The sequence below is a fragment of the Antedon mediterranea genome, chromosome 5, assembly GCF_964355755.1.
Source record: "Antedon mediterranea chromosome 5, ecAntMedi1.1, whole genome shotgun sequence".
In the NCBI taxonomy this organism is placed as follows: domain Eukaryota; kingdom Metazoa; phylum Echinodermata; class Crinoidea; order Comatulida; family Antedonidae; genus Antedon; species Antedon mediterranea.
The window spans coordinates 13,619,613-13,691,701 of record NC_092674.1 but is presented as its reverse complement, the minus strand read 5'-3'; the positions used below and the strand labels follow the sequence as shown (position 1 = coordinate 13,691,701).

Genomic DNA, 72,089 nt, shown 5'->3' with positions numbered 1-72,089 from the left:
TGTTTTTAACAATGATAAACCAAGGATGTAACCAAAGATTTTCGTTTCAAGTTTCTAAATTTAGCAGATAAGTTTTTCTCAGAATATAATAAACCTAATATTGTTATGAAATTAAGAGAAGGTAAAGAATACTTAACGCCATGGTTTTCAAATTTCAAAGATACTTATTATAAATTGTTTCTTGACAAGTGGCGTGACGATATGAAAGCAAGATCCTCACTTACTCAATACGCTGAATTTAAGACTGGACCTTTTATAGAGGAATATCTCCTTGATAGTACCAATTTTTATGCTGCCAGCTTAAAATTTTAAGATACGCTCCAACACACTAACTTTAGATGGTAGGACATACAAGTGGGCCAATAGTGCTATCATGGTAATTGCACATTGTGCTCACTTGATGTCATTGAAGATAATATGATTTTGATTGTGCAGAATACAATGATATAAGACAAACAGAAATGCAAAAGTTAAAAGAAGCTTTAATTTTAAATGGACAAGAACAATCCTGGGAGATATTTAATACTAGCACAAAAATGCTACAAAATTTATGTCAATTATCGGAAATATTTCTCTATGTTATGAAGAGCAATCAATATCTTTAATATTGCAAGAAATACGTGTGTAAAGTATGGAATAGGAGATCTCTCCTTTTTTAGTTATTGTTTTTATTGTTATATTTTGTTTCTTTGGACGCACCTTTTCACAAGTTAAAGTGTGCCACTGATAAAAAAAAAGTGTAGTGCCTATAAATTATTATTGTTATTATTAAATGGTCTATCTTTATCAATCAATTTCCCCAGTGCATTTAAGACTATTTTACCTCAATTTTTAATGTTTCATCTAATTTTTTCAAATGTATACTTAGTTTTTTGATTGATTGAGTGTGGTATCCTATCGAATAAAAAGGTTGTTTTATTTCTCCAATATTATTTTAATTTTATACTAGTAGTTTTAATATTTTAAGTAAATATTGCAATATTGTTAAATATGCCGACGATACTGTTATTAGTGGTTTTATTTGTGACAGAATCGAGATATAACGGTGGGGGGGGGGGGGGGGTGGGAACCTTTTCATCAGGGAATATAATATACAGTAAAAATCACTCGTAGCTTCAGCGCCTAGAAAACAGCGACGTTCCATTTTGTCCATGAGTACGTCCGAGGGCTATTACACTTTATATGCATATGCATTATTGCCAGCGATCTAACTAAACAATAGGTACGTACTAGTATGGCGGTGTCCCTTTGTATTTGTACGATTCATTTATTAACATTGGGACCAGAATTAAAGCCCCATTCCCTACGTTTTTTAGATCTATTTTAAGATCACAAACTATATTTAATGTAAAAATAATACTATATGGTCCTATTGCGATAACTTTTTTCGTCTTTAAACGGTTAAAAATGTGAAAAATAAATCGATTCTAATAATTATAGAGGCCCGCTATAAATCCCAAAATGCATTGCGCGCGGATTGATATTTTTGTTTTTCACCTGTAATTCGCCCACTTTTCGATCGATCGTGAAGCCAAAACAAATGGAAGACTCCTAACTTTTCAGCGAAAATACCGGGTTTTCCCCAATTTGTATCAACGGAGTCTGGCAAAAATAGAAAGACAATTAATGCAGCAACTATACAACGTCAGGCTAGGTATATAGCTAGCGTACGATGTTCGTACGTTACCGATGTTTACCAGCTAGGCCTACAAAACTAAGCCTAGCTAGGTTAGGCCTAAGACCGTCCACGAGAGGTCGATCGCCGCGAGCTACTTAGGTAGTGCATTGTTTCTCACTTTTTATCATAATTTACCATAAAACGTACATTTAAGACAAGGAATGACATGGTTTAATGTTTTTAAAGTGATATATATGTATTATTTTCCAAAAAACGTCCAAAATTGCAGGGAAGGGGTCTTTAACTTTAGCCGACGTATAGGAGAATCAATCAGCAGCTGAGAAGAAACGCGTACATGCGGTCACTCAGTTTATCAGACGACGTACTGTACGTATAGCTGCAAAACTAGACGCTCTGTTCCGTTGAATAAGCCTGAAAACGGCTTTGTGAAATGACAATTTTCAGAACGATTATGCTTCTAGGCATACAAAATCGAAGCATAAGGATGTTTATGGATCCGGTCGCATTGCACCAGTGACAATCATTGTCAGAAAAAAAACAACGAACTATGGATGCATTTTTCAGTTCTTGTGCTTCCTCGTCGAAGAGACATAAAGCAGCTCATGAGGCTTTGTCAGCGAAGTGATTTTATTATAAAATATATTTTGAAGAGATGGTTAAAAATGAAATGGAGAAACCTAAATTCGCTGAGTGATAGTTCCGACGACAGTACTCTCTTAATGTAAAAGAGTGAGAAACCACTCAAACTAGAGTGAACTTCCACTCTTTCAAAGAGTTAACTGAGGGACAACTCGTTTTGGAGTAAAAAAAAGAGTGGTCACCAAATCACTTCTTCTCTATACATACTGCATAATTATGAGGGAATTTAAATTCATCAAAAACATTTCATTTCCGTTACTCCTCATCGCGAATAAGATGGGAATATAACAGTTGGTTTGATGTTTGTTGTAATTTCTTATAAGGGACCTTCAAAGAAATTGAAAAGGTTAAAAGTGGACTGGCAAATTGGACATTAAATATATAATGTCTGAATTTTAAAAAGTCGGCTAGATAGAGCATGAATACTTATATAGGCTAGGCCTTGGGATAGTAAATAATAAGGCCGCAGCAGAGAGCCATCCGGTCCATGCGCATGTTCGTCGTTCGTCTGCACTGCTGCAGTGAGTGAACAGGGCTCGGGGTCTAGGCCTAGGCTTAGTAGTGTAGTAGGCTAGCCTAGCTAGGCTAGTTCAACAGGATTCACACGCAAATAAAACAGTAAACACATTACAAAACAATCATAATCATTTCTACAATACACGGTAACAACAACTACATTTTAAATGTAATTTACCATTAAATATCCTGATTAAATGTTGATCTTGTTCACCAAATATCTGGTGAAAAAATTCCTCCATCTCGTTGGAATGCGGCGGGAGAAAGAGGGGTGTCACGAAACCTAAGACCACGAAAGCTAAGACCCCCTAAAACCTAAGATTACAAATATTTATCTTTCGCACCTGCCTTGTATTTTAACTCCCAACATTTATTCTGAATACCACACCTTAGAATTGGCACTTTCATGAAAAAGAATCACATAAAAAGTAACAAATACATTTTTAAATTGATGATTTTACAGACGTTTTCTCGCACACAAAATGACTAGCCTACAGTACACTAGTAGCAGTATACTGTAATGTAACTCCTCGAGATCCCCATGCTCAATGTTTTTGTTTCTATGGAAAATCAAAAGAGCACAAATTATATAGAGGGCTGAAAACTCTGTTGGAGTCCATCTACAGTGTGGATGGAACAATGTAAAATTAAAATTGTAATGATAATAGTATAATCATGCAAGTACGAAGAAATAAATACTGGCAAATAAATTTTAACTTAAAAATCATGATAAGTTTTTTTGTTTCGTTTTCTTTCTTTTTTTATACTTGTACTATTATTGTTGCTCTTTTGGCGCTCCATAGAAACAAAAACATTGAGCATGGGGAGCTCGAGGAGTTACATTACAGTATACAAAGAAACGTCTGTAAAATCATAAATTTAAAGGATTTATTTATTTGTTATTATGTGTTTCTCCTTCTGAAAGTACTTATAAGTCCTAATTTTAAAGTGTGGTATTCAGGATAAAGTTAGTCAACAAATTTGGAGTCAAAATACAAGAAAGGCAGGTGCGTAAGAAAAACATCCTCTGAACCAACATATTGGAGTAAATATATACCAACAAACAACCCGTCAAGTTTGTTTGTTGTAAAGAAAAAATATACATTTACTCAACGGGCGAAAATAATGTGAGTTTATCTATGTTTTGCGGTAGTATTAAATTATATTTATGGTAATAAATGAAACCTACTGTGTTTAAAATTATGTATGGATAAACAAGTAGGCCTATTGCTTTTAAGCTGTAGTATATCTTAGAATTTGTAATCTTAGGTCTTGGGTCTTAGCTTTCGTGATCTTAGGTCTTAGGGGGTCTTAGCTTTCATGGTCTTAGGTTTCGTGACACCCGGAGAAAGAGAGAGAGAAATAGTCAATCGGCAGCCCCGGGCGCGATTTTTTTTTTCGTACATAAGTTGGGGACCCCTCATGAAACGTCACAAAATAAACATGAATAATTCATCAGTTAAATTTGTTGTTCCGTGTGCACCCAAGCGTATAGCAACAAGAAGTGATTACACAACTGCGATACGATTCTTTCTACAATAGGCCTAGGATTCTAGGTCAATTCACGTGATTGCCTTCGCGCACTCTTCTTCACACACAGGTCCACTATGCAAAATGTGTCGAGGCTAATCGACAGCTAGGCAAGACATTAAACTAAGTAGTAATTGGACATAGCCAAAAGAAAGCTTAGACCCACAAGAATAAAGAATGTGTATAATTTGTGTACTGTATTTTTTTAATTCTGCTATTTTATTATCAAACAATATGCATGTACTCAAAGGAACTTTAAAAATGCGCGTATATGAACACATGAGATGGGAAGATTAGACCCACGAGAATAAAAAATGTATTTTTGTGTAATGTTTATTGTTTAATTTTGCTGACTTATTACTCGGACTGTGTCATACCTAACTCTAACACACACGTCACACACACCAACACAGCTACTACTAGAATAGACGTGGGTTTAGAGACTAGTAATTAGGCCTAATAGTATCAATAGAAACTATAATTTTAACACGTAATTCTTTAGTAATAAATTATATTAAAAACACCAAAACTAAAGGCTGATTATTTCGATAATCCACAAAAAACGCCGCTATTCTATTATGAAATCGCACGCGGCAACCACAGCGGAGATAGGCCTAGAATCTTACCGCACTTGTGTAAACTGTAATCACTTCTTGTTGCTATACGATTGGGTGCACACGGAACAAGAAAATTTAACTGATGAATTATTCATGTTTATTTTGTGACGTTTCATGAGGGGGTCCCCAACTTATGTACGAAAAAAAAATGGCGGCCCGGGCGCGCGCGATGACGATAGGAATTAGGAAATGCTTGCATTTGATTGGCTGCCTCGATCAAAAGTGTTCACTCCCGGAGTCGAGTGGCGAGTGTTTACAGTTCGAGCTGGAATAAATGCACATTCGTTGAAGGAGTGGTACGTTTTATGCTTAATAATTATGGCAGTCGCTCAAATTGGAATGGATTACCACTCATTTAAGAGTGAACATCGGTTCACTCTAAATTTGGAGTGGAAATATCACTCGTTTACATTAAGAGAGTAGTATAGAAGCAGAAGCAGGTTTTGATTTTGAAGAATATTCAGATACTTAAAATAATGAGGCAGGTCCAGCTGGGATTTTAGGTGAACTATTATAGACCCTTAACAACATAGTCATACTCACATCAATAAAGGTTGAATGTTAATTCTCAAATGTGACGTCATGATATATGCAACTCTCAATACAATGTTAAACATACCGTACTGTACCGTTGAGTGCGTTGATTGGACCGATGAATACAATCAAGTTCAAATTTATTGTCCAATACAGTAATTGAAATTCGTATGTTAAAAAACATGATAAAAATAATTACATGCATACACAAACAAAAAACTATACAATATTTAAATATGTAAAAACGCTATTCATGTTTAATTTATCAATATTGTTGGTCAGTCCATAAACGACGGTCAAACAACCGTAAAAGTGTTACGTTTATGAAGGTTTTATTTTGATTTATAGTTTCTTACACAGTGACTGATGAAAGCTACCAGAGACTGGGGAAAAACAAACGGCTGTGAGTGTACGATGAAGTAAAGCTACCAGTGACGGGGAAAAACAAACGGCTGTGAGTGTACGATGAAGTAAAGCTACCAGTGACGGGGAAAAACAAACGGCTGTGAGTGTACGATGAAGTAAAGCTACCAGTGACTGGGGAAAAACAAACGGCTGTGAGTGTACGATGAAGTAAAGCTACCAGTGACGGGGAAAAACAAACGGCTGTGAGTGTACGATGAAGTAAAGCTACCAGTGACTGGGGAAAAACAAACGGCTGTGAGTGTACGATGAAGTAAAGCTACCAGTGACTGGGGAAAAACAAACGGCTGTGAGTGTACGATGAAGTAAAGCTACCAGTGACTGGGGAAAAACAAACGGCTGTGAGTGTACGATGAAGTAAAGCTACCAGTGACGGGGAAAAACAAACGGCTGTGAGTGTACGATGAAGTAAAGCTACCAGTGACTGGGGAAAAACAAACGGCTGTGAGTGTACGATGAAGTAAAGCTACCAGTGACTGTGGAAAAACAAACGGCTGTGAGTTTACGATGAAGTAAAGCTACCAGTGACGGGGAAAAATAAACGGATGTGAGTGTACGATGAAGTAAATCTACCAGTGACGGGGAAAACAAACGACTGTGAGTGTACGATGAAGTAAATGATGATGATGAGCTCGTAACAGACACACACATCGGCTATCTGATCCGTCAATAATGATACTTAAAATACAGCCATCTATTAAAAAACCAACTCACATTTGAATATATATATATATATATATAAACGGTGAATACAACTGCACGTCAACATGAGCCGAGAAAGAAGAAATAACAAAAAAGATAAAGAAAAAGATCGAGTTCTACTCGCCCGAGAATCATCAACTCTTGACTCTGAATGCGGGGACCCTGACGGAACCGAAGCAACAGAAGTGGGTATGCTGAGGCGGGAACTTCGAACATTTCAAACCGTCATCAAGGGTAAGCTAAACTCGATCATTTTAAATCAAGAGGCCTTACTCAAACGAATTGACAAGATCGAAAATAAACAAACGGAACTAGAAAAATCGATCGCATTTACCAGTGATTCAATCGTAGAGATAGAGAAGAAAATCGTATCATTTTGTACGGACATTGAAGCGGTTAAGACATCAATGGACGCCGACCGGAACAACGTCATATTACTTCAAAATCAAATCCTTAAACTTGAGAGATACTCTAGAAGTTTTAATTTGAGATTCGGTGGAATTAAAGAAAGTATAGATGAAATTCCAATTGAGAAAATTAATGAAATTATAAAGAACGATCTGAAACTACCGAACATTACAGTCGAAAATGCCCACCGTACAGGCAAACCCCGTACTTCACCGACCGGAGCACCTAGACATATTATCGCTAAATTCCTGTTTCGACCGCAACGCTACCAAGTACTGATGCAAGCCAAAACAGGTCATGTGTTGAAAGATAAGGGGATCTTCGTACTAGAGGACTTACCAGAAACTGACCTTAAAAAGAAACGTAATCTCAGAGAAATAATGGCAAAAGCATACGGAGAAAGGAAACGACCAGTGTTTAGAAACGGGAACCTCTATATTAACGGAAAACTCCACTCATAAGCCGTTCATACGACTTTTGTTTTTTGTCAACAAAGTCTTCGTAAAAACTACGATGTATGTAAACAATCAATTACATTTGCATATAAAAGGGTGTCTCCTGTCAAATGTGTTATTGTTCTCACCTACTATTACGCCACAATTAAGTAACAATCATTTGCATACAGATGAGAGAATGTCCCATGTCAAACACATATTGCTGTCATACTACCACTGTATGTAAACAAACCAGCCAATAAATTACTAAAGTAACCTAATCCAAGACACATTGGGATACAGGTGAGAGGATGTTCCAGTCTATAACGAACATGTGATTGTCTGGTTAATTGTACGTACTATCTAGAAAATGGCTGAAATAGTACCGGTATGTTTATATTGCTGCTTCTTTTTTTCTTTTTTTATATATATTATATAATACATCTGTATTATAACTATATATAATGTACCGACGTACTGTGTATTATTATTTATGTTATGTCTTTGAGTTTCTCATTGACGTTAACATGACGGATACACTAGATAGGCCTAGATAGTTATCTTATTACTCTACTGTATCTAAACATCTGTTACAGTATATAGTAATATTTTTTAATTAAACTTATTTATTTTATTTATTTTTTTAAAACTATATATATTTATTTATTTATTTATTTATTTTTTATTTTTTTTTTATTAATGTTACCTTTTTTAAGCAATACTACTGATGATGATGATGATGAAGATCTCAATCCCTATCTTAAGTATAATGAATCTAAATACTACCATGTTGAAGAATTTAGACAAATTTCAAACATATCGGATGATGTTTCTTTTCTGTCACTTAACTGTTGTAGTATCGTCAACAAGTTTGACCAGTTTTCACAATTTATTGACTCACTTAATTATAAGTTCTCTGTCATTGCCCTTCAAGATACATGGTTGAGCGATAATGATGAAGTTTCATTTTTTAACTTGCCGAACTATGTGCTTGTAAATCGTAATCGTACGGGTAGACGGGGCGGAGGCGTAGCTCTATATATTTCTGACAATTTGTGTTACAAACCACGAGATGATTTATCTAAATTAATTACTGAAGCTGAATCCTTATTCATAGATATAATAATTGACGGTAAATATATTTCAGCTGGGGTCATTTATAGACCACCTGAATCTAAAATCAGTATATTTAATAATCAATTTACAGAAGTTATGAATATAATTAACAAAGAAAAGACGCACTCATACCTTATGGGCGACTTTAATCTCGACCTTAACCTATACCATTCAAACTGTAATGTTCAATGTCATGTGGACGCCACTGTTTCCAATTCTTTCTTGCCCCTGATTAATAAACCGACTCGTGTAACAGAAAATACATCTTCTATCATTGATAATATATATAGTAATTCTACAAATAATCACAATATCAATACTGGAATTATTTACACAGATATATCAGATCATTATCCTATATTTGCAATCACAAAATCTGAGAATCGTAAAAAAAATACAAAACAGTCATTTATTTTAAAACGCACTTATTTCCACCAGCAAGTCGAATCCTTTAAGGAAGACTTGGCAAGTGAAAACTGGCAACCTGTCCTAAGAACAGAAGATGCAAACATTGCATATTCAACATTTGCTCACAACTTCAAACATTTAATTGATAAAAACTTTCCTTTGAAAAAAATTAAGGCAAAAGCAAATAAAGATCGATCTCAATGGATCACCGAGGCCATAGCAAAGTCAATAACAACTAAGGGCAGGTTGTATAGTTCATACAGAAAAAATTTCCACTCCCTCAAATAAACTGAAATATACTAAATACAGAAACAAACTTACAGCACTTATTAAGAAACGAAAAGAAGAATACTACTTTACTCAATTTGAAAATAATAAAAGTAATACCAAAAAGACATGGAAAACGATTAACACTATAATGGGAAGGACAAAAACACGACAACTACCACCAACAATAAATCATGACTTTAAGCAATTTAACACCCCCTCAGAAAAAGCAAATGCGTTTAATACTTATTTCACAAGCATTGGAGAAACGTTGGCAAAACGAATCTTACAAGAACCACAAATAACAGAATCATCCTCGTATTTAACAGGAAACTATGTTAATTCTATGTTTCTAAGACCTGTTACTGAGGATGAAATTAAAACTCTCCCCAAAAATTTGGAAACTAATAAAACACCTGGGCACGATGACATTGGAGCACTATATCTAAAACCATACTCAAACTATCTTAAACGACCGATTACTCATTTGATCAACATATCACTCGCCACCGGTTGTTTTCCGGACGAACTTAAAATTGCAAAAACAATACCTATCTTCAAGAACGGAGATAAATCAGAAATTAACAATTACCGTCCCATATCTATACTGCCATGTCTTTCGAAGGTTTATGAACGGGTTGTTAGCAATCAAACTATTTCATTCCTAAATAAGAACAATGTACTTAATAAATCACAATATGGTTTCCGACAACAACATTCTACTATTCACGCATTATTAGATACATTTGAAAAAATTACCTCTGCAATCGAACAAAAATGCTTTATGATAGGAATATTTTTAGATTTATCAAAAGCGTTCGATTCAATGGATCATCACATTTTATTACAGAAGATGAGACATTACGGTATCAGAGGTGTCGTTTTAGATTGGTTTAAGAGTTACTTATCAACTAGAAAACAATTTGTAAACGTAGAAGGTAAAAAATCAGAAACCAAATACATTAAGTACGGTGTTCCACAGGGGTCCATTCTTGGACCCTTACTATTCCTGATTTTTATAAATGATATGCCATTTGCCTGTAGAAACACAAACGTTATTATTTATGCAGATGACACTAATGTGTTCCTGCAACACAATGATATTACAAGAGCATTCGATATTTTAAACTATGAAATGGCATGTCTTTCTAACTGGTTTATTGCAAATAGATTAACTGTGAACACCAAAAAAACGAATTATATTGTATTTACTAGTAGAAATGTAAAAATTGACACGTCAAATCTAACTTTGCTAATTAATACTGATATTATAGAACGAGTAAATCAAACAAAGTTTCTTGGTGTTCATCTAGATGAGAAATTATCATTTGCATATCATATAAATTCAATCGCAAAGAAAGTTTCAACAGCTATAGGCACCATGAATAAAATAAAATGCGTACTCCCATACGAAATCCTATTAAAAATATACAACTCTCTCATATTACCTAACCTAACATATGCCATAACACTATGGGGATCTACTAATCAAACTATTTTAAATCGTCTTTATATTTGACAAAAGAAAGCACTTAGAATTGTTTGCAACGTTCCTTTTCATCATCCTTCTCTACCACTCTTTGCCAGCACAAAAACATTAAAATTATCTGAGCTGTACCAAAAAAGTGTTGCGATATTCATGTTTAAGTTTCATCACAAGAAGTTGCCTATTACTTTTGATTCTTTCTTTGCTACAAACAATTCCAAACATACAGTAATCATGAGACAAGTGCTAAAGAGAATTTAAGCACTGCTTTCAAAAGGACCCTATTGGGCCAACAAAGTGTCACATACAGAGGCACTAATGTGTGGAACTCACTACCCAATGACATTAAAATGTCAACCAGTATTGGTATGTTCAAACATAAAATTCATGATAATGTTTGTCACCAGTTATCTTTATTTTTAAGCTACTGGTTAATTCATTTTCTCTCGACATTTGATTTGTTATTATCACTGCATTATTTCCATTGTTAGTATTTTTATCGTTAAAATTAATATGGTGCATTATATTGTTTTTATTTATTTATTTATTTAATTATTTATCTATTTAAATTTCAATTACAATTTTGTTTGTTTTGTTTGTTTTTTTCTCGTTTTAAGGGGCTTTGCGTCTAAAGCATTAGCTTACAGCTTAACCCCGTTCACAACCTCAATTAATTTTGCATGTACTTTGTATTATCTGAGATTGTGAATAAAGTTATATATATATAAAGCTACCAGTGACTGGGGAAAAACAAACGGCTGTGAGTGTACGATGAAGTAAAGCTACCAGTGACTGGGGAAAAACAAACGGCTGTGAGTGTACGATGAAGTAAAGCTACCAGTAACGGGGAAAAACAAACGACTGTGAGTGTACGATGAAGTAAAGCTACCAGTGACTGTGGAAAAACAAACGGCTGTGAGTGTACGTTTGGACCCAAGTGACTTGTCGTTTTCGAGAAACGGTCAGCCAGTCCAACCTCGAAATATAACTTTTCCCCTCCCATTTAATTGGAAAGCAATTTAGAGCATTTAATTCTTCTTTATATGACAAATATGTTTGGATTGAATACTCACAATATGACACAGTATACTGTTTTAAATGCCGACATATTGGTGCAGACAAAATAAGCAAGTCCACTTTGTTTTGTTGATAAGGGATATTGTAACTGGAAAAAATGTAATTACAGTATTAACTAATACAATTAAAACGTTAAGAATCAACTGTCAGTAATACAGTTTATTTGTATATGTTTAGGCCTAGGCCTATATAATGTAAAACAATTTGTGAAAACCACCTCTATTCAGGGCAAATCATAAATTCGCTTTAATCGTCAATAAATATAACATTATCTAACTCAACTTAATTAGTAGGCCTAATGGTTTTCAATTGTTTCTTAGTTGTTTTATGTTAAAATACTGAAAATGATAGGAAAAATGCAGAAAATGTTTTGATAATGAAAGACTCCACTTTTCCGTAACATTACTGTTTTACGACCACCAAGGCCAATCTGTGTAGAACTAGGAAGTACTTTTTATAATAACATGTATAATAGCATTTATATGTACTAGTAGTAACCCGTGCTCCGCACTGTCTTTTTCTGCCTTAATATGTGGTTATATACTTTGCATGGGCAAGTATAAAAGCGCACTCTGATAAAATAACAAGGACATATACATGGCTGCAGTCGTGTGCTTAATTTAGTATTTACCGACCAACCTTCCGACCGACAAAGTGAGCTGTAGAGTCGCGTTGCACGCACGCGACTAAAACCTGAATCCTTGTTTGTTTGTTTTTTTCTACGGAAGTGACTAATAATGGCAAATTCAAAGTCTAATTTGTTTTAATTGTTAATATTTTTGGGGAATAATAATACAAAGATGTAAATATTGAGATAACAATTATGATGATAATTATTATGATAATGATGATGGAAAAACCCAAATTATAATTGTAATAAAATGCTAATAATATACTCATCTAATTGAAATAATAGCTAGTTTCTTTTTCAATTTAGGATTGCAATCGCAAAATGATTTTAAAGTTAAAATTCCACTACCGATTGTATGTGCGACACTAATCATATTAGTGGTGGTATGGAAACGGAAATGTATAAGTTAAGCATAAACGACCACGGCTACGATTCCGATCCGGCTCGGAATGACCCCTCGACGATCCAATGTTATAAGGCACTAAGATGATGATGACGTCGTCGAATTACGGTTTAGACGCGACGTTGAAAGTAGAACGATTTCATGTTATTCTTTTTATTTCGATTCTACAAAATGAAGATAGAAAGTCACCAATGGAGTCAAAGAGGCTAAATACAGTAGTACTATGTTTGAATGTGTAACGGTATAAAATGAATAAATTCATTGCAAGTCTTATTACGATGTATACGTATTTTGTCGAATTAGTGTTTTGTTCAAAACAAACTTTTTAGTTGTGGGATGGTTATGATAGGCCTAATGTTTTAATACAACATGCCAAGGTGGATCCAAAAAGGAGGGGTGGATTAGAATGCAAAAATAGAACAAAATCAAGCCTATGTTTACATATAACAAGGTCATATACATGGCTGCAGTCGCGTGCTCAAGTTAGTGTTTACCGACCAACCGACCGATAGTGAGCAGAGTCGTTTTTATTCGTGTAATGGTACAAATAATGGCATGAGGTGAATGATGAAAGGTTATATATCAACGAGGCAACGACGAGTTGATATTTAACCTTTCATCATTCACCAAATAAAAAGAGGTAGGCCTAGCCCTAGCCAATGCCTCTGCATTAACTAGCTACGTTAGCAAGCCGTCTAAAACGTGTTTTCTGTTTTAGGCCCAAACGTCTCATTTGTATAAAGTATGTCTCGGATGTGTGTTGTATTTGAAATAAATAATAAGGTATTATATATGCATATTATTAGGCCTATTTATTTATAGGCCTGCTGGTGCGTTTAAAATCGTAAATCCATACATATCTAGGAAGATATACACCAGGCCTATAGAACCAATTACGGTTATTTAAATAAGAATTGAATAAGCAACCGCCCCATCACCTCTCCCCATAAAACATTCCTTGGAATAAACGCCCCTTCAGTCTTGAATTTAGTCTATTTCGAATAAAGTGTATGGTGTAGGCTATTAAAAAAAGCGCTTTTTATGAACTAATCAAGTTCTAATACTCTAAATTGCATATTTGTTTAGGACCTATACATACGTACAAGGCAGGCAATGAGTGATTTCATTTTGTATATGTTTTAAATTGTATCTTGTATTATTGTTATTGCTATTATTATTCAGTTTCATAATGTATTTTTGTTTATGTTTTAATGTTTTTCATATGGACAAATGAATATTAGCAGTATCAGCACTTATTCTTGTTATTAACTATACCTACAGAAAACGTCGTTTAAGATATTAATGCTTCTGCAAATAGGAATATGAATTAGAAATTTTTCCACCGCGATAAATACAGAAACACTTTAACAATGTGTGAAATATGGTGTTCCAAGTTAACTAGCTAGAGAAATAAAGGGTTAATCACCTTAATTGCGATTCATTAAACGTAGGCCCATTGTAAGATATCAATAAACTGCCAATAATGATTAAAAAGAGTCTGCTCTTTAGTGCTACTTTAAAACGTTGGTAAGAATTAATGATGCCTGTCTATTTAGTTTAAACTCAATGTCGTTTGTTTTTAATAAGTTAATCTTGTACATTAAAACTAATATACAGTTGTGATTGATTCTTGCTATACAGCTGCAAATTATCATGAAATTATACAACAACTATGTAGTGCTGGTTTTTCTATCTTAAACTTATATAAACCACAATATATTCTTGCTAGTAACAAAGTTATAAACAATACATGAACATTGTTATCTATGTTATCTATTCTTAACAAATAAATCTATCTGGTATGCTAACAAGCAAACCGGAAGTTTTATAAAGCAAACATTCATTGTTTTTTATTTTTATTTATTTTTATTTCAACAATATTTTATGAGGGTGGTCCATCCAGCATCAGCTGATCATTAGCGACCGTCAGACAAAACAAACAGAAAATACAAAATAAACTACAAAAACACAAAATAAACAAAGATATAAACAAAAATAAATATTGTTCTGCTTTACACACCTTCAGAAAAATAATGCAATCGTGAATAACAAACAGTGATACAGAAATAGGCAGTGCTTGTTTTCTATCTTTAAATAGCACAGTGTATTATTGCTCCAATATGAATAATATAAGGAAGTTATATAAAGTATAATAACAGACCTCTCATTGTTATCTTTCTAGTACCGGTATATCGGAAGTGTGGTAATTGTAAAAGAAAAAATGAAACACATTTATGCTCCAAATAGTATTTGTTTCACAGCTTTATATAAGGCAGCTTTAAAAGTGCAACAATATTTACTGATTTTTGTTATAAATACTAGTAATTCGCAGAAAAAAAAAACAGGCAAAGCTTAAAAGAAAAATAAAACACATATTGTCATACCTATAAGGAAGTAAAGTAGACTTACAATAATAATCCTATGAAAACATAAAATCAATTACATTGTACAGTTGATTGTACATTACAGTATCACATCAATTTGAAGAATATGAAAGCAAAATCCTCACTTACTCATAATGCTGAATTTAAGACTGCACCTAGGAATATCTCCTTGATAGTACCAATATTTATACGCTCCAACACACTAGCTTTAGATGGTCGGACATACAAGTGGGCCAATTTTGCTATCAATGGAAATTGCACATTGTGCTCACTTGATGTCATTGAAGATACAGTAATATGCCAAATGTGGGCACGTACCGTTCAGTGGTTTTGGAGGAGATACGTGAAATACGCGAAAAATTTAGTACAATTAATGTATAGATAGTTCAAATGTTCGCCGATAACTTTATACTGTAATTTTTTATTTTTTTTATTTTTTTATTATTTTTAATCGTTTATTAGTGTTTCACATTTGCTTATGGTGTTTTTGCAATCTACAAGTATGTTTAATAGTATCTTAACATTGGCCTATTAATAGTATTTTAACTTTGGTCTATATAGCGTTTTTGCAATCTGATGCATTTTTCTTTGTAGTTTTATTGTCTTGATTATGCAAAATGAAGTTCCATTTTAAGTGGAACAATTTCTGGAATCTTGAATCGCTATAGCACGAACAATTGTTAGTAAATTATAATTACATGTACGACATAGAATACAACTCGACACCTGTATGTGAGCAATGGTATAACATAGAATACAACTCCACAACTGTATGTGAGCAATGGTATGACATAAAATACAACTCGACACCTGTATGTGAGCAATGGTATGACATAGAATACAACTCGACACCTGTATGTGAGCAATGGTATGACATAAAATACAACTCGACACCTGTATGTGAGCAATGGTATGACATAGAATACAACTCAACACCTGTATGTGAGCAATGGTATAACATAAAATACAACTCGACACATGTATGTGAGCAATGGTATAACATAGAATACAACTCGACACCTGTATGTCAGCAATTGCATCACATAAAATACAAATCGACACCTGTATGTGAGTAATGGTATGACATAGCATACAACTCGACACCTGTATGTGAGCAATGGTATAACATAGAATACAACTCGACACCTATATTTAAACGTACTAAATACAACATTAAAACAATATTATATGATATCCTATCTGGAGGATGAGACAATGGGTGTAATGCATTGAAAATAGAATGTCATATGTCTTCTTGTATATCTTGTTTCAGGTACCTATCTTTTTTGACCGAATGTTAAATAATCGATTACCCATGAGAATGCGTCAATAATGTCAGTACCCATTGTAGTATCATGGAGCTCCATGGTAGTACAATGTAGGAGATTGTTAATAGACAAAATTTCCGGTAACAGGAAAGAACTTTACGCGAAAATATATTTAAGAACAATAGTTCATTGTTGGAAATATTTACGCCTCCATTCTATAATCTGGGTTTATATTATCCAAAGATAATACATACTTTACTTTACAGTTTAATTCCGAATGTAAATGTTGTTAATGGATGGCTATACTTGTTTGTGTTATTATTCAGACATCTAGATCAGTGGTTGACTTTTTAATAGGTTTGACAATGCTATACAATTCATTTCATAATTCATCATTTTTTTGTATTCATTAAACAATTCATACATTCACAATTCTTGAAGATAAACAGGCAAAACATATAGTTAACATGCTTAGTATCTGTTACTGTAAGATGTTTCCTTTTTAAACATCACTTCCTGAGCAAAACCATTAAGTTTACAATTATGAATTATTTCATCTTAAATGAACTATTAAGGAAGTTCATCTTACATGTGTTGAATTGGCGCAGGATAAGTATTTGCTGCTACCATCTTGTCCAAGTCAGAGGTTATTAGCGGATATTATCCTGTCTCAAGATTGTTCAAGTCAAGTTTAGTTCTATGTAAGTTTACAGTGTTATTCAAGTATATAAACGTTACCCAAGCTACTTTCAAATACAATTATTTGGATTTAATCGTTTTGTGATTTTATGTTCAATTGGTAATAGATAGAAGGTATGTTATTTCTACATTATATTCCTCTATGTTTAGAACGAGATTATTCACACAATCATTCTAGTTCATTCGGCGTGAGTAGAAAATTGACGACAATCATCAACCCTAAGTTGAAACATTGAATCAAATATTAACAAAATATACAATTGTGTTTATTTGCATGGTATCTCACACTATATTGTCTTACAACAATTAAATAATTTTAGGGTGGGACAGTACCTAATTATAATATTCGTATCAAGCAACCGACCAGGGATTTAGTATTATAAGTCTAACAGCCGTCCCAACCGATCTTGTTCAGTTATGAACATTTGAAATAATTGAAAATCTAAACTTATACAATGTACCACAATTAACATTTTGTTGCCATAAGGGCCTAACTACAAGAACGGTTGTAATATTCCGATAATGGGACCACGAGAGGACGGGGAAGCTTGTGTATTAAGCATTGTGTGAATCTTCTATAACAATAGACCTATACGTGTACATGTATGAATCTATATCACGGTGTCTCTTTATGCATGTGTGTTGAATCATGAATAAATGCTAAGTGTACTGTTATAGTTTTACCGTATTTTCTGAATTTAGTAAATTACGAGCACTTAATTTCCAACTAAACCTTTCGACATCTAGGAATTATTATAGAATATTATATATTATAGAATTCCATTATTGTTTACACCACTGATTGTTTGATTGATGGAGTGGATCGAGTTGTAGCTACCAATCCAAGGGTTCTGGGTTTAAGTCCTGTCATATGTCAGGATTTTTTGTAATGACAAATTACAACTCCACTCCCAAACTGTAACTTGTTTATGTAGAACATGTTTCCTATACAGGAAGAAAGTTATGAAGATGAGATAATTTATAAAATAAAATTAATATTAATCCCTATAGTTTCTCGACCCTCAGTCAACCAGATTAATTTGTTTAGCATTGGGAGTACATTAAATTACTAAAATAAAGTATGTCAATTAAGGTCCAGGGACCACCAAATGCCAAGTTTCCATCTCTTTACCAACTTTCAAAGAAGTAGCCCAAGGAATACGCTCAAATTGAATTAGATAGTAAATGATCATTTAGGCCTATAAACATTAATTTATATAAATCCCTATCGTATTTTCGATTTGTGTGTCACCATTATCAACTGTCTTTTACGTTTTCTATATGTTTTTATTGTGTTTATGTGCTTGTGGAAGTAATTTTTTTTTGTAAAATAAAAAAAAAATTAATTTATCCTAAACTAACAAAGTAGCTCATTCGAATATATTTTGTTTATGTCTTATCCCAGAAAAAAATAAAATTATAGTCTAAATAGTATGTAGTGATTCATAACCGTAAACACTAATCCAAAAAGAACATTCTCTGATCTGATATTTTTTTATTATTTTGGTGATACCACATTTTTTCTCTGGTCAAAGTAAACATTGCAAAATAAGTTTGATCGTTTTGATCAGATTGTTTTAATGGAATATTGAACGGTATAGAAGATGAGATGAATCTACTGCCTTCAACTTCTAGGATATGTGTTATACCAGGGAGGTGAAATAAATCACAGTTATCTATATATAAATGAATGTAAGGGCAAAATTCGGTAAATTGCGCGTTACTTCTAGAATGTTTACTCGATGGTATATAAAGTTGGTTCGTACATTCGGTACTGATTTTAACCACCTGATGTAACCCTGTTTACTAATTAAATTGAGTTAGATAATTTGATTATTATTTTTTTATTGCCAATTAAAACAAATTTAGGTTCAACGATTTGCCCCAAATAGAGATGTTTTCCGATCGAGATATACACTGTATAATGGATGTCCATCTTGAAAAATAACATACTGTACAAATATCAATATAACACAACATTGAACCATGGATGGCTTAACAGCACCAAACTCTTTAATTTTCTTCTCCAATTTAAAACAAGATCTAATCTTCTTTTAACCACCTAGGCCTACGTTTAGCCATAATTTGATTAAAGGGGGATTCTGGGTTTAAAATTGCTTTTAAATATCGTTTATTTATTAAATAAAAATATTATAACAATTATAGACATGTCAGAATGAAGAAGTAATAATGAGAAATTAAAAAAATTAAATTCCATATACATTTTGGGGTAAATTCATGGAAAGTGTGTTTTTCAGCAGCTTAGGGAAGCTCATTAATATTCATGAGATATTCGTAAAATCACGTCATCAGTGGATTCCAAACTCGCAACGTCATGTACGTGACGTTGCGTTTGTCAACTAATTTACATCTCTCTCCCCTGTCAAACGACGACCACCCGATCATTGTGAAAAACATTTTTTTTGTAGATTTTCTAAGCTAGGCCTAAAGTGTAATAATAACAGTAGTAGCATTTATTTGACATTTAATAAAATACAACATTTAGTACAGATTACGGAGTCATAAATTATATACTATTTTTATACCTCGAATAGTACAGACAGATCGTATTATCGGCTTCACGTACTCTACTAGGTTAGCCTAGCCTAAATCATTTTTTTTTTCACGGGTGAGAGCCATTCTGACTAGGGATTCCATGCCACGATGACAGATGGCTGCTACATTAAAACATTGGGGGTCCATCATGGGCCTAGCTAGCCTATTACTAAACGATTGGCCCATAAATAACAAAACTCAGTGAATTCCAAAACCCATCCTATCAACCAAACTCCTAAACAATCTAAACCTAAATTCTACAAAATCGGCTGTAAATATTGAGGCAAAACAAGGTCCGATCGTCGTCCGCACGTATGGTGTCCCGATCGTCTAAAGTAGGCCTAAATAGGCCTAGTTTACTCTAAAAAAATTGCATCAAGCAAGTAGACCAGGTAGTAGGAAAGATACCTACTAGCCAATCCGGCCCAGTTAAAAATTGACCTAGCTAGTGTAGTAGACTCTATGCGAATTGATACTACCAGGCCTTTTACTGTAGGCTAAAAATATTCCAACTCTCTCATTCGAGCTATATTACATTAGGAGAACGAGCCCTATTTAGCGTGAGCTTTTTGCCTCTGGCATCTTACTTGTTTATTTTTGCCTAAAGCCAGTCATTAATGTCTTAGTCAATTAATAAATCACGTAACACCTTGTTCATCTTCCAGGCTCAGCCTTCCTTGCTTCTGATTGGCTGCAATGCACAGCCTATTTTGGAATTGGTCACTCATTGTATTTAGAAACCACCTTTATACCATGGGTACATTTTTTGCACACAAAATTAAAGAATGCAAGTGGCCTTGTGGTTAGCAAGGTCAGTTCTAATCTAACAGCAGGGAACCAAAGAATGAATTGTAGAGATGAGTTTAAATTAAAAATTTGTGTTTTGTGCACCCAGACTAAAATCGCTGGAAAAGCAAAACCTTTTGTTTTGAAATTAAAACTATATTTATAAACTATTTCATGTTCTTCAGCTGAGATCTCAAAATGATCTCTATGGATTTGCCACCCCTCTAATATTAAATATATAGGCATATAATAACAGTAATACTATTTCAAATTTTAAGCAAACAATTAAATACTGTATTTTATAATCATATTTTATATAATAGTTACTTTATGTCTCAATTATAAACCCCTTTTCTTGAGTATACTCCAATTGTATGCACATTTATGGAGGAAATATATATTTATGTTTTTTCTCAATACATAATATTTCCGTTTTTATTACACATTAATGTGACATTTGTTTGTCTAAGTTGTGTGAAGTAATGATACCAAAAATGTTAACTCTTAATTTGTAACTCCTGAATTGTAATCAATAGATTAGGTCTAAGTAAATATTAAAAAATGGTTGTTAATGTTACAGATGGAACATTTTTGTTATAGGCTAGGATATCATTATTTTAACGATTAACTAAAAAATCAGATACTGTAATTAATACACTGAATACAATCTGTATGTGCATGTTATATATTTATTTTAATTTGAAAATTAACAATTGCCATGTAAACATATATTATGGGCCTAATTTGAATTAAATTTTATAGAGTATATATTCTTAAAAAATTCCTGTCCGTTAAAAAACAAGGCCAACAGCCATTAATTAAGTCGCGTGCTACAATGCATTTTGATACCGGACAGACCGACAGACCGACAGACCGACCGACATAGTGAACTATACTGATCGAAATTACTGAACATGTGTAAAAATGTTGAAATGTTTAAAAACATTTATATTTTTTTAATTTACACGTGCGTAGCCTGTCACTTTTGACGTGCTCATATAACGTAATTTCTAGTTGAAAAGTAAGTCAAGAAAACAGAAATCGGGCAAAAAGAGTGCGCAATAACATTTAACGCGCAGTGCGCGCGCAAAAATATGCGCACTCCTGGCAATTTTGTAAACGCTTAAAATTGCCTGAAACGTACTCTTATTTCATCGAAAATACATTTTGAAAATTTTAAGCGCGCGTACGCATGCGTTAAATTCGCTACGCACGTAATTGTATTGCCATATGATGATTTATGCCCTGAAATTTATGAGTACCAACTTTTATTTAATTGTGATTCATGGTTGTGAAGATATAATTAAAAACGTGATTTCGTTAAATCGTGCGTAGACTGCGTAATTTTTTATTGCGCACCGTGAAAACATAACCACATCGATTCCTGGCCATAAGGAATATACTGTGAAAAATTGACTTAGCTAGATTAAACTGATATCAAGATAAGGTCAGAAAGCGATAACATGCATAGTGATACCGGACCGACAGACAGACAGACCGACAGACCGACCGACATAGTGAACTATAGAGTCGCGTCCACGCGACTAAAAATGTGAACCTGCATAATGCGATAAAGTATTGTTGGCACATATATTAAATCCCGTCACAGTATCTTGTATCCTTTAACTTTTGGAATGAGTTGGTGCATGGTAAGATATAGGAATATGGATTATGAAGGGGATGAAAAAATGTGAAAAAGATAGCACAATTTCTCAAATAGGTATACCGTACGTACAATTTCTCAAAGAGGTAGCACAACTTCCGGAATGGATTGCACAATTTCTCAAAGAGGTAGCACAATTTTCCGAATGGTTAGCACAATTTCTCTAAGAGGTAGCACAATTTCCCGAATGGTTAGCACAATGTCTCAAAGAGGTAGCACAATTTCCCAAATGGTTAGCACAATTTCTCAAAGAGGTAGCACAATTTCCCGAATGGTTAGCACAATTTCTCAAAGAGGTAGCACAATTTCCCGAATGGTTAGCACAATTTCTCAAAGAGGTAGCACAATTTCCCAAATGGTTAGCACAATTTCTCAAAGAGGTAGCACAATTTCCCGAATGGTTAGCACAATTTCTCAAAGAGGTAGCACAAAATCTCCCGAATGGATTGCATAATTTCTCAAAGAGGTAGCACAATTTCCGGAATGGAATGCACAATTTCTCAAAGAGGTAGCACAATTTCCCGAATGGTTAGCACAATTTCTCAAAGAGGTAGCACAGTTTCCCGAATGGGTAGCACAATTTCTCGAGTGGTTAGCACAATTTCTGAAAGAGGTAGCACAATTTCCCGAATGGTTAGCACAATTTCTCAAAGAGGTAGCACAATTTCCCGAATGGGTAGCACAATTTCCCGAATGGTTAGCACAATTATTTCTCAAAAAGGTAGCACAATTTCCTGAATGTTGCATATTGCACAATTTCTCAAAGAGGAGCACAATTTTTTTAATGGATTGCACACTTTCTCAAATGTAGGTAGCACAATATTTCGTGATTGTATGACCACAATTGTACTGGGAAGGTTTTAAAATATATTAAAAAAAATCACAGTGTGCAGAGGTTAGATGAGTTGGAGGCTTAGTGATTTGCTGGGGTTAGTATCAATGACCACATGAGTAATGTGAACTGGGGGTATGTTTTAACTGCATTTGAAAACCGTCATAGAGCCGGGGTTTGCAATAGAATTTGTACCAGGAAGTTTAACATTATAAGTTAAAAAATCCCCGAGTGCGGGTGTGTGTTGGGGAGGTGGGTGCATTTTAGGGCATCTGGATAATGAGTTATCACATGATCGGGAATGTACTGTGAAGTTTTAAAACTACATAGGAAACCCGCCCGGGCGTGTATAATTGCTAGTCATCAATGTTTTAAAATACTAGAGTGCTAAAGTGAACATAATGTATGTAGGCCTATGTGCAGTTTTCTTAGAATAACATAAACAACTAAAATGAGGCATAATCCCTCTATTATAATATCGTATAACATCAACTTGTTATTACACAATAAAAAAGATTGTTATTTATATGGGTTTCGTTTATGTTTATTAACATTCATTCAATTACATTTTTTTAAATAAAAAGATTTATTTTTTAGATTGTTTAGTATTATTAATTAATTCATATATCTGGTCCTATATACTAATATAGCGCAAACACTTTTTGGGAAGCGTATGGGTACCACCCCCTACGGCTACATTATTTTATTTGAATTTCCCGCTCATATTCTCAAAAATTGTAGGCCTACCTATACCAGGGAGTTGTTATTAATAACAACTCCCTGCCTATACATCAGCCCGAGTCTGATGTGATGGTGTACCTCTTGACATCCCTACCAAATCCCATCGCACCATCCCAGTTTATTTCAGAATCAATTTGTAGTAGGCTATGTATTTCATTGGTAAATTAATAAAATTTAAATTATTCAATTGTAATTGGTTGATCGCTTGACTACTCAATCTAAGGTTGAACTCTGTAGCTCCCCCATACAATGTTGTTAAAATGTACAAAATCGAAAAGGAAACATGGAAATAAAGGCTTACTTAAATAATTATAAGGCGTGAAAAGGCTATTATATAAATATTCATTTATTTCATGAAATCAAACTATTACCTAATCATTAAAACATGCTGTAACTGAAACCTGATGCTGTCGGTGATTGGCTGTTGGCAAACAAAGTGGGCTTGGCCTCTTTTAGTACCCAGATACTTTCCTGCATGATTGATGGCCACTGTTCTGTTAATTACCCATCAACAAGACTGATCAGGGTCAAAACAATTACAGGCAATTATAGTACCCCGGGTTAGCCGGGGTACTAAAAGCTCACGTTAAATAGGGGCCTGTTCGTAGGGGTTGAAAATACCAGCTTATTCCCGATTTCCGTTCGCGTGATCAAATTAACTTTTGCCTCAGGCTACAAAAAATTTGAGGCAAAATGTTCACCAAATTTGCAGGTTATTTCAGCGATAATCCAAGGTCGTGTTCGTACGGTGGTTAAAATAAGCACTTAATTTCACCCATGCCTTGGGTTATAAATTGAGCGTTGTTCGTACTTGAAATATTTAACCGCTTAAATTTGACACATTGCCTCTATCGGAGATTTATTATCCTCGAAGGCCGAGTATAATTGGATTATTGCTGTAATAACCTGCAAATTTGGTGAACATTTTGCCTCGAATTTTTTGTAGCCTGAGGCAAAAGTTAATTGGATCACGCGAACGGAAATCGGAAATAAGCTGGTATTTTCAACCCCTACGAACAGGCCCCAATTATACTCGGCCTTCGAGAATAATAAATCTCCGATAGAGGCAATGTGTCAAATTTTGACAAATGTTCGCTGCCTAGGCCCGTCATTTCTCCTACGAAGCTCTTCCATACACGCTTCGAGAGCGATCGTCAGCTGGTGCTGTCCTTGTTGGTGTAGACCGCTTAGTAGGCCTAGCTGGTTGGTGGTGTTTCCGTCGTGTCACATGGCTCAAATTCTTCGTCAATGAGTAAAATAATGGTCGTCAGGAGAAGGAATATTTCGGCAGGATTATCGGCGTTAAGAGGCATAAGGTTTGTCGCAAGGATAAGCAGTGTAAAAGGTAGCAAGTAATTGTTATTGTAAAGAAAGATCGCGAGTGAAAAATATACAACACGAAACTAGCGTGCGAAAATGGGGTCGTAGGTTGTAAAGACAACTGACCTTAAAACGTAATTTCCGGTTTGTGATTCGTCGATTAAGCATTTAAGCGGTTAAATATTTCAAGTACGAACAACGCTCAAGTTATAACCCGAGGCATGGGTGAAATATAAGCGCTTATTTTAACCACCGTACGAACACGACCTTAGTTTGGTTTTCGGTAAAACTAAATTGAGTTTGATGTACTATCTAACTACTGTTTAAAGATCAAAAAGGATTTATACAGCATAATTATAAGATACGTTCGGGTTTTTTTGCAGTGTGTCATTTGAATTAAAACGAAATGTTTGGAGTTGTGATAATTTTAGTTCCTCAATGGATGGCGCCGGCATTTATACTCACAAAGCATTTATAAGTGCCAGCCTCATGTTTACGGAATGTAGAATTCCCTCTTTTTATTGTTAAGAATATCAATATATGGCCTGATGTGTAGACTTAATGCAAGCAAAAATATTTTAATCTCAACGATTATAAGCAACGTCTTAGTTAAGTCGAAGATGCTCTCCAGATGGAATGCCATCCTGAGATGAGTAGTAGTGATTTTGTTTATTTTATTTATTTCATTTATATGTAATTTACTTTCTATGGACCAGAGTTTCCGAAATAAAAGATTGAATGAATGAATAATTAATAAGGAATTGAAATGTCTTGTTTTGTAAGTAACGCAGTATGCGCCAAATTTTTGACTATTATTCGATAGTTTAACAAATATATTGACACTGTTACGGGCTCGCTCGTTAGGCTGAAACCAACAATAAGAACATAACAAAACACGTTGTAGTTGTCGTCCATCTTTATTCATCCCCTCTCTTTTACTCTAGAGGGCTCACTTCCGTGTAACAAACTTATCACACACCCCCACTTAAAGAAAGTTTGATATGATTAAACTTATAACTGTTTACTATATTATCTTAAATCTTTTCTTATACAGTAGTTATTTTAACAGGTCGTTGATATGAATTTACTTCACTGCTTCTTTAACATTCCACAAGTTCTAATTACTTTAAATCCGTGTATGCTATAAATGCATCACTCTATCACAACTAACATATTATAATTCAATAAATACTTTTAAAATCAACAAAACTTTTAAAATCTTTTCATGCATGTTTTATCTAAACTCTTGACAAAGCGTCAGCTACAACATTGTCTTTTCCTCTGATATGATGAATTTCCAGATTCATTTCTTGAACTATTAAACTCCATCTCAGCAAGCGTTGATTCTTGTCCTTCATTCTTGCCAAGAACGTTAATGGGTTGTGGTCCGTCCAAACTACAATTGGAAACGGAGTAGATCCAAGATACACTTCAAAGTGCTTTAACGCTGACATCAAAGCTAATGTCTCCTTCTCAACAGTAGAATAACGTTTCTCATGCTGGTTGAATTTTCTCGAGTAGAAACACACAGGCTTGTCAACACCATTCTCGTCTGTTTGCGCCAACACAGCTCCAGAACCAACATCACTGGCATCAATCATTAACGAGAACTGTTTATCAAATTGTGGAGCCATCAACACCGGTTCGTTTAATAACATCGCTTTAACTTTAATGAACGCATTATTGCATTCCTCCAACCACACAAAACTCGCATTCTTTTTCAGCAGATTCGTTAATGGAGCTACAAGCGTTGAGAAACTTTTGCAAAAACGTCGATAAAACCCAGCCATTCCCAGGAACCGCATTAACTCCTGCTTACTCTTTGGAATTGGGAAATCACAGACTGCCTTAATCTTAGCACTTAATGGTTTCACTTTTCCGCAACCAACTTTTTGAGCTAAGAACACTATTTCTGCACAGGAAAACTCGCTTTTCACCAAATTTACTGTCAACTTTGCAGCTGTCAACCTATCAAACAATGCCTTAATTCTCTGCACATGAACATCCCATGTATCACTATAAACAACCAAATCGTCTATATAAGCTTCACAGCCCTCCAACCCTGAAATTATACCATTAACCAATCTCTGGAACGTGGCTGGTGCATTCTTTAAACCGAAAGGCATGACCTTATACTGATAAAGACCCATAGGAGTTACAAAAGCTGACACTTCTTTCGCACGCTCTGTTAAAGGAATTTGCCAGTAACCCTTTAAAAGATCAAATATACTGACAAACTTAGCACTACCCACACGATCAATACAGTCGTCTATCCTCGGTATGGGATATGAATCTGTAGTAGATTTTGCATTAACCTTCCGATAATCAGTACAAAAACGATACGATTTATCTGGCTTCGGAACCAATATACATGGAGAACTCCAAGCACTGCAACTAGGCTCGATTATATCATTCTTAATCATGTAGTCAATCTCATTTTGTAATATCTCCTTCTTGAACGGATTTGCTCTATATGGATTTTGTTTTATTTGTGAACAATCAGCTGTCTTAACATCATGCTCCACTAAGTTCGTTCGACCTTGAACATCCGAAAACAACTGCAGATTTCCAAATATCAAACTAACAATTTCATCCTTACGATCACGAGATAAATGACCAACTTTCTCTTCAATGTTTGCAAGAACATCTGAATTACTGAACTTAACACATGTATCAGGATCACAAAACTCTTCATAATTTTTTTTTTTTGTTTTTTTTACGATTTAATCGATCACGAAATTCAGACACATAAACTAGTATCGATACAGAATCTTCTGCATTTTCTAACAGCCTTTCTTTGACTATTTTAAGAGGGCCTCGGACCGAATGACCATACACCAACTCAAATGGGCTAAACCCTAAGGACTCTTGCACTGTTTCACGAACAGCGAATAACAATAAGGGAACTCCCTCATCCCATTCCTTTTCACATTGAAAACAATAGGTTTTAAGCATATTCTTAAGTGTTTGATGAAATCTCTCAAGTGCCCCTTGAGACTGTGGATGGTAAGCACTTGAACTTATATGGGCAACACCTAACTGCTCTAAGACTTGTTTAAATATCTTTGACATGAAGTTTGATCCTTGATTGGACTGAACAGCTTTAGGCAATCCTACCCATGTAAAAAATGTTACCAATGCTTTAACAAAATTCTTAGCTGTAATACGCCTAAGAGGAATCGCTTCTGGAAACCTACTTGATGCACACATTATTGTTAATAGATACTCATTTCCATTTTTAGTACGTGGTAGTGGTCCCACACAATCAACAATAACTCTTAAAAATGGTTCACCGAATGCAGGAATAGGCTTAAGTGGGGCTACTGGAACCTTTTGATTAGGCTTCCCCACTACCTGACACGCATGACAGGATTTACAATAGTTAGATACATCTTTTCTAAGACCTGCCCAAAAGAAATACCTGAGTATTTTTTCTACCGTTTTATTGACACCTAAATGACCTGAAAGAGGATCATCATGCGCAATACCAATAATATCCTGATGGTATCCACTAGGAATAACTATCTGGTGAATCTCATTCCAAACATCACTACTTGGAATATCTGGTGGCCTCCACTTACGCATAAGTATGCCATCCTTTATATAATAACAAACAGGAACAATAGACATTTCCTCTACAGAAAGAGCTTGCTGACCAAATGACACCAAATCAGGATCATTACTCTGCTCTTCCACTAACCTAGACAGATTGAGAACTGTCGGACCAAAATCACACACTTTTGGGTGATGTTGTTCAGCCTGGGCAGTGTGTGACTCGGGACCTGAGCAGACAGCCTCTTGGGAAACGCGATCCGTAATGTCTCCGTAAAAACTATCACATAAGTCAATACTCTCATCCTCATCTATGGTTTTATTTGCCATAGATCGCGTCACCGCACATGATGGAAACACATGTGATAATTCTTTCTCTAAATACACCGTGCTTTCGTCTTCAACAGGACTCTTTCACACAACCGGTTCTACTGTCACTCTGTCTCCGGCCAAATCATTCCCCAAAAGGAGTGTGACACCCCATACTGGAAGACTCGGAACGACACCGACAACAAAATCTCCGCTAACAATATCTGTTTCAATCCGAATTACATGAAGTGGGACTTCCTTATAACCCCCTTCAACACCTTGAATGAGCACACTTGCTCCAGCAGAAGACTCGTTTGAAAATGACAATGCCGATTCTATTATCATGGATTGTGACGCCCCTGTGTCTCTTAAGACACGAACTTTACTCAGATTCACATCGTTGATCAATGCTACAGAACCAGTAGAGAGGAAAGGCTTACATAACTTTCGCACTTTTTCCGGACCTGAAGATTGGATCAACTTCTCACATTCATCAACGTCATAACTCGCTGTCACTTTCAACGGGACTGTATTTACTAACGTGTTTGGAAGTGATTGGGGTTTCTTTGAAACAGCCAGCAATCTGCCTTTATATGACCCTTTTTCTTGCAGTAAAAACAAGTTCTGACAAATTTACTACTACTATTAACTGTAGTTTTCTGACTTTGGACCTTAGAATCATCAACAGATTTGGAAACCGATTTGGTATCCACCACCTTGTGCGTGAGCACATAATTATCGGCAACAGAAGCCGCTTTCATTAAATTATCAACTTTCTGCTCCTCTAGATGTGTACGAACTTCAGTAGGGGAACAAGATTTAAACTCCTCAACTAACATAAGCTCACGAAGCTTTCCAAATTCACCGTTTACTCCTTCCGAACTACACCATCTAACAAAAAGAATCTGCTTCTTACGTGCAAATGCTGTAAACGTTTGATCATAAGGTTTAACTTAGTTCCTAAATTTCTGACGATACGCCTCTGGAACTAACTCATAAGCTGACAAAACAGCAGTTTTAACCGCATCATAGCTTTCACATTGATCATCAGCCAATGCAGAAAATACCTCTTGGGCTTTACCCACAAGAGCAGTTTGTAACAACACAGTCCAGTGTCTAGCAGGCCACTTTAATCTATTAGCAATTTTCTCAAAAGCTAAAAAATATGTCTCTACCTCGTCCTCATTAAACTTGGGAACCCATTTAATATTCTGAGTAATCTCTGAATCATTAGGTGTAGAAACCCGTGTGGTGTGACCCATTTGGTTAGCTAATTCTAATTTCCTTAACTCAAATCCATGTTTTTCTTTTTCCATTTCTCTTTGAGTTTGCATCTCTATTTTTCTTCTTTCAAAAATCAATTTTTCACGTTCCAACTCAATTCTAGCCAACTCGACCTCATTCCCCGCAGTTTTTACGGATTCATGAGTAATTAAACCAACATGATTTCCAATCATATTTATCAAGTCATATTTATTCATGGAATCATTTATAGATGCTCCAACCCTAGTACCTAGGAGTCGCAAACGCTCATCTGATAGCTGAGCTACCACCTCAATGGACATGCTGTCCAAAAATTCCTCGTCAAAATCACTTTCTGACATAGTTTCTATTCGAAACAAACAAACAAAAACACAGGTTAAAATAACCAATATGACTATAATTAAGGCACCAGTAATGAAATACCTGCCAAGCCCACTCAGTATTAAACCTACCGTGCGCCGTGGTCTCAATAACTAGACCCCTAAATTCAAAGCCAAACCGACTTCTACTATCACAGGAAAGCCTACACAAGCCTAAAACAACAGCACAGTGTACTGGCTCGACGACCGCCAAACCTCGTTCGTTATAAAACGCCTCTAAACCTAAAACCAGCTTAGAATAAGTAACTAAAATTACCATCAGTTCGATCTACAACTACAATTCCGTACTTTGTTCTCGGATGACCCCCCAATTTGTTACGGGCTCGCTCGTTAGGCTGAAACCAACAATAAGAACATAACAAAACACGTTGTAGTTGTCGTCCATCTTTATTCATCCTCTCTCTTTTACTCTAGAGGGCACACTTCCGTGTAACAAACCCATCACAACACAAATTACTGACATTTTCTTGGCCTAATTTTAATTCCTATAAATCTCATACCATTTGGCCTACCATAAAAAAATTGAATTGAAATGGCTTATTTTCTAAGTTTATGACTATTATTTGATATTTTAACAAATATATTGACACATTATTTAAATTTTCTTGGCATAATTTTAATTCCTATAAATTTCATACAATTTGGCCTACCATCATAAAAATTAGAGTCATGGACTCATTCATTTTAATAAATATTTAATGAAAGATGTTATTGTATAAAACTGACAATATAACAAAGTACAACACGGTAAGCATCAAACTCAATTCAGGATGATAAAGTGACGGCTTAATCATTTCTTTTTCTTAATGGTTAATACAGTTGAACCTCCGTGAGCGTGAGTGGAGATTCTGTCCTAGCAATCCTGTCTTCCTTTTTTCTTCTATGGGTACCTGGCCCAGGTTTGCTGCCGTTTCAACTCATTTACCGGTATTCGGCTCTCGATAATGGCGAAATTAAGCCCCTTTTTAAGCACCTGCTTCTGGTCTAAACTATTTTTTTGCTGGATATGTTCACCAACCATCTGTCTTTAAGTTGTTTGCCGTCCAATTGTATTTCGTGATTTAATCCAGCTAGTAGTTTTTGACTTTTATCCAATGTAATTTGTTTTGTTGACGATTACGTACTTTCAGGAATTCGATTTCTCTCGCATACTCAACATGCCTGTGAACGTCCGCTCGAGTTGTGTCATCGGTGATTATTTCAACTATTTTCTCTTCTAGTTTTTCCTCTTTCTTAGCTAATTTGTTGATGTTGTTTGTAGTGATTCGTATTCTTTCTCTAATCAAACAACGTTCCGCTTTTTTGATAATATCGTGTCCCCGTGTGGTGTTAATATGGCACATTAATTTTAGACTTGGTGGTTTTATGTCTAAGCGTTTGCAGTATAGAGCGAATATCCGGTGATTTCTTTGGCGCAAAGCCTTCGTCACAATTTTCTCTTTTAGGCGCACTAATTTTACACCATCCTGACCATAATCATTTCGAATAAAATTGAATAAATTCATCTCCTTTCAAAAAATATTTTTAGAATCAAATTTTCGTTTCTAGTGAAGGACAAATTAACGTTGAACTTACCAACGTTTCGTGCGTTAGCATCGCACTGGGATTCACCCAGAGGTATTCAAGTAAAAACTCAGAGAGAGCGCGTGTCACAACAACATCACTTGACTTTGCCATGATCAGTGTCGACAAATCAAGTTGACACCACTACCTTGAAAAAGTGCGATGTTAACGCACGAAAATTTGATTCTAAAAATAAAAAATGTTGGGAAGGAGATGAATTTATTCAATTTTAACATACATATCCGTACATAAAGCGACGCTATAAAAAAATAGTTAAATAAAGAAAAATAAGAAAAACTAGGTACTTGTTTATGCATATACGTTGTGTGCTAAATTGAAATATAACCCGCTCGAAAAAGGGAAAAACCTATAAGAGAAAATTCTCCAAATACGTTATAAATCTGATCGACGTAGGATAAGGTATTGTAACGTTTCCATGCCTCGTTGTTAGCGGGTTCGGCGTCAGTGTTATTCCGACGACGATAGTAAGTAATATGACGTACAGAAGCACAAACTACCATCGGTTACGAATTCAGGAGGTGTTTTATTCTTTCCACAACTGATGATACAGTGCACAATAGAAATGATATGCCCTACTTAATAATTGCGTGTAACTTCAGGTACAAAATAATTTCTAGTATGGATTGGATCAGATAATTTTTAAGCCTATGACTCTTCCTGTTCAAGGTTGGAGCTCCACTGCCTCACATGTGGGTTTCTTCCTCCTTAGATTACAAATCCACCCACCGATCAGAAGCCTCCTTAGAGGACTACTCCACAACAATAAGAGGGGTATCAAATATCGTTGACGTTATTTAATATTTCAAACTTTGCATAATAGACGTAATAATCTTGGCTGTAAATGAGATGGCGCCTCTGTTTACATGTGTTATACAATTAGTCAGTAAATGCTGAATAAAATGTATGAATATTAGATTATTTATAACGTTAAAATGTTGTTCTATAGTATTATTATTCTTGTTTCTTGAAATAGTGCCAATTAATGACATATATTATATATTGTACATGCATTCTCTTTTCTTTCCAACAGTTGAGTTATTTCATTTATAATTATGCTTAAATCTAAACGTAACCATAATATATCCTACTGTCTTAATACATGAATTCAACAAAGATTTACACAATCGTAATATTTTGTTACCTATTCTCCTATATCCACTGAGTTTTAATTTCATATTATACATATAAAATTCATTTACCTATTGAATACGTTAGGTTTTATCAAATTTAGCACACTAAGAGTATACTATATTGGGTACAGGTTATATAATCTGATACATGACTATTTGGGGTTATATAGAATTGAATGACTGAAACTATGAATTGAAATTAAAAGTTGATATCCACAACATAAAAACAAATAATAAAGTATGGATGAGACGTCATACATCATACGCGGATTTGCTAATAATAATGCACTATTCAATTTTAACACAAAAAAACATGCAGCAGCCTATTTAGAATCAATTCCTTTCTTCTAACATGCATTCATTAAAATATATTTAAAAAAAAATGGAATTATATATTTTTTAAATGCCTCTTAATTATGTAATCGTACATTGTATAACTAACATTGAACCTAAAAATGAATATTTTATATTATTTGAACGGAGAGAATAGTCCTTAGAAGATTGACTTGTTTTCTGCACTCGGCTTCGCCTGGTTATAGAACTCTGTCAAACTTTCATTTCATTAACATAATATTCTTCCTATTTCAGTTCAAGTATTCTTGCTTTTATTAGTGGCAGTAATAAACTTCTTGTACATTTTTTTTATATGTTTGCTTTATAAATCTAGATATATGTAGGTATACTTATGTAAGTAGAAAATGTATCACATGAATATTTAAAAATATTTACGCATCAACTTTAGGTAGGAATGTAAAATAGTTGGAAATAATAGATTTTTATAGATAATGTAGCACATTTTTGTGGTAATTTTTGAATTTTTTTGAATAATAATTTATTTTTAAATTTAATTAAATAATGTCATTTAATATTCTTTTTTTTCAAAGTGAATAATTCTTTTTACTTGTATTTATGTTAATGTTAATAATTAATGCAAAAACAATCAATTTCAACATAAACTATCGATTGATATTTCTATACGATAAATGAATATAAAAATGAATAGACGATGCATTCACTTGCAATCAAAGAAGAACAATATTAAAATTAGATGTCACTGGCACGTTAACCTTTATTGAAAAAAAAACTTTGTTCTGTGAATTAGTGGTGGAGAAATGTATGTCCACAATTATGAATTGTATTGTACTTCGATATCGTTAACCAAATCGGTATAATGATTTACTTTGCTCACCTAAAATGGCAATTCACATCGGTGTAGCTCCAATCACTTTATTATAAGATTAAAGCAAACAATAAATAACAAATCACGCTTGTTGCAGCAACTTTTTAGAATGTACTTGTTATCGCTTCTTATACAAACGATAATGTAAAGTGTCTGGTGTTCTGTACAAAAACAGTTAACTGATTGAGGAAACATATCTTTCAGCACAAGTCAATTGAGTTTGATAAGTGATGTACTTAACTATACGTGAGTGTAAGATAGGGTTGTGTTTTATATACAATATTTGCACGTCATTTATTTACAGTTATACAATATTTTTAGTTAGCTACTACAGATTTTGCTATACAAGTAACAGATATTTATCTTAACGAACATTGCCTCTGTTTGTGTAAAAATAAATCAGTTTCGTATATACAAATTTAATATTAAAATTAAACATTTTAGAATTGTTTATAAAAAATCAAACATACAGCAGTAAATGTGGTGTCCATTATTGCGCACAATAAATAGAAACATTGTCGTCGTAATGGTGGCCGTTTGAGAGTCATTCGTTCTCTTACAGCATATATGCTTTAAGTTTTTGTACAATTCTGAAACCATTTCTGACGGAGAGAACATTGTTGATCTATTCTGTACCACGAGTATTTACTGATAATAAATATTAATACGGTAACTAATGCTTATGAAAGCTTTTTAGATCTAAATACAAACGTTTATTTTGATAGCATTATTTTTGATTAATTAGTGGACAACTTTAACACTGTACACACCATGTTTGCATTCCTCTTATTAAATATTTTACAACCAATTTGTATTATCCATCGTTAACCAGTTCTTATGTTTTGCTACAGTAGTACACAGTATAGCAACTAAAAATGGATCTTAAAAAACGTCTTATAAAACTATGTGCTGACAATAGCCTGAAGGTAGGTGATTTTACTATGCAACTACTGACAAAAATCATATTAGTGTTTTACCTTGATTATGTTGAAACGTATAAAGATTAGTACCTTCCATCTTTGTACATCATATTATAGACAAACAAATTTACTTATTAATTTAACTTCAACTTTTTTTTATAGTTTTCTTCACAATTTATTTAATTTAATCATCATCCTCATCGTCATCGCCTTGATCAATGATTTACAAATAGAATATTCTGATCTTGTGTTAAAAAATAATATCAATGCATGTCATTAAATTACATAAACAGTTGGATTTATATTAATAACATTATCGGTTCACATTTTATAGATTCCGGAAAGTGCAAAGACTAGTGAGATTGGTATATGTACCCATATTATATATACAAAGAACGTAAACATTCAGAACCAGGTAGGCCTACAAATCAATTATGATATATTTTCTATGTAAATAATAATAATGCAAATATATTTAACAAAATACCAATATATTATCTGTAATGTATTAACATATTGACCTCAGTCTGTGTAATATCATGTAGATACACATTGTTTGTCATATGTGCAATAAAAGTGGGTTTCCCTACAAAATAGAAAAAAATACAAATACTGAATTATTAATGCAAATAATGATGTAGATAGGAAGGAAAATAACATCAACAATATTAATGCAAATAATAATAAATAATTTAAATACTAAATGGGAACATAATATTTTAGTGTGATTTTTCGCTTTCTTCCAAGCATTGTTTGGAATTGAAATTTTATTGTTATTCGGAAATTAAGTGAATAGTATATAATATAATACAAGTAATATTCAATATTTCAAATTTCCAGCAATCTATATAATAAATAGATTAATTTTCAAATTACAAATTTCAATAAATCATGATCAATTACTAGGTTCATTATTCAATCATCATTCTAAAAAACAAGGCCAACAGCCATTAAGTCGCGTGCTACAATGCATAGTGATACCGGACCGACAGACAGACCGACAGACCGACAGACAGACAGACCGACCGACCGACCGACATAGTGAACTATAGAGTCACGTTCACGTGACTAAAAAGGCCATATAGATGACTGTAGTCGCGTGCTCATTAGTGTTTACCGACCGACCGACCGACCAACCTACCCACTGACCGAAATTACTGAACATGTTTAAAAATGTTGAAATGTTTAAAAACATTTATATTTTTGTAATTTACACGTGCGTAGCCTGTCACTTTTGACGTGCTCGTATAACGTAATATCGAGTTGAAAAGTAAGTAAAGAAAACAGAAATCGGGCAAAAAGAGTGCGCAATAACATTGAACGCGCAGTGCACGCGCAAAATTCTGCGCACTCATGGCAATTTTGTAAACGCTTAAAATTGCCTGAAACGTACTCTTATTTCATCGAAAATAAATTTTGAAAATTTTAAGCGCGCGTACGCATGCGTTACATGCGCTACGCACGTAATTGTATTGCCATATCACGATTTATGCCCCGAAAGTTATGAGTACCAATTTTATTTAATTGTGATTCATGGTTGTGAAGATATGATTACAAACGTGATTTCGTTAAATCGTGCGTAAACCGCGTAATTTTTTATTGCGCACCGTGAAAACATAACCACATCGATTCCTGGCCAAAAGGAATATACTGTGAAAAATTGACTTAGCTAGATTAAACTGATATCAAGATAAGGTCAGAAAGCGATAAAACGCATAGTGATACCGGACCGACAGACAGACCGACAGACAGACAGAAAGACCGACAGACAGACAGACAGACAGACCGACCGACCGACCGACCGACCGACCGACCGACATAGTGAACTATAGAGTCGCGTCCACGCGACTAAAAATGTACTGACATGATTTCAGCAATAGTGACAAACCAACACGAATTTAAACTAAACCATTTGCCACATAGTGTAGGCTGGTATGTCGTTTATATGAATGTCGTGTATATTTTTTGTTAAAAGCAAACTTTGACTTTATTTCATATCTTGATAATATAAGGAATGAAAAAAAATATGTTGCCATTTTTTCAAAAGACATTTAAAGGACCAAATTCAAGATGGCCGCCAACATTCAAATAACCATATTGAAAATCAGAATATCACCAATAATACAGATTATGAATGTGGAACAAGTCCGTTTTGATGGTATTACTGTACCCATTATACAATCCTAATGTAAAGCGATAATCTGTCAGCCATCTTGGTTTTCAAAATGGCCGCCACTAAAAATTAAATTCTTTAAATAATTTTTTTTAAATACGTGTGCATAAATTGTTGTTTGTACACAATGTTCTAAAATTGTCACTTCTCACAGGATTGTAAATTGTAAATATAAGGCTAAAGTTGTCATGTCCTCTATATAACAGATATATAATTATTATTATATATATTATTATTATTATACTATTAAATTAAATAATCGTTCAAAGTTGGAGTTGCAAAAGTATGGAACAACTTAACAATTTATATCAAATATTCAACAACAATTACGTCTAACTAGGGGGTTAGACCTCTAGTTTGCTCGCTCCCCTCTAGGAAATGTAAACGATGGTTCTCGGAATGATAATGACTCGGGTAAAAAGGTTTTAGAAGGACTCCTTGTACGTTTTCTGTCGGTTACCATTATTGAAAATGCTTGACATTCGAAAAACTAAACCTACTCTGTTTCACAGTGTCTTAGATGATTAATAACATTTTAAAGTATAGTGTTTATTGTTTTATAGGGCGGAGGTGGGGAGGCAGAGTTCATTTGAGGGAGATGCTTATTCGAGGGATTTTTTAGTTTAATAATATCGTTACATTTATAATCAAATAAAATCCTTTAATAGATATGAAAAGTGGTAAAAAATTATAACAAATGCTTGGTAAATTATAGTTAACAGTGTAATGAATTCTATTATAAATAGTATATACAATATTGTGTGTATAATTAATGTGGATGGGCGTTTATTAGATAGGTAGGGGGTGGGGTGGGTGGGGTGGGTGTAGGCGATTATTATTCAAAGTGATGTTTTATTGGGGAGGCGTTTATTCAAATAAATACCATCATAATACATTATTTAATTTAAACATCTTTTGAAACTAACTTCCGCGACAGTGTAGGCCGTTTCGGCCCAAGAAGGAAGATGTTTTAGACTGCTTGCAATATGGACCCTAATGGGACACAGATAACCTACAGTTATTCCTGCCAGCTTACTCAATAAAACTCGGCTATCGGGATTTTATTTTTTAACTACTGTACCTTCACACGCGCTGTCCAATCCGAAAATAAACAAAAAACTAAAATAGCTATAGCCACTAACGACCACCTTAACTGAAACCAAGTAGTTGCAAGGTGAACCTGTGAACTCATCATGAACCCGGAAATTACTTTGACTGCGTACAATTGAAATTGAGTTGAACATCTACCGATGAATCAGAAATTTTGTTTTAAAACTCTTTATAATATATTCCTAAGATAGAAATATGAAACAATATCGTAATAGTGAAAACTTTTTTACATTTTGCGGTACACCTGAGATAGTTCAGGTATGTATCCAAGGCAGAATTTCTTCCAAAGTTTTTCCATTGTGCTCGCCTATGTCAGAATTAACCATAATTTATATATAGATTCTAAATTACAGATCTCATTTCTTTTCATGAAACTGAAACTTGACAGGAGACAGGACCACAATATAAAACTAGTGCATTTATACCTTATTGTGAAATCCTGTATAAATATGGTAAAATATAATGCGTTATTGCTATGTAATTCAATGTCTGAACCTTCAGGGCCATAGTCACCAGTATGGTTGGTAAGTTTTCAACCTGTCAACTTTTGGCAGAAGCTTGAAGAAAATACAGATACAACTCTGCCTATAAATAACCTTGTAAATGAATGAACTCCTACTTCTCATCTTCTACAATCTCAACCAATTTCATTAGATATGAACCCCCTACAGACAGACCAGCATTATACACTGGTTTGATGAGTGCACATGGTTGTGGTATAAAAACTCATGTACTAGGGAAAGACAAGAATCCCTGGTGATGACTCTTACCCGAGATGAGTGGAGGTGGACAGAGATGACATCAAAAAGCAATTTTATGTCGACCCGGTGAACTATATGGCTTTTGGACAGGTAGCATTGTGAAAATAGTGTTGAAGCAAGTGCTTTTGTGAACTTGTATTACCTATACAACCAGTGACACAAATATCTTAAATGGAAAACATCTCTAAAGTACAAAAGCACACTAGTTCTGCTTTCTCTCTACAACTTGCTTCTACAAATGCAGACAGAGAAAGAGATTCTAAGTTAAGTATCATTTTGTTTGAAAGAGGCTGATCATAAAGATATTAACTTGAATACAGAGAGTCGACAAAATCCCTATATATTTATATGAGAGGGCATGTATGTGTGGGACTTGCTGGATTTACATCAATTGATCAGGGTCATTGAGCGTGGTATCATTGGAATAACACAAATTAATGATTTCATCAGAGCTGTCAAATCTAGTTAACATTTAAAGAGAGATGATATCCCGATTAATGAAGAATGATGTAATTCGCACAAAGGTGTTTGTTGGCCATGGCATGATGAAATTGGACAGAAAATGTTTGAGGCATTGGTAAAAGTCTTGTAGAAGGAAAACTGTCTATATGGAATCCTAAGAAAAAGACAAATATTGGCAAAAAATATATATGACGGTGAATAGGCCTACAGGTGACAAACTTATCAAAGTAAAAGAAGACTCCTATAGAGATTATTTGCCGGTGAAATGAGGTATTTCAGTTATTTTGCCAATTTGTTTCTGAACAAGGTTGTTGGGAATGCAGATCAGTCTGTGGAAGTTCGATGGATACAGTAGTAGAGAACGAAGGAAGGTCAACTTACTGTATCGCATTCAAGATTAGAAATATTTCATTGAAGGACTTTGGCAGAGTTAGTTGTAATTTAACTGAAGAAGTTTATGAGATGTTTTAATATGAAGAAGTGTTCTGTCAGTACTGTAGACCTCCTGATGGTCAATATTTTGTGTTAATCACCATGTTGTTGTCATAAGCATATCATTTTGTATATTTCAATCTAATTTTATTTAACTTATACAAGTTTTAATAAGAAATTTAACCCATTTTTAAAAAATGGCAGCCATTTTAAAATTCGAAATGGCCGCCATATTGTGTTAATCACCAATGTTGTTGTCATAGGCCTATCATTTTATGTGATTTCAATTAACGTCATAACTTGCACATGTTTTAATAAGAAATTTAATCCATTTTTAAAAAATGGCGGCCATTTTGAAATTCAAAATGTCAGAATACTAATGAATATATGTTTATAATAATTCTTATATAGCAGAGAACCCATATGAACTTAAAATATTTTTTATAATGGGTGTTACTTTGTCCAATATGTTACATTTATTGGATATTTTACGTATTGGCGGCCATCTTGGATTTGACACCCTTAAGCTTTTTTTAAAAAATGGCAACATATTGTTTTCATTACTTTACATCCTAAAGACACTAAATCAGCTGGAATTTTTCTTTTAACAAAAAAATGACACGAAATTACATAGTGGCCTACACTAACATGCACACATTATAAGAACGCTTACTGTATAACAATAAACATATAAACAAGTAAAACAAATCAATGAAAAATCTAAATTATTTTTATATTAAATTAAATCTCTCTGATGAACCTCCAAATGTAATAAAGGTTTAAATTATTTGATGATACATACTTGAAACAAATAGCGTACATATTATGGGACGATATCAACATTATAAAAATAGCATAGCTAATATTATATTTATAATAATACAAATTATTTCTTAAGACAAATCAAAAACATACAATGAAGTAAACTGCTTATAAACTTAATAAAGTTAAACTGTGACTTGGATCTGTCGTTTGCAGCATGCTTGTTTTTGGAACTGGATACAATGCTTGATTGATAATTCCCTTGCTTTTATTGTCTACTACATTCAATGATTCAGGGATTTCACATGTGCTATAATGCAAATACTTCCTACAATAGGGAGAAACCTACCGTATAACAAAGTGTGCTATAATAATCAGTAATAAACACGACAGTATACCACAATATCGCATCTTTCTTTCACATCTCACATCAATCTTTTTTTCAATTCGATTTACTAAAAATCTGACTTTATTGCATTCAATGAATACTGTACTTTCAATGAAAAAATCAGCTGGACAGCTTTACAATCTAGGTGTATAAAACTAAACTTGACGTTCCATACATGGGCTCACGTTTCTGTAGCATGCATGCTATAATATATCTCGTATTGTCTTTACACTGTAAATACAAAATGTATGTCAAGTGTCCATCAACTGAGATGGAAAAATCAAAGTTACACAAACAGTCCATCGCTTCTGATGGCAGGAGATGCTTTGGACATTTCTAATTATGTATATAATATATATAGAAAAAGCTAAAAGAAAACAAAATGATTAAACATTATGAAATAATAATTTGAATATTTCCTTCATTGACATCCTTTGAATAAACGAATTGTTTTCAATAATTTAGCATTTAAAAACAATCATTGTAAACAGAGATACACATGACTACTAAGCATCCTTATAGTATTGTGTTTCAACTTCTTTATGTGGTAACAAATAAGTACCGTACCACATGCATTTACATAAAGTAAGAATCTACATATACATATATTTTGCCAATTATAATTTACTCACAGACTAAACAATCTTATAAATTAAATTTATATTTTCCACCTGAAAAAATTAACATTTTTGTTGTATGGAATTTTAATGTCACATACTATTTAGTTATTTTGGTCAATAATTTGACCAAAACAAATTATCATTTACCTGAAAAACTGTAAAATTTAAAGGAAAAAGTAGTCAAATCGACTGACAACCAATGGATTTTTGATTGAATGTAACTGTTATGTTGTCTTTTTGTAAGTGAATCATTCTTCTTTTTCCCAGGGAAGTATTTAACTGAAACAACTCTATAAAATAGCAAATAGTTTTTGGACGAGAATTCAGTTTTATCGTTTGCATTTTAAGCAGTTAAATTACCTGCCTATAGTCTATCCCCAATTATTATTTTTTAATATTTTATTATGCTCACTTTTCTTAAAATAAATAAAAACTATGACAAATGAATTCAAACTTATGTATTGACTTCAGAGCAAATAATATAGATGCAAAAAGAAAACAAATGTGTCTATCACACACAAAATAATATTCCATTTTAAAACACATAGTAAATTTAGTCATTAATAATGATTATTTAAAAAACAATTGTTCTCTAGTGATGATAAAATTGTACAAAACATTGAATTTAACACGATTAATCTTCAATAATTGGTGTTTGAAAAAGATAATTGTTGCAGTTATTTTGTTTTTTTAATTTTTAATAGCATGGTCACACGGCATTGTTTTGGGGGGCTTATTACAACAATGCCACTGTTTGCCAGAACTTGATTGCGTCGGGTGCTGATGTTAATCTTCAAGCTAACGTAAGTAATAAAGTATATTTTAATGTTACCTATTAATATATCTGGAAATTGTATATACTTATCTCAGCAAACTAATGTGTTTATTTACCATAAAAATAATATAATATGCAAACATTCATAACTCGACAATTCAAAAGGTGTGGTAAAAAATTTAACTTGATTGAAGCAATTTTGTAAAAAGAAAATATATAAAATTGTTATAATTGAGATATACATTAAAAGGTAAGATTTCAATGGTAAAACTTTCTTGCACCAAACAAAAAATATTATTTTTTTGTTTTATTTTTTAAACGAATAAATGAATTAGAAGAACAATGAAGAGAGCATGCCAAGTGAAAAAAGCTAATCTATCAATTTTGCACCCCCCTCCCCTATTTACAACAATTACTGTAGTTGAATCATCGCTGTTGCGACGAAAATGTATTCGGTTCCCATTATAATTTTGTAATGTAGGCCTAACCACACATATGTTAAAACACTAGTTGTATAACGATTGGTCGGGGTTTATTCCCTGACATATTGATAATTTAAGAATTATTTTGTTGATTTTGCCTCTGCTCAAATCATCTTGTTTAAAAGTGGTGGATTTAATTTGTCTTCCTTCGTACGATAATTGAATGCGAATTATAAATGTAAAAGTTTAAAACTAAAAGAAAAGAAAAATTATTAACTTCCTTAGCATGTGCTCCACAGACTGACTTATCAACAAAATGTAAACACTAAACTTCACACTCCCGGTACTAAGAACATTGCGCCCATATACATTACATTATCTTGGCGGCGTTCTCTACCTTGTAATCAACACAGTGTGTTTTGCAATCAATGCCACACTCGGCGAACAGTTTAATAGAGTTGCGTTTAGGTCAACGATACCGTGTTCGAACGTGAAAAAACGCAAACAGCGAGACAACTAATAAAGTGCTTATATTGTTATGCTTAGAATAATATAAATACACAATACATCTTACTTGGTACCGTTCACTTTATTCATTCGTTGTGCACAACCTAACTTTTCCTTTTACAAATACATCGTCTATTTAAACCAACCCACAGGTGGAAAATATGCAACTAAGTATTGTGTACCACAAAAGACGTCACAAAAATATGATAATACAAGTTACATATATCTGTATCAGTATTGTTGACTTTCAAAAAGAGCAAACAATTAAAAAAAAAAGATAATTAATGAAATTAAGTTAATGGTGTTCAATTTATTCTTAAAGTGGCAACGTTTGGTGCATTGCTTGTCTTTTGTTCTGTCCGATTCGTTTAGGAATTGTCTTTGTGTAGAGTGAGTAACAATAATAACAATTATATTTGGTGGTTATTATTATGTTTATATTGGCCACCACTTGTCCAGTAGTAACATTATCATGTTGTTGACGATATTTAATAATACTAGATACATTGCTCAATTCGCTCGCGTACCATCTAGGTCGCGCCCACAGATGGTTTTAGAATACAAAGAACACCTAATAAAAGGTCACCTTTGGAACCTCACCTTTCGAAAATTGTCTCCTAATAATTGATCTGGACTGACTAAATAAATCTAGAAGAATTGAAAATTTAGCAGCCAACGATTTAACAACTTTTAACAAATTTCGACCCAGAGAAAGTACCAACGTTTTGTATTAATAATGATGAATATAATTATTTAGTAATTTTTTTTATTTGCTTTTGTGATGTTGTTTCATTTGGCAGTTAGAGTACTTGTTCCCTGAATAGGGGTGTTTGAAAGGAGAGGTTCTACTGAACTGTAGTGAAGTTTCGGCCTAAATAAATAAGTGTAGGCAAGGCTATGTGTACAACAGTATACATGTCGACATGAACAAATAATACAGACACGTTGAATTATTAATCGAATACAATTCGAACCCTGGAAATTACTTGTTATAAAATGACTCCAAACTATTGAATTAAATTTAATCAAAGTCAAATGTGTGTTTTGTATGGTATCACCGATTACTGTCCTTGTCATGGCACATTTGATGCATTTGGGTAGGGGGGGGGGGAGACGTTCACATCTAAAATATTCAACTTTGAATTGCTTATTGCCAAGGTAAACGCTCTTTATAATATATTTCCCTACTCCATATAATTTAAATAGCCATTTACGTCGGTTATTATTAAACCGAAATTTAGTCGTAGTTCGAACTTCGACTTCAAATGTACTAGTTCGAGCTAATACTTCAAAAAGAAGTAGTCCAAGTTTGCAGTTCGACTTAATGAAGTCGAGCTTTAGTCGAGTTTCACACGTCTGGGTAACAAAGGCTATTTTAATAAATATTATAAATTTAAATTGGCCAATGATAAAAGACGAAATTTTGCGCATTAATATCACTTTCCATTTTGTTATAACAAAACTTTTTACGCATCAGGACTATACAGGAAAAATAATGTTAATCGTTTATTATTGGAACAAGATCAGTATTAATTTAAAAGTAAATTACTTTTTATTAACAACAAACAAAAACTTCCATATTTTAGGCCTCCAACAAAGTATGATCGCGACGCATCACGTACTTCATAGCGTGACAAGAAAGCGCTATAAACGTTCCATCGGTGACTTGCGCGAAGAAAATTATGTAATTTGTATACAGTTGTAAATAAACATGATTTGCATCAATTAATTTAGCTAATGTAAAAATAGATATATCATTCTGCAATATCTGGCCAATATAACAACTCAATGACTGTTATATTTTTTATAAACCTCGTTTAAATACTATTTAGTCGGCGATTTAGCCTGCCCCCTTGAGGACTAAAAAAATCGATCAAAATCCGTCTCGATTTAGTCGAGGTTGGTCCGATTTAGTTGAAGTTTGGATTAAGAATTAAAATGATGTCATTCATCAAGTTTTAGCTTGAACTACGACTAAAGTCCGGTTTAAGAATACGGGCGTATGTGTATTTACCATACAAAACACAGACGTTAACAAAGTTCCTGGCCTATATAATATAACATGGCCTAACTCCTATTCTTCTAGGCATATAATAGGATAATATATAAGCTAAATAAAACAATGAGCAACAATTTGTATCAACTGCAGTCAGAGGTCGCGGTGCTAAAATCCATAAAATCACAAAATGGTTAGGCTAATGGTTGCATCGAAGCATCCTCGTATAATTGTGTTATGTGTTTAGCTGCACATATTAGCATGTACATGTCCGATTCGTGATTTGGCCAAGCATCAAAACATTACTTAAGCTAAAAGGTCGAATAAGATATTTATACGCTATAGTTTAATATTCCTACTACAATTGTACTATAGATTTATCTTTCGCAATCTTAGTAATCTGTTTGCTTTATTTGTGATTTAGTTTATATGGGTTGACCAATCTAATTTGACTGAGTTCAAATACTGGAAAGGATGGTATTCGTATATGATTGGTGTCTTCTTGTGTTTAACAATCACGGAGAAGCATTTATTAGCATTTTAACACCTTTTCTCGTTCGCTTACCAAGCCTGTTTGCAATTTTCAGCGTCTTCAGTACTTGAAAAATTGTGTTGTAGTGAATTCAATAATCGGCAAATAGTTTCACTTTAGAGATGACGTTGGATGATAGGTCTGGTACTTGCAAGGCTTCAAGCTACAGTATTATGACTTTTTATTGAAGTATTTCTTTTTAGAAAATCCTACTTCATATAAATCATTAAGGGCTATTCATCTTAACATGTTGCAACATCACCACGTTGGTTACCATGTCATCTAAAGTTGATCATCAAAAACGGTAATGCTTCTTGTCATAGTGAACTATCGACGCTAATGACAGTTACTTTAGCTACAGTAGATCTCTACATAACTCATCATAAAACAGTGCACAGTAAATACATTGAAAAAGGTATAAAATTACAACAAAATAGAGCTACTAGGTCCTCAGAAATTACATTTATACTTTGAAAATATCAGTCTTTGTTGGGTAGAAAAAAGGCCAACAAGTAAACATTGCTGTCATCATCAGTTATTTGCGTGTTTTAGCTTATCTCGTCCGCGAATTCCACTTTAAAAGTAAAAAGTGATGGCACCAACAGTTTGCAAGACCCGCAAGGAGTAAGTCAGAATGATGAACTCGAAGAAGTTTTTAAAATCTAATTTGAACACTATAAAAAGCGGAACACAGCGGGTGCGGTTGGACGGGACGCGTTCTTTTTTTTATCATTTGCAATTAAGGCAGAAATCATGAATAATTCATTAGTATACTTATGACATAATACAATCAGGTGAAACTCAGTTTCCAGATGTATTGGTTCATATATAAAAAAAAAAAATATTTTCGCGTCCATACACTCTCTGCAACATCGGCTCTTACGTGGAAAGCAACCTTTCCATCACAGCATTTTGCAACAGAAATTAAGCAAGTAGACGAAAAAAAACACACTACCTGTATGGATAAATTATACATACTGTATTATATTACTCGAATAAAAATACCGTATTCATGAATAAAACACTGTGGTGCTTTAGAAAATGTGTAAAAAATTGACCTCACACTTTCAGCGGGCAATGGATGGTGAGTTTTAAAACGTAAAATGACACATACTTTTTGTAACTTTACAATTTCAAACATATATCATAATGTTCAGTATTGTCTACATTTTGAGCTACTATCCAAAAGAATCCGATTTATAATAGCCGAGATATTTAGGTGGGAACATGAAAATCAAGTGTTTCGTAGAATATCACGATGTGAAATCAGTGGTATTCATGTCCCAGTGGAGTGTGTTGAGGCAATTTAGCTATTTCGTTGCTCAAGAGATTCATATGTATCATGGTATCATGGTACAACAGAATTGTAGACACGGTTTTTAAGGGAAGGGGATGACATGTTGTGATTGAAGCGAATTTGGTCAATTCGGTCTAGCAGCCTAAGAGCTTGGTATTATGTGAAAATTAAACATACCGGTATTAGTATTAGAAGACTTAATGTGAGATATACATGTTATAATGAAATCATTCCCATGGCTTCGCGGAGATTATGTACACTCTGTATTTCACGTAACGATACGACATGTGAATTATTAATTCTTTTCGAAAAAAAAAAAACAATTGGCGAAACTAACCTTCTTGGCAGTTTCGCTGTTCTGCTCAGACAGCTCCTTTAGAAGAAATGACAAATATATCATTGATTGAACTCAGAGACTAATTCTGTCTAACGTGTAAGGGTCATTCACGTGAGTTGGTGGACGCCCTTGTCTCTGTTAATGGTTTGGGTTCCTCGTCGTCTGATCAAATAGCCTCTGATACGTTTGTTGTTTACATCTGGTTCTCTATCGATGATTTTAGGAGATAGTGATTAGTAGCACTGATTAAAACAAAGGAAAATGATTATCTTCAATAAAAATAGCGGTAGAATGTTAATATTGTAGGATAATAAAATAATGTCTACTTCACTTAAATCGGAAGGCCAGAGAGAAAGTTATTTAATTATTCATATTATACAAATATCCACATTCAGTTAATAGATATATTATACTATTTATTTTCTAAAGATTGCTTTCATATTATTTAGGCTTTTGTCAAATGACATATAAAATAAAGACAAGATTACTTTAAATATTAACATTGAGACAATATTCATGATTATGATTTTTTTACGATTAATTCTAACATTTTAATTATTTTGATCTTCACTTTTACACATAGCGAACCAGAACACAACAATCAAAATTATAATGCGTTCATAAACGATATGGGACACTATACAAATCATACATTTACCATTACTTTCAATGAAAAACAAAGAATGACTACACCATACGTATAATATACAAACAATATTATTGTTAAAATAATTTCATAGTGTAAATCTATCCAACGATACAAAACAGAACAGGATATGATTTGACAAAAGTGCATGTCACCTTTTGGTCATTTAGCATAGTTTCGATACCAAGTAAATTATAACATTCTGACATGTCAATGTAATACAATGTTTAGTATTAATTGCATGGCCATGTTTAGTGTCGGACATTACGAACCAGTATTTGTATTCTATAAAACTTTAAAAATGTTAATTCGGTTACAATAATAATATAACACTACTACATGATGCAAAAACTGATTTAAAATCATCGTATATGACAAATGTATAATTAATTCGGTTAAAATAATAATATAATCCTCAGTACCATGATATATAATCGCATATGACCAAGGTCTATGTAAAGGAGACTAATTAACATAATGTTTCAATATATCGTTAGTGTGAAGAAGGGCGGTCGCAGAACCATTTTAATGGGGTTGCCCAAGAATCCAGGGCTGTCGGTACTGAGCATTTGCACCACAGGCCCCACCATGGGGGGCCTGTGGTGAGCGAATTTTGTTAAATGACACCCCTAGATGGCCGGAAATGTACTCTCGCACGTAAAAGCGAATAGCAACAAGAATTGATTACACAAGTGCAGTACGATTCTAGGCCTAATCTCCGCTGTGGTTGCCGCGTGGGATTTCATAAAAGAATAGCGGCGTTTTGTGTGGATTGTCGAAATAATCAGCATTTAGTTTATGGACGTGTTTTTAATATAATTTATTACTAAAGAATCACGTGTTAAAATTATAGTTTCTATTAATACTATTAGGCATAATTATTAGTCTCTAAACCCATGTCTATTCTAGTAGTAGCTGTGTGGGTGTGTGTGACGTGTGTATGTTAGGTATGACACAGTCCGAGTAATAAGTCAGCAAAATTAAACAATAAACATTACACAAAAATACATTTTTTATTCTCGTGGGTCTAATCTTCTTCCCATCTCATGTGTTCATATACGTGCATTTTTAAAGTTCCTTTGAGTACATGCATATTGTTTGATAATAAAATAGCAGAATTAAAAAATTACAGTACACAAATTATACACATTTTTTATTCTTGTGGGTCTAAGCTTTCTTTGGGCTATGTCCAATTACTACTTAGTTTAATGTCTTGCCTAGCTGTCGATTAGCCTCGACACATTTTGCATAGTGGTGTGTGTGTGAAGAAGAGTGCGCGAAGGCAATCACGTGAATTGACCTAGAATCCTAGGCCTACTGTAGAAAGAATCGTATCGCAGTTGTGCGTGTAATCACTTGTTGCTATACGCTTGGGTGCACACGGAATAACAAATTTAACTGATGAATTATTCATGTATATTTTGTGACGTTTCATGAGGGGTCCCCAACTTATGTACGAAAAAAAAAATCGCGCCCGGGAAGCCCCTGTGCCCGATCCTGAGTTACACCAACCACATAGTGTGATCCCAACAACAACGTTTCTCGAATACAAAAAATATACTGTTAGCTTTAGTAAATAAATTGTTAATTTGCACGCGCGCACATATCTAATTATCAGCTATTTAAATAGTTGAGTTTAATTATGATATTTTAAAACTATTATGTTTAAGGCGAATTAGTTCCACCTCACCACATGCGTACTTTGGTATTGTCTTATAGAACAACTTTTTTTAGTCCCGTGGACGCGACTCAATAGTTCACTATGTCGGTCGGTCGTTCTGTCGGTCTGTCGGTCCGGTATCACTATGCGTTTTATCGCTTTTCTGTACTTTTTGAACTGTTTTGATGTACAGAAAAGTTTTAAAGTACATTACTTTTTGAAAGTTCATTTTTTTCTGAGAGCACGCGACTTATGGCTGTTGGCCTTGTTTTTTTTTAAAGCGACTTAACTTTTGCCTGAGTGCTGTCTAAAATTAGGCACGGTTATTACCAATGTTGATTAAGAGGTTTATATTTTATAATAAGCAATATACACTTTAAAGCCGCGGTGTTACCCTTTAATACTAAGAGAAATTACCTGAATCCTCCGCACGGCTTATTGAAAAACAATATACAATCAAAGATATTATTATTACAATAAATAAAAAAATAAAAAAATACGGCATCCGAGTAACCCGAGAAAAAAATTATGTTAGAAAGAACTTTCATTGTTTATTATGTCATGTCAACATTTAAAATATACTACATTATGATACGGTACGTTTTTGGGGAGTTCAGATACTTTGTCGTGTTAAATAAAACGCCCTCAATTACAAATGTTACCTACTATTATGGTTTGCAGTACTCTATACTAATAAACTAACATCTTACGACTCATACATTATTTATCAACCCATACAGTAACCCACAAAAAAGGAAAATCACCTAAAAAATTAAATACGGTACGGTACCCACTCTGCAGTTGAGATTGCAAATAAATCACTAGTGATCTTAAATGACACGACCTCATTACCGAGAGTATCAAATAGGCTTTACTGTTGCGGAGACTCAAATCTTTAGGAGTTAACCCTTCCATTAGTCATACGTCTTTTGTTATAAATCTGTAATTGAAAGTATTCTCTTTATTCATTGTTTTATAGTTTACCGAGACCACATGTAAGAATTAGCTGTAACGTATTGTTAGTTATGCTTCACGTATAAGACTACTGTACTTATAATTGAGCAGATCTCAATTTGATTCATTTTTAGTCGCGTGGAAGCGACTCTATAGTTCACTATGTCGGTCGGTCGGTCGGTCTGTCGATCTGTCGGTCCGGTATCACTATGCGTTTTATCGCTTTCTGATCTTATCTTGATATCAGTTTAATCTAGCTAAGTCAATTTTTCACAGTATATTCCTTATGGCCAGGAATCGATGTGGTTATGTTTTCACGGTGCGCAATAAAAAAGTACGCGGTCTACGCACGATTTAACGAAATCACGTTTGTAATCATATCTTCACAACCATGAATCACAATTAAATAAAATTTGGTACTCATAAATTTCAGGGTATAAATCATCATATGACTATACAATTACGTGCGTAGCGCATGTAACGCATGCGTACGCGCGCTTAAAATTTTCAAAATTTATTTTCGATGAAATAAGAGTACGTTTCAGGCAATTTTAAGCGTTTACAAAATTGCCATGAGTGCGCAAATTTTTGCGCGCGCACTGCGCGTTAAATGTCTTTGCGCACTATTTTTGCCCGATTTCTGTTTTCTTGACTTACTTTTCAACTCGAAATTACGTTATACGAGCACGTCAAAAGTGACAGGCTACGCACGTGTAAATTAAAAAAATATAATTGTTTTTAAACATTTCAACATTTTTAAACATGTTCAGTAATTTCGGTCAGTTGGTAGGTTGGTCGGTCGGTCGGTAAACACTAAGCACGCGACTGCAGCCATCTATATGGCCTTGTTATTAGAGACTTTACTGAGGAAACACATTAAATTTTGCAAGACCCAACATATTCAATGCACTATCTCAACGTTCAAAGAAAAGGTCCATTACCTCTCGTAAAAGATTCCGTAATCATTGTTACCATTTATGCCTTTAGGGCACTGAATGTTAGAGAATGATATGTCGTGGTTTTTTCAGTTTTCTGTTTTTGAATTGTATTTTATGCAAAATGATACAATAAATTAATATGAATTGAGATTTTATAAACCACTTTAAAAAAAACATATTCCCTCCAAGTAGCGGTAAAATTAAACCAATAGTAAGAATTTAGCAGTCCAAACGTGTTACCTGAACAGAATTTGGAGCCTGCATATATTAGCTGTAACTGCCAGTTCAAACGTCACTTTATCATAATTTACACTCAGACTAGTTAGCACTAGCGGATGAAAAAAAAACACTTATTTGTTTTACATTTACAAAATACTATAAAAAATGTTATACAAGAAAGAAAAATGTATACGTATACAATACATTATCTTAAAGAAAACATCAATGGTTGATAATTTTTATTGAATTTAACAATGTAGCATTATTTAAATCTATAACTTCATTTTTAAATAATCACATCGTATTGATTCCAGGACAATATTATAATACTTTGTTTAGAGAGAGAAAATACTATAACATAATGTTTGTAATATTTCAGAATGGAGCGTCACCTTTATATGGGGCTGCAGAAAACGGCCACACAGATGTTTGCTCCATTTTGCTCAAGGAAGGTGCTAAATTGGATCTTCAGACCAAAGTAAGTATTACACACATAAATAATATGTGCTATATAATTCAGTGTGATTTAAAAAAGTGTTTAATTTTGCAATTTAAAGGGCGTGCAAATAATAACATACTTAAATGAAGCAAGATCATCGCGGGTCATATTACAGACCATTTTTTGTGGCGAGGATGACTAAATTGTCGAGAACTGCACGGTTGTATCCCTCACATGGTTCGGAACACTGCTGCCTCGTCATGGTTAATCTTGACATTGGAAAGTCAGATTAACCAAGGTTTTTTAACAATATTGATGTCACACTTTGTAATAAATTGTTTAATCCTTATAAATTAATATTTATTACTTGTAATATTATTAATTTTTATGAGAGTCTTACCATCGCGGTACAACATACGGTATGCAAACATTCATAACTCGCCAATTCAAAAGGTTCAGTAAAAAAATTAACTCGATTGAAGCAATTTTGTAAAAAAAAAACATATATAAAATTGTTATAATTGAGATATACATTAAAAGGTAAGATTTCAATGGTAAAACTTGCGTGAACTAAACAAAAAATGTTTTTTTGTTAATTTTTAAAACGAATAAATGAATTAGAAGAACAAGGAAGAGAGGATGGCAAGTGCAAAAAGCTAATCTAACAATTTCGCACCCTCTCTCTTTACAACAATTACGGTAGTTGAATAATCACTGTTGCGACGAAAATGTAGTCGGTTCAATTCCAACTATCATTTTATAATGTAACCACACACATGTTAAAACACCAGTTTTAAAACGATTTGTCGGGTTTAATTCCCTAAAAAATTGATAATTTAGGATTTGCCTCTGCTCAAATCAGCTTGTTTAAAAGTGGTGGATTTAATTTGTCTTCCTTCGTACGATAATTGAATGTAATTTATAAATTCAAAAGGTTAAAACAACAAAGAAAAGATTAATTATTAACTTCCTTGGCATGTGCTCCACAGACTGACTTGTATCAACTTTGCGCAAATATACATTACATTATCTTGGCGGCGTTCGCTACCTTGCAATCAACGCAGTGTGTTGCAATCAATGCGACACTCGGCGAACAGTAATAGAGTTGCGTTTAGGTCAACGATACCGTGTTCGAACGTGAAAAAACGCAAACAGCGAGACAAGTAATAAAGTGCTTATATTGTTATGCTTAGAATATAAATACACAACACATCTTACTTGGTACCGTTCACTTTATTCATTCGTTGTGCACAACCTAACTTTTTAGTCGCGTGGAAGCGACTCTATAGTTCACTATGTCGGTCGGTCGGTCTGTCTGTATGTCTGTCTGTCGGTCTGTCGGTCTGTCTGTCGGTCTGTCTGTCTGTCGGTCCGGTATCACTATGCGTTTTATCGCTTTATGACCTTATCTTGATATCAGTTTAATCTAGCTAAATCAATTTTTCACAGAATATTCCTTATGGCCAGGAATCGATGTGGTTATGATTTCACGGTGCGCAATAAAAAATTACGCGGTCTACGCACGATTTAACGAAATCACGTTTGTAATCATATCTTAACAACCATGAATCACAATTAAATAAAATTTGGTACTCATAAATTTCAGGGCATAAATCATCATATGGCAATACAATTACGTGCGTAGCGCATGTAACACATGCGTACGCGCGCCTAAAATTTTCAAAATTTATTTTCGATGAAATAAGAGTACGTTTCAGGCAATTTTAAGCGTTTACAAAATTGCCATGAGTGCGCAGATTTTTGCGCGCGCACTGCGCGTTAAATGTTATTGCGCACTCTTTTTGCCCGATTTCTGTTTTCTTGACTTACTTTTCAACTCGAAATTACGTTATACGAGCACGTCAAAAGTGACAGGCTACGCACGTGTAAATTAAAAAAATATAAATGTTTTTAAACATTTCAACATTTTTAAACATGTTCAGTAATTTCGGTCAGTATAGTTCACTATGTCGGTCGGTCCGTCTGTCTGTCGGTCTGTCTGTCTGTCGGTCTGTTTGTCTGTCGGTCCGGTATCACTATGCATTGTAGCACGCGACTTAATGGCTGTTGGACTTGTTCTTTTACAAATACCTCGTCTATTTAAACCAACCCACAGGTGGAAAATATGCAACTAAGTATTGTGTACCACAAACGACGTCACAAAAATATGATAATACAAGTTACATATATCTGTATTATTATTGTTGACTTCCAAAAAGAGCAAACAATTAAAAAAAAGGATAATTAATGACAAAATATGCTTTTACGAAATTAATTGTTAATGGTATTCAATTTATTCTTAAAAGTGGCAACGTTTGGTGCATTGCTTGTCTTTTGCTCTATCCGATTCGTTTAGGAATTGTCTTTGTGTAGAGTGAGTAACAATAATTATATTTGGTGGTTATTATTATGTTTATATTGACCACCACTTGTCCAGTAGTAACATTATCATTTTGTTGATGATATTTAATAATACTAGATGCATTGCTCAATTCGCTCGCGTACCATCTAAGTCGCGCCCACAGATGGTTATAGAATACAAAGAACACCTAATAAAAGGTCACCTTTGGAACCTCACCTTTCGAAAATTGTCTCCTAATAATTGATCTGGACTGACTTAATAAATCTAGAAGAATTGAAATTTAGCAACCAACGATTAGCCAATAACACATTTCGAACCAGAGAAAGTACCGAAGTTTTGTATTAATAATGATGAATATAATTATTTAGTCATTTTTTGTATTTGCTTTTATGATTTTGTTTCTTTCTCAGTTATAGTTCTTAATCCCTGTTTGCTTTTGTAGTGTTGTTTCTTTTAGCAGTCAGAGTTCTCGTTCCCTGAATATGGGTGTTCGAAAATTAAGAGAGGTTCTATTCTACTGTAGTGAAGTTTAGGCGTAAATAAATAAGTGTAAGCAAGGCTATGTGTACAACAGTATACATGTCGACTACATGAACAAATAATACAGACACGTTGAATTATTAATCGTATACAATTCGAACCCTGGAAATTACATCCGAAAGAGGAACTTGTTATAAAATGACTCCAAACTATTGAATTAAATTTAATCAAAACCAAATGTGTGTTTTGTATGGTATCACCGATTACTGTCCTTGTCATGGCACATTTGATGAATTTGGGGAGAGGGGGGGGGGGTACGTTCACATTTAAAATATTAAACTTTGAATTGCTTATTGCGAAGGTAACGCTCTTTATAATATATTTCCCTACTCCATATAATTTAAATAGCCATTTATGCCCGTTATTCTTAAACCGATATTTAGTCGTAGTTCGAACTTCGACTTCAAAAAGTACTAGTTCGAGCTAATACTTCAAATTCGATTCATAGAAGAAGTTTGCAGTTTGACTTAATGAAGTCGAGCTTTAATCGAGTTTTACACGTCTGGGTAACAAAGGCTATTTTAATAAATATCATAAATTAAAATTGGCCAATGATAAATAACGAAATTTTGCGCATTTAATATCACTTTCCATTTTGTTATAACAAAACTTTTTACGCATCAGGACTATACATGAATAATAATCTTAATCGTTTATTATAGAAACAAGATCAGTATTAATTTAAAAGTAAAGTACTTTTCAGTAACAACAAACAAAAACTTCCATATTTTATAGGCCTCCAATAAAGTATGATCGCGACGAATCACGTACATCATAGTGTGACAAGAAAGCGCTATAAACGTTCCATCGCGGACTTGCGTGAAGAAATTTATGTAATTTGTATAAGGTTGTAAATAAACATGATTAGCATCAACATTATACCAATGCATATTTAATTCAACTAATATAAAAATAGATATTTCATTCTTCAATATCTGGCCAATATAACAACTCAACGACTGTCATATTTTTTATAAACCTCGTTTAAATACCATTTAGTCGGCGATTTAGCCTGCGCCATCGATCAAAATCCGTCTCGATTTAGCCGAGGTTGGCCTGATTTTGTCGCCGATTTAGTTGAAGTTTTGTTTATGAATTAAAATGATGTCATTCATCAAGTTTTAGCTCGAGCTACGACTAAAGTCCGGTTTAAGAATACGGGCGTATGTGCATTTACCATACAAAACATAGACGTTAACAAAGTTCCTGGCCTATATAATAATAACATGGCCTAACTCCTATTCTTCTAGGCATATAATAGGATAATATCTAACCACCTAAACAATGAGCAACAATTTGTATCAACTGTAGTCAGAGGTCACGGTGCTAAAATCCATAAAATCACGAAAAAATTAGGCTAATGGTTGTATCGAAGCATCCTCGTATTATTGTGCTATGTGTTTAGCTGCAAATAATAGCTTGTACATGTCCGATTCGTGATTTGGCCAAGCCTCAAAACATTACTCAAGCTTAGGTCGAATAAGACGCTATAGGTTTAATATTCCTACTACAATTGTATTATATAGATTTATGTTTCGCAATCTTAGTATTCTGTTTGCTTTATTTGTGATTTGGTTTAGGCTATACGGGTTGACCAATCTAACTTGACTGAGTTCAAATACTAGAAAGGATGGTGTTCGTGATTGGTGTCTCCCTGTGTTTAACTCTCACGGAGAAGCATTTAGTAGCATTTTAACACCTTTTTCTCGTTCACTTACAAAGTCTGTTTGCAATTTCCAGCGTCTTCAGTACTTGGAATTGTGTTATGAATGCAATAATTGGCAAATAGTTTTACTTCAGAGATGACGTTGGATGATAGGTCTCATTAGCTTTTGCGTTATAGACAGCACATCCATCAGTTGAAGTCAAGGTTGATACTCCAAACATTATTATATCTTGTGGATTTGATGAATTCCAGTAACGCTTTGTGTTGGTACTTGCTTCAACCTACAGTATTATGACTCTTTATTGAAGTATTTCTTTTTAGAAAATCCTACTTCATATAAATCATTAAGGGCTATGCATCTTAACATGTTGCAACATCACCACGTTGGTTACCATGCTATCTAAAGTTGATCATCAAAAACAGTAATGCTTCTTGCCATAGTGAACCATCGAAGCTAATATCGGTTACTTTAGCTACAGTAGATCACAGTGGTTTCTCCACATAACTTCATCCTAAAACAGTGCACTAGATGGATATGTTTTGTTGTTTCTTATTCCAACTCGGAGATATCTTTGCTGAAACGACAACGGACTGTTAATACCATCTCCTCCAAAATGAAAAAAAGATCCATTCTGTGTTTAAGGTGTACGTTACCGGTCCACCATCTTTTGTACAAATAGACTCCGTAACAGTTATTGAAAAATTATACATACTGTATTATAATACTCGAATACAAATATCGTGTTTAAAATCAAAAGTTATATTTCTGAAGAAAACTAAAACAATAAAATAAGATGTTTTCTAGGGCTTTTGTACATAATACCAAGCCAAAATAGCTCCTGTATGTATTTTTATTGAAACATCAATTAAAATTGATGTTTCAATGAAAGAAGCCATTTTGTTCCTTCTTTTCCTAATTACATCATGACAGTGTTGTTGGGTTGTATTACTTATCAGTTTGCAAACAATGCAATGTGTAATTAAGTTCCTCATTGATGTGACTGGTTATAAAGCTTAATGACGGTCAGTATGTGATCGAAGATTAAGGGTTTGTCAACCAATGCTGCTGGTACTTTAGATGGATTTTGTTGAGGTCCATATAATTATAAATACATCGTATTTAAACAAGGCCAACAGCCATTAAGTCGCGTGCTACAATGCATAGTGATACCGGACCGCCAGACAGACCGACAGACCGACCGACAGACAGACCGACAGACCGACAGACCGACAGACAGACAGACAGACAGACAGACCGACCGACCGACCGACCGACATAGTGAACTATACTGACCGAAATTATTGAACATGTTTAAAAATGTTGAAATGTTTAAAAACATTTATATTTTTTAATTTCCACGTGCGTAGCCTGTTACTTTTGACGTGCTCGTATAACGTAATTTCGAGTTGAAAAGTAAGTCAAGAAAACATAAATCGGGCAAAAAGGGTGCGCAATAACATTTAACGCGTAATTGTATTGCCATATGATGATTTATGCCCTGAAATTTATGAGTACCAAATTTTATTTAATTGTGATTCATGGTTGTGAAGATATGATTACAAACGTGATTTCGTTAAATCGTGCGTAGACCGCGTAATTTTTTATTGCGCACCGTGAAAACATAACCACATCGATTCCTGGCCATAAGGAATATACTGTGAAAAATTGACCTAGCTAGATTGAACTGATATCAAGATAAGGTCTGAAAGCGATAAAACGCATAGTGATACCGGACCGACAGACCGACAGACATAGTGAACTTGATGTATTTTACGTAACGATACGACATGTGAATTATTAATTCTTTTCGAAAAAAAAAACAATTAGCGAAACTAACCTGCTTGGCAGTCCTGCTTAGACAGCTCCATTAGAATAAAATATGTTTTTAAACTGATATACCTCTAGGGAGCCAATGTGAGTTGGTGGACGCCTTTGTCTCTGTTGATGATTTGGGTTCCTCGTCGTCCGATTTAAATTACCTCTGATTCGTCTGTTGTTTACATCTGGTTCTCTATCAATGATGTTGGTGATTAGTAGCACTGATTACAAAGGAACATGATTATCTTCAATAACAAATATCGGTAGAACGTTACTACTGTATGTCATAATAAAATAATGTCTACTTCACCTAAATCGGAAGGCCAGAGAAAAAGTCATTTAATTATGTATATCATAGCAATATACATGCACATTCGGATTATATATGTACTATTGTTTTTTAAAAGATTTTTTTTTCATATTATTTAGGCCTGGGTCAAATGACATATAAAATTTAAAAATATTACTTTAAATTATCAATATGGAGACAATATTCATGATTATAATTTCAAAGATCACGATTACTTCTAATATTTTAATTATTTTGATTTTCACTTTTACACATAAAACCAGAACAGAATCAAAATTATAACGCGTTCATAAACGATATGGGACACTATACAAATTATACATTTACCATTACTTTCAATGACAAACAAAAAATTACTACATCATACGTATAGTGTACAAACAATATTATTGTTAAAATAGTTTCATAGTTAAAATCTATCCAACGATACAAAACAGGAGATGATTTGACAAAAGTGTATGTCACCTTTTGGTCATTTAGTATAGTTTTGATACCAAGTACATTATAACATTCTGACATTTCAATGTAATACAATGTTTAGTATTAAATGCATGGCCATGTTTAGTGTGGAGTTTCGGCCATTACGTACCAGTATTTGTATTCTATAAAACATCAAAAATGTTAATTCGATTGATAATAATATAATAATACTATACCTCATGATGCAAAAACTTATTTAAATTCATCGTATATCATGACTAATTCGGTTACAGTAATACTACACTTTTTATCATCAATAAATTAAAATGCCTCTCTATTTACAACATTAACTGTCTGGACTCTATTCAATCAAACTTTAGTAATTTAGAGGAATGGTGTAAAATAAATAAAATGGCCCTTAACCCTAATAAGTGTAAATCAGTGGAGATTAACTTTTGTAAAACTCATGGTTACTATGATTTACTGACTAATAATGGAGTCCAAGTTGAGACTGTTAAGCAATTTAAGCTTTTAGGTGTAACTATCCAAGATAACCTTAAGTGGGATACACACATTGGTGAGATCGTTAGCAAGGCCAATAAAGCCATGCATATTGTGTCGGTACTTAAAAGGTTTGGCGCACCAGAAGATCAGTTAATCAAGATTTATAAATCTTTCATACGCCCATAATTGAATATGCTTGCCCAACCTGGCACTCCTCCCTGACCTCCGAATTAAGCTTTGACCTGGAATCGGTCCAGAAGAGGTTTTTAAGAATTGTACTAGGGAGGAGGTAATATTCGTACACTGCAGCCCTAAAGGAATTTTTTCTTGATAGGCTCTGTGACCGTCGTCTCCAGCTTGTTCTGAAGTTTGGGAGGAGTGTCCATGAAAAATAATAATATTATAGTATATCCCCAATACCCGTACTGAAGCGACAGGTAGATCTCTCAGAAACGCAAACAAAATATCCCAAATTAAATGTAGATGAATTAGCTGGAACGTATTGTTATTTATGCATCACGTGGACTACAGTACGCATTTTGATAAGAGACTTTACTGAGGACCCAACCTATCCAATGCACTATTTTGACGTTCAAAGAAAAGGTCCATCACCTCTCGTAATAAATTCCGTAATCTTTGTTACCATATGCCTTTAGGGCACTGGATGTTAGAGAATGATATTTCGTGTTTTTTTTTTCAGTTTTCTGTTTTTGGATTGTACTGTAGAGCAACACTGTATTTTATGCAAAATGATACAATAAATAGATATGAATCAAGATTTTTATTTGATTTTATAAAACATTTAAAAAAACATATCCCCTCCAAGTAACGGTAAAATGAAACCATGAATGGTAAGAATTTAGCAGTCAAAATGTGTTACCTGAACAGAATTTGAAGCCTGGATATTTTAGCTGTAACTGCCAGTTCAAACGCCCCTTTATAATAATTTACACTCAAGACTAGTTAGCACTATCATATGAAGTGTTTACTTTTTAGGCAAAAAAACCCACTTATTTGTTTTATATATTTATAAAGCACTTATATAAAAAAATATTATACAAGAAAGACAAATGTATACGTATTTAATTTAATAATGTAGGCCTAGCATTATTTAAATCTATAACGTAATTTTTAATTGATCACATCGTATTGATTTCAGGACAATATTATAATAGTTTGTTTAGAGAAAAATTATTATAACATAATGTTTGTAATATTTCAGGATGGGTGGTCACCTTTACATTTGGCTGCACAAAACGGCCAAACAGATGTTTGCACTATTTTGCTCAAGGAAGGTGCTAAATTGGATCTTCAAGCCAAAGTAAGTGTTACACACATTAATAATAATTATTACTATATAATTAAGTGTGATTTAAAAAGTGTTTAATTTTACAATTTAAAGGGAGTGCCAGTAATAGCATACCTAAATGAAGCAACCACATCGCGGGTCATTTTACAGATCATTTTTTGTTGCAACTAGATTGTCGAGGACTGCACGGTTGTACCCCTCACATGGTTACGAACACTGCTGCCTCGTCAAGGTTAATCTTGAAATTGGAAAGTCAGATTAACCAAGGTTTTGTAACAACTGATGTCACACTTTGTAATAACTTGTTTAATCTTTATAAATTAATAATAAATATTACCTGTAATATTATTAATTTTATTGCGAGTCGGAGTCTACAACTGTAATAATAACTTCACGTCGTATCGTAGTGTATACACAATTTATAACATATTAAACATATGAGCCATTTATTCATTAAGTTTTAAACAGTCAGAGTCACAATAATATTAAATAGCCAAACCATATACAGTATAATTAATATACATTAGTTCATTTTTTTAGTTTGTTTAAAGAGAGAAATAAGGAATATTTTTACTCAAATGTATATCAAATGTACATGTCAGTTCACATGTGGGACAGCTGCACGAGTTTCGTGCAGAGGTTTTATTGTGACTACAGCAAAGTTGTAGTTGCAACCCGGACATCGCAAAGTGATAACGAACTCGGAAGTAACTTTACCGCCGTTAAAAGTCTACAGATGACATCAGAAAACAAAAAACCTTAATACTATCTTTTCTAAGACACATGACTTATTGTTTCGCTAACATTTCAATGGTATCTACCAGATCAGCAACAGCAACAAACTTTTTCAATTTGCTTCGTTTGTGCCGGTAAAATGTTCGATTGCAAAGGTAGAGGCTTCGTCGGTTAAAATCCATAAGTACTGATTTCATGTTCTATTCAATTGTTCAAATGACATAATATAAAGAAAAGATTACTTCAAATATTAAAATAGACACATTAGTCATGAATATAATTTCTAAGATCACGATTGGTAATTCCCGAATGTTTCTTCTTATGATTTCATATTTTTATTTGTGTATCTAAATTAATACAACAATAAGTCTAGCTAACTATAATTGCATTCAAACATAAAAGAAACCTTTGCTTTAATTAAACTCTAGCAATTTTGGTTTACATTATTTGTAGTATGTCAATTGCGATTGTTTAGTATCATCGTACATTAAATGTACGGTTACTCCTAAACAAAAGTAATTGTGCTGACCTCACGAGCTTGAACCGTCAAACTCGCTATTCAGTAGATAAACCCAATCCACGACAAAAAATACTGCAACACAATCACTTGTTGACTGACTCTTTAATACAGCAAATTCAGCCATAAACAGGGTGAACTGAAATTAAGCATACTTAAATCCAGCTCCAAATAGAAATATAAAACTATCTGCAAAACAGATCAAACGTAGCGCCCTCTTACGGAGGTGTACATGCCTAAAGAACATATTAAACAAAGTCATCAAATAATCAACAGCGCCCTCATACGGACGTGACTACTTCTATAGATATGGCATACAAAATAGAACACCGCCCTCTACAGGGAGACTCGTGTTTATCGCCATGCTGTTCGAGCGATCGTATACGATTCAATCTACGCAGGCCTAGGCCTACAACCACAATGCAGTATAGCATTAATAATCTAGGCCACTACTGTGGTTCATATAATTCTAATTATTGTAATATAATACTCTAACAACTTACAAGCAATGTGCGGCCTACTAGTTTAGTAAATTACACACTATCTCGGCACAATAAGACATTTAGAAGCCGAACTCTAGAACACATGTAGTCAATGCGAAACTTATAACATGGATCCTATTTACATACGCCCTCTCTCGGAAAGGAACGATGCAGCTAAAATAGGAGCAACACACTCCCCGTCTGGTATCTAAAGGATACCATTCATATCAAAAAGTTAAAAAAATAAACAAATAACAAAGGAATATGACATAATATTCATTATAATAATGTTCAATGTAACAGGAGTCGGCATTATCAGTACCAATTCACTAATCGGTCTTGCAAAGGTTTTCAGTTCTCCACCTCTATAAACAGTCACTTCCACTCTCCTAACTCGTCCGTCTGATCCGTCAATTGCTTTAACGATTCGTCCCAAAGGCCAATCATTTCTGACGGTGTCTTTCTCCTTTAGAAGAACAATATCTCCTTCCTTTATATTCCTCTTTTCATGTTGCCACTTGCTTCTGTTCTGAAGTGTAGGGATATAGTCTCTTTTCCTGGTTTCTGTGAATGTACAAGCAATATGCACAAGACTTCCAATTGCTCGCACAAGATTTCCCCAATTCGAAAATCTGCTAAATCGCTCGGATCCCAGTGATTTGGCTGACTGAACTTCTGTAGCACTGGTAGCTACGACAGGTCTTACTTCGGGATCCTCTTCAATTTCACTGATGTCACAGACCGTTGTGTTTCTCTCACACGAGTTCTTATTAAGTAGGAATCTTGGTCCTTGAATCCATGCTGAGTTCTGTAAGTCTTTAGCCTTGATGGATCTTGTAGCTTGATCGGCTGGGTTTATGTCTGTTTTAACATATTTCCATTGTTCTGGTTTGGTCGACTGAGGAATCTGATCCACTCTGTTTGCCACGTACATGTAGAACCTACGGGTTTTATTTGTGATATAACCGAGAACGACCTTGCTATCGGTGTAAAAATGTGTGGCATCCAACTTAAAATCCAATTCAGTCTTAACACATTTTGCAACTACTGCGCCAAGTACTGCTCCGCACAACTCTAACCGTGGTATTGATGTCGCAGCTTTAGGTGCTAGCTTTGCCTTTCCAACAACAAAACTTAAGTGAACTTCTCCCACTTTATCAGTAATTCTGAGGTAAGACACAGCGCCAATGGCTGTGTTAGAAGCATCGGAGAATGTGTGGAGTTCTCTCTGGATGGACTGGTTTGATGGAAATGATGTATAAGGACGAGGAATCAGAACATCTGACAGTTGAACTATGGAGCTTCGCCACTTCTGACATGAATCATGTAGCTGTTTCGGTAATGGCTCATCCCAATCTATGCATTGATCCTTTGTCATTTCCCTTAACAGCCTTCTTCCCTCTATAATGACGGGTGACGCAAAGCCGATTGGGTCATATATGCTGTTGATTTCTGACAGCACTCCTCGCTTAGTGAATGCCTTGCTGCTAACCTCCGTAATAGAGAAAGTAAAGGCATCTGACTTGACATCCCACAGTACCCCTAATGACCTTTGCGTAAGAGGAGCGTCAGATCCGAGATCGAGGTTGCACATGTTACTTGCTACATCTTGAGGTGAGAAAGCCGCTATCACTTTTGCATCGTTTGAGACAATTTTATGTAATCGTAAATTAGCTGTGGCTAACATGGCTTGTGTGCGCTGGAGCAGGTCGATCGCCTCATCTGAAGTAGCTAAAGACTTCAGCCCATCATCGACATAAAAATTCTTCTCCACGAACTCTCTTGCATCTGCGCCAAACTCGCTCTCTCCTTCTTGTGCAGTCTTTCTCAGTCCCAGCGTAGCAACAGCTGGAGAAGGTTTGTTTCCGAAGATGTGAACTTTCATCCGATACGTTCTCAATACTTTGCTGGGGTCGTTGTCTTCGAACCACAGGAACCGAAGATAATCTCTGTGTTCTTCCACGACTTGAAATGAGTAGAACATTTGCTCAATGTCTGCTACAAACGCCACAGTATCCTGCCTGAACCGTATCAATACACCAAGCAACCCATTTACCAGATCTGGTCCACTCATTAACACGTTGTTAAGTGATGTATCTTGGAATTGCGCACTGGAATCAAAAACCACCCGGATCTTCCCTGGCTTTTGTGGATGGTACACACCAAAGTGTGGTAAATACCAGCACTCTTCATCATGACTGTCATCTTCGACGAGCTCAGCATGTTGCTTTGAGAATACTTTCTCCATGAACGCTAAGTAGTGAGCTTTCATCTCTGGCTTCTTATCCAGTGTGCGAATAAGAGACTGCATACGATTCATTGCTTGCTGCTTGTTGTTGGGTAACCTTTTTCTTTCTTCTCGAAAAGGAAGTGGGGCTATCCAATTTCCTTGTTCACCTCGTTTCATCTCTTTTCCCATAAGTTGCACGAACTCCACATCTTCTTTGGACATTCCATACTTCTCGTCATCTTCTTTCTGTTGGAATACATTACCACCGAGTACGTCACAGCCGCGTTGCAGGGTTATTTCCTTCGCACTGATCATTCCTTTACAAGTTGTAAACATGGCGGATGGCCTACCATTTCTCAAAACCTTTATATGGTTTCTGTTGGCGGTGACAACATTTTTTTGGTGGGCTCCCCTTAAGCAGACGTCGCCAATAACCATCCAGCCTAGATCAAGTCGTTGGCCCCATGGAGAGTGATTTGGTCCATTGCGTACTTCTCGGACTTTATGAGCTTGAGCAGCATCTCGGCCCAGCAGTATGGTAATATTTGCATTCTCATCCAAGGGTGGTATCTTGTCCGCAATATCCTTCAAGTGAGGAAAATTGCTGGCTGTCTCTGGAGTGGAAATTTCTGCCTTGTTCCCAGGTATGTCATTACATTCAAGTAGCGATGGGGCTGCTATTCTTGTTTTACCATCCATGGACTCAATTATTAGCTTCTCCAGTTTTCGGCCTTGAACTTCAGCCGCTCCCGAACAGGTCTTCAAAGTATACGACGTAAGTCTTGCATTGATGTTAAAAAGGTCGAATACCTCACTCTTGGCCAACGAGCGATTGCTTTGGTCGTCTAGTATAATGTAGGTTTTTATGAAAGTGTTAGGATGGTCTTCTAAATATATTTTTGCTAAACAAATTTTAGCACACGATCGGCTCAGCCCAATTCCACCGCAGACATCCGTACATGTAGTACTTACTACTTTGTCTCTTTCCTTCGTCTTCTGCGACTCTGTCCCCTGCTCCCCGCCATTTGCCTTCTCACCTTTCGCATTTTGCTCCATTTTTACTTGCTCCCCGCCATTTGCCTTTTGCTCCGCTTTTACTTGTTCCCCGCCATTCGCCTTCTGCGGACGGTCACCATGGAATGCAGTCGGGTGACGATCACTACCGCATTCTCCACACCTGACATTTCTATCACAATTCCTAGCCATGTGTGATGTAGATGAGAGACATCGGAAACATACTTGGTTTTCCTTAAGGAATGACTTCTTGGCAGCATAAGTCTTGGCCAGAAAGTTTCTACAGTCTACCAACGGATGCTGACCATTGTGTAGCGGACACATCCCTTCAGATTTATTCACCTCAGTCATTCTCACATTTACAGTTGAACGTTGCGTGGTCTTAGGACGGTAACCTGTCTGTGTACGGTAGTTTCCCGGTGTATCAGTTTTGACCTCATCAACAATTCCTCTTGGGACATCAGGATCACGTTGGATGTGAGCCATCTCACTTAGAAACTCTGTGAAAATGCTGAAATTCGGGAACGTTTTCATTTTCCTTTTATGTTTTGCGACCTTTTCTCTCCATTTATTAATTATGAAGTGTGGTAACTTCTCTACAATTGGTTTAATACCATGAGGAGTGTTTAACATAATCAGATGGGGTAGCTCCTGCATTTGAGCAACTGCGTCTCCACACAAATCAGCCAGTTCTTGGAGTGCGGTCAAATCACCTGCTTTGAATCTTCTGTATTCGGTAAGTCTCAGGATGATTTCAGCTGATATTAAGGTTTGGTTCCCGAACCTGTCTTCTAGCTCAGTCCAGGCCTCATGATAGGCCTTGTCAACATCTTCAACATGCCTTAGTCTGAATCGATCAACCAAAACTTTTGCTTCGCCAGTAGTATATTTGCACAGGAATGACAGCTTTTCAACAGTGTCCACACAGGCTGTTTTCACCATAGCTTCAAAGGATCTTTTCCACGGAAGAAACATTATTGGATCCCCAGAATAAATATCCGGTTCTTGCAAGGGTAATCGCTGACGTGCCAGTATTCGAATGTACTCCTGCATATGATTTGGTTCGTAAGATCTAGCTCCAGGATTAAGAGTAGACGTTGGTACCTCTACAGCATTGTTTAGATAATTTTCTACCCGCTGACTGGGTTCCATCTTTGGAAGTTCGTTAAGCACCTCTGCCATTCTTTGACTGGGTACTGCATCTTGGGGTGCGCCTTGCACCTCTTCCATCTGATTATTGCTTTCTAACTGTGAAAGCTCTTCCTCAATATCTTCAAAAGACATATGTTGCAATTCTGCTTGAAGGACATTGGCTCTAGCCTGTGCTGCAGCCATTTCTTCTTCTTTCTCTACTTCGTCTATGTCTAACATAGCTTTAGCTGCTTCCATTTCAGCCTTCAACGCCTCTAACTTAGCGGCACACTTCTTCTTCGCAAATGTAACACGAGCTTTCGCTACAGCAGCATCAGCACGAGCTTGTGCAGCAGATACTTCCAATGATGACACCGACTGCGATGATGCCTTCGATCTATGGCTCCTTGACCCTATTGACCTTGCATCATCTCTCGCACCATCACGTCTTCTACTAGAAGTCGACATTGCTTTTCACTGTGCTGACCTCACGAGCTTGAACCGTCAAACTCGCTATTCAGTAGATAAACCCAATCCACGACAAAAAATACTGCAACACAATCACTTGTTGACTGACTCTTTAATACAGCAAATTCAGCCATAAACAGGGTGAACTGAAATTAAGCATACTTAAATCCAGCTCCAAATAGTAATAATATACATAACATAAATATAAAACTATCTGCAAAACAGATCAAACGTAGCGCCCTCTTACGGAGGTGTACATGCCTAAAGAACATATTAAACAAAGTCATCAAATAATCAACAGCGCCCTCATACGGACGTGACTACTTCTATAGATATGGCATACAAAATAGAACACCGCCCTCTACAGGGAGACTCGTGTTTATCGCCATGCTGTTCGAGCGATCGTATACGATTCAATCTACGCAGGCCTAGGCCTACGACCACAATGCAGTATAGCATTAATAATCTAGGCCACTACTGTGGTTCATATAATTCTAATTATTGTAATATAATACTCTAACAACTTACAAGCAATGTGCGGCCTACTAGTTTAGTAAATTACACACTATCTCGGCACAATAAGACATTTAGAAACCGAACTCTAGAACACATGTAGTCAATGCGAAACTTATAACATGGATCCTATTTACATACGCCCTCTCTCGGAAAGGAACGATGCAGCTAAAATAGGAGCAACACAGTAATTATTTCTATGATCTAAAGCATGTAGAATGACTGTTTACAAGCAACATAATAACGCATCCAATATAGTGATCAAAGACTAAATGTAGGCCTACAAAGAGTAATTAAAAGTAATGTATCGTGGTTAGTGTCGGCCGTTCACATAGACCTACCGGTATATATTTAATAATGCTTTCATAATAATATAATAATTAAAAAAAATCATCAATATGTTTGTGACTTACCAACGTGATGAGCTATATGTGCACGTGCATGATACTACGAGCTAAATGTGCTCCACGAGGTCAATGTTAGCGTGTCTATATATAAATTATGGTTATTTCTGAGATGTCCACCTTGCATACCTACCTTTTCTATTTCAAATGTAGGAAACGTAGATTTTATAATATTTCTCTCTCAGGCAGATGTTATAGAAAGTTTTAAAACAACATTTCTAATTTCATCGGCAGGTTTTTTTTCACGGGCAACGCCTGTAGTTTAAACAAAATGAAAGTATACTGCAAAAAAAGTCCAGCATATTAAAACATCATCGAGGTATTTTGCAGGGAAAATTGTAAAAGCAGTATATAAAATTATATCAGAAATCGATATAGCCGAATGGTACCCGAGTTGTTGAGTTGCTGTATGTTTTGAACAGACTGCGCGCTATCTGTATGTACTGTATCGCCATTGAGACCAGGGATGCTTTGGCCCATGTTGCAAGCCGTTTAGAGCGTGTTTCTTATTGACGGCCCACTGATGATTGTCATTATTTGGTGTTTGATTTAAACTAAATAATGTATTGATTATACCATCTAGGCCTACCGCAATTATTTGAATAAAGGCCCCTCCCCAATAAAACATCTTTGGAATATCCAACCTCCACCCTCTAATAAACGCTCCGCCACGTACATCTATACACACAATATTGTATTATAAAACAAACATAATTATACTAATTGTTGAATAATTCATTGACTGCTATGTCTATTTATTTATCAAGCATATTCATACAATTGTTTACTGTTATCACTTCTTGATAATATCAAACACGGTGTTGTACTTGTTCATATCATGTGGAATTTATATTTATTATAAAATGTTAAAAAAAGTACTATTGTTCCAGTAAGACTAACCCTCATAAGATTAATTTTAAAGAAATTAATACTAAAATTACATACAATTGTTAATACAATAAACAAGCAATTCAAATTCAATTCAACTTTCATTTAAGATAAACTGTTCATATTCATGAAAGCAATGAAATACATTGAGTCGAAGATAGATATCAGTAAAGGACGGTTACTAGAGTTCAAATACATATTGTTAGTACCTACTACACAGATTGACGTAAAGCGGTTAATTACATATAAGTATTAGATAAATCAACAACAAAGGTAAAGGTATTTATATTTGTCCTCAAGCTTAACTGGAAACTGATGAAATTCGGATTAGGCCCTCCACGGACCCACGGCAGCCAGCAGTGCAGCGCCTACCAGATCAGCACACCGGGAGACGATCCCCTACTCTTTTCGAATAGTGTACCAAGTTCTTTAACGTGCACTGTTAAGTACACGGGACTAACGGCTTTACATCCCATCCGAAGGATGAGCAAATGAGAGTAAAGCATCTTGCCTAAGGATGCAATTAGTATGGTACAGATAACCTCGAATCCATGCCTATCACATGCTAGTCCGATATTACAATTACACCATCACTCTCCAGTATATACAGCACCCGCCGCGATTTCTAGACGGTCTCCCATCCAGAACGCAACCGGGCCTAACGTTGCTTAACTTCGGTGATCTGACGAGAACCTGTGTTTCAACGCAGTATGGCCGTATATCCTTTAAAGATTCAAATAACCATCTGACAACGGACAAGAGAAATGCTTCTCTGTTACTTGCAAATCTGAAGTCGACTCGATCAAATCCTTATTTCCAATATATAATTGGAATCATAATAGTAAAAAAAAAAACGATGTACATTAATATCAAACAATACACAAATTAAGTAAGAAAAAAATCATCCGAAAATAAGTGCATTTTTTTGTTTATCTGAATGAGTGTGAATTCAGTGTTTGCTTGATGGCGGCTAGTTTGAAGGATGAGTATGCAGTGACAATTGCTAATTTATTCTTTTTAACTCGTTTTTACATCTGACCGGCATTTTCGAAGTTCAACTCAGTCGCAAGAATGGTTCTAGTGACGTAACCGAGAACGTAACACACATTTTTTTTTCATTGTTGTGTACCAATATTTTGGAAAATGTTTGGAGAGAAATATTTTCTATTGCCAACACATGAACGAAAAGAGAACCTATTTAAGCTTAAAGAAAATAGTGCAATATGTGGGTACTTAACATAAAGAATTTAAACTAGAATGTTTGCCGTTTCTCAGTAACATGTTTTATCTAACCAAGTAAAAAGAGAAAACAATATATTAATATTAATAAATAGATAATCAAATAATACTGTTTTTTTTCAATAACGATGATTTCATTGCAGCGCATGTTTATGTGAGTTTAAAATCGCCTATTATGACACCAACCAAATATATTGGGATATAAATACTTCAAATAATTATGTCAGGTATAGAAAATGTAAGTCGCTTAATATACGAAAATATCACGTGATTGCGGGGCGCCCTCGCAATCATCTTTTGACAGCGTGAGCATCTCATCCTCTTCACCTCACGCTGTCAACAGATTACCACGCCAGTTTTTGGCTAAGTAAAATAATTTTCACTTTTACATTTACCAGTTCATTTTATCCTCATACACTTATAGGCTGTGTGAACTCACACAATATACTTTGACTGGAATTCATCTAACACCTTATCTTACCCCCATTCTGTTCGATTTTTCGTACTTTACTGTAATTATGTAGTCTGCTTGTGTCCTAGGCTCAACTCATTCGTTTCCGGTTTGAGCGAAAGCCTCGCTTTCCATCACGGCTTGGGTAATTCGTCCGACTCCATACTTGGTTCACATCGACATTTGCCTGACTTCCGAATCAGTCATCACTATGATAATACTGTTCTTTGGGGGGTGCCCGGCCTAAAGATAAACGACCT

The 72,089-nt window shown here is 34.5% G+C and overlaps 1 long non-coding RNA gene and 1 pseudogene across 1 annotated transcript; one reads left to right on the top strand and one right to left on the bottom strand.

Annotated features, from left to right (window-relative positions):
* The first annotated feature begins 17,116 nt into the window (after positions 1 to 17,116).
* Positions 17,117 to 35,876, top strand: LOC140049137 (uncharacterized). The gene is made up of 4 exons (XR_011845196.1): positions 17,117 to 17,183; positions 34,682 to 34,723; positions 35,332 to 35,403; positions 35,732 to 35,876. It is a non-coding gene; the product is annotated as an uncharacterized lncRNA (long non-coding RNA).
* Positions 35,877 to 70,740: 34,864 nt separating this feature from the next.
* LOC140050622 (5S ribosomal RNA) lies at positions 70,741 to 70,861 on the bottom strand (annotated as a pseudogene).
* Between the last annotated feature and the right edge of the window lie 1,228 nt (positions 70,862 to 72,089).